The 72,089-nt window shown below is 40.2% G+C and overlaps 3 protein-coding genes across 4 annotated transcripts; all 3 read right to left on the reverse strand.

Moving 5' to 3' along the window:
- Positions 1 to 751: 751 nt before the first annotated feature.
- Positions 752 to 11,157, reverse strand: LOC137261089 (KICSTOR complex protein ITFG2-like). Its single transcript, XM_067798761.1, has 12 exons — positions 10,940 to 11,157; positions 10,439 to 10,534; positions 9,885 to 9,926; positions 9,012 to 9,083; positions 8,800 to 8,902; positions 7,460 to 7,599; positions 6,468 to 6,598; positions 5,506 to 5,663; positions 4,007 to 4,110; positions 3,474 to 3,591; positions 3,070 to 3,246; positions 752 to 2,251 (listed from the first exon to the last, which is right to left on the reverse strand). Exons 1-12 carry the CDS (start codon positions 11,036 to 11,038, stop codon positions 2,184 to 2,186), a joined length of 1,308 nt encoding a protein of 435 aa, XP_067654862.1. The 5' UTR covers positions 11,039 to 11,157; the 3' UTR covers positions 752 to 2,183.
- Positions 11,158 to 13,239: 2,082 nt separating this feature from the next.
- LOC137261235 (vesicle transport protein GOT1B-like) lies at positions 13,240 to 28,783 on the reverse strand. 2 transcript variants are annotated; one of them, XM_067798946.1, is made up of 7 exons: positions 28,640 to 28,783; positions 27,087 to 27,178; positions 26,375 to 26,553; positions 24,757 to 24,838; positions 24,319 to 24,351; positions 17,732 to 17,750; positions 13,240 to 14,303 (listed from the first exon to the last, which is right to left on the reverse strand). In XM_067798946.1, the coding sequence occupies exons 1-6, from the start codon at positions 28,662 to 28,664 to the stop codon at positions 17,739 to 17,741; spliced, it is 423 nt and encodes a 140-aa protein (XP_067655047.1). In that variant the 5' UTR covers positions 28,665 to 28,783; the 3' UTR covers positions 13,240 to 14,303; positions 17,732 to 17,738. The 2 variants fall into 2 exon arrangements, with proteins under 2 accessions (XP_067655047.1, XP_067655048.1); XM_067798947.1 differs by lacking the exon at positions 17,732 to 17,750 and having other exon boundaries at positions 24,295 to 24,351.
- A 14,453-nt stretch (positions 28,784 to 43,236) lies between these two features.
- LOC137261294 (aldo-keto reductase family 1 member B1-like) lies at positions 43,237 to 57,691 on the reverse strand. Its single transcript, XM_067799017.1, has 10 exons — positions 57,569 to 57,691; positions 51,217 to 51,384; positions 50,237 to 50,353; positions 49,289 to 49,366; positions 48,617 to 48,733; positions 47,599 to 47,705; positions 47,019 to 47,100; positions 46,086 to 46,169; positions 45,524 to 45,606; positions 43,237 to 43,373 (listed from the first exon to the last, which is right to left on the reverse strand). The coding sequence occupies exons 1-10, from the start codon at positions 57,647 to 57,649 to the stop codon at positions 43,331 to 43,333; spliced, it is 960 nt and encodes a 319-aa protein (XP_067655118.1). The 5' UTR covers positions 57,650 to 57,691; the 3' UTR covers positions 43,237 to 43,330.
- Between the last annotated feature and the right edge of the window lie 14,398 nt (positions 57,692 to 72,089).

Consider the following 72,089-nt stretch of genomic DNA (forward strand, 5'->3'; position numbering starts at 1 on the left):
CTCCACTTGTGTCAATCCAGTATACACGTAACAGGTAGGATTTGTATAATCTCCACTTGTGTTAATCTAGTATACACGTAACAGGTAGGATTTGTATAATATCCACTTGTGTTAATCTAATTTAATTGCATCAGTCAGAATTTGTATAATCCAAACTTGTGTTAATCTTGTAAGCATGCACCAAGACTCTGACACAGTCAGTGAGTGAGAGAGTTTCGTTTTACACCACTTTTTAGCAATATTCCAGCAATATCACAGCAGGGAGCACCAGAAATGGGCATCACACATTGTACCCCATGTGAGTAATTGAACACGGATATCCTGCATGATAACCTGTATGAGGAGGAGACCGTATAATGAATAGGCTACTCCACTTCCTCACTCTGACACACTGCTGCCTTAACAAGTCTTAGTATTGTTTAGTACTGATGTGTGGTCTCGGTTGTATGACAACCTCTGACAATACATGCTATGCTGCACTCAGCAATATTCCAGCTATATAGCAGCAGTCAATATATAATCGAGTCTATACCAGAAAATCCAGTGATCAACAGCATGAGCATCATTGTATGCATTTGGGAAATAATACATATGTCAACCAAGTCAGCACACCAGAGGACCCGATTCTCTGATTCACAAGCATGGGTTGCTGAACACCAGTTCTAACGTGGATCATCATAGGTGAGAGTGACAGAAAGCCTCACTAGGTAAGAAGACGCTGACAATGTCAAGTGAGCTAAAAGTAAGTCTCTTAAGTTTGGGTGTTTTATTCATATATATACAATATACATACAATCCATAACCTTCTCTGGACAGTAAGTGCATTTCATATTTTATCAATCACTCTGACACTGAAAACAAATCAATAATTTCCATGGCAACAGTGTTCATCCTAACAAAAAAGTTTGACAAAATTAAATTGGTCAAATCAAGCACTTCCAAAGTCGTCCTGGGGGTAGAAGAGGCGTCAACACATGACTGTTAGACACAATAAGGCTTGACAACCATTTTAATGGTCAAAACAGACATCATTGACTATATGCAAAAACTGGATTTTGGCAATGCGGACAGGGAAATGCATGCTGTTGACAAGATCATGATACATATTCAAAATTTCTGTTGATATAAATGCTTCTGAGCATTTTATGAGTGAATTCCAGTCTGGACCAAACAATCCAGTGATTATTTTAAGCATCATCTCATGATACTGGGGGATGGAGCATGATCAACTGATTTAATGTCAAGGGAAACACCATCTAACAAAAAATGAGACTATAAATAACAACTTCTTGTTTATTGCTGTAGAGCGACATTTCGTTGCACATCTTATACCATTATGGAGATGACAGCGACTACATGCAGGTAGAGTTGTATACGCAGCAAATCAGTAAGTATGGTTTTACGCTGCTTTTGGCAATATTCCAGCAATACCACGGTGGGGATACCAAAAATGGGCTTCACACATTGTACCCTGTGGGTAAATGAACCCAGGTCATCGTATGGGGAAATGAACCCAGGTCATCGTGTGGGGAAATGAACCCAGGTCATCGGTGTGGTGAGCGAACGCTTTAACCACAAAGCCACCCCAATGCCCAAGAATGTATAGTGACAAGCATCATATAAACAATAACAAGAAGAAGTCAATGAACAGTTGCAATTATGATTAGTTTGACGATGATGTAAGAATATAGAAATAACGCACTATGCAATAAAGAAGTTGTTATGCATCAAGTTGTATTTTGTATTTCTCACTTACTTTGAGAATGCCAGTCTGTCAATCACCCTATGCACCTAGCCAGTGGTCACCCACTTAGCCCGAGGCATGCTGTATTTGTGAAGGGCTGTCTAAATTCACCGCTGACCAGCCCGCTGGTCTGGTAAAAATTTTAGGAAATGTTTCGTACATTTGAGTAATTTTCTTTGGATGTCTGGCTAGGGTTTTGGCTTATTTCATACACTGACTTAGCATTTATGGCCATTTATGTTGTCATGGAAACTTAATATCATGCAGTAAGTATCCAGAAACTTGTGAATTTCCCTTGGTAGGTGTACATCTGCTCGGTTGGTCATGTCTTTCACTGGTAGATGTACGTCTGCTCAGTTGGTCATGTCTTTCACTGGTAGATGCATGTTTGCTCGGTTGGTCATGTCTTCCACTACTAGATGTACATTTGCTTGGTTGGTCATGTCTTGCCGTGGAAGCCATACAGCACCCAGTGATACAGCTGTCGCAACTGGTCGGTACGCTTAGCTGAAACAGCAGGAATAATTAATATCACTGCGGGTTGAAAGAACACTTGCAGCTATTTGGCAACATGCACCATCAAAGACCAATCTCACTATTGGAGAATGCCTATATAGCTGTAATTCTTTATTCTGGTTGGTTGTTTAACATGTTGATTGCCTATCATGAGTATACTTGTATTAATTCTGCCCAAATATGACAGGAAACGTTTGTTTATTGTGCATATTTTGCCAACATGTGAGACTTGCTTAAAAATTCCACTGATGTAGGTGCAAGATAACTCAATGTGGTAATTGATACTAAGAGTATACTGATGATAGGCAGTCAGTGTGTTTACACCACACTCTGCAACTTTCCAGCTGAACGACTAGTGTTTTGAAGCTCTCTTAGCACTAAGACAGTTGTAAGTTAATGTTAATGTATGGCACTTCTGACTATCATAGCACTAAGAGAGCTTCAAAAATCTAGGCCATGGGTCTGTAAATTATCAAATCTGGACCAGACAAACTACCTACTGGCATATTGAACATCGATGTACACCATCTGACAGGCACCAATGAAGTCTGAGTACCCAATCCTGTTAATTATCTTTTCCAGCAAGAAGGGTGGTGGGTGAGCTAGTGGTTAAAGTGTTTGCTTGTCATGCCAAGTTCAATTCCCCACATGCATACAGTGTGTGAAGCCCATTTCTGGTGTCCCCAGCCATTATATTGCTGGAACACTGTTAAAAGTGGCTTAAAATTCAACCTACTAATTTACACACTCGTCTGAATATAACAAACCAATGTGAGCTATAGGTGTCTGTTTCATAAACGTCAACATACGATCTATGTTCATCCTGGCCAGCAGCTGTCGCGTGTCGTCTCTCCTGCCCATGACGGTGAGGAGGTTGGTGGACTCTACCTCGGGGAGGCTGATGTTGTAGTAGATGTAGATGCGGTTGTTGAACGTTGCGTACACGAAACATGGCACGTTGCCTTGGTCCGGTAGAGCAAAGAAACCTGAAACATATGCTGAACATCAGCGTGTTATTTGCAATAAAAGCTAACATTCTTCTGTCCCATGTCTACATCTGCTTTGCTAAAATTACACAATCCAATGTGTCTGGGGCAACTTAAGCATATACTGACATGTCTTCCAAGCCTTGAACAATTCAAACTTGTACTTGTGCATTAACAAAATTTGTTGACATCAAAGATTTCAGAGCTATTGATGCTCATAGACCTACCTGCAGAGAAAGCCGCAACATTCTCCTCAAACTGGTACCTCACCACCTCACGGCTGTGGTTGACGATGTATGTTTGGCCGTCCCAGGAACAACACACAACCTCCTCACGATTGTTACCCTAGTGACAAGAAGCCACATTCAACAGTGCACATTTTTTTGCTGTTGCCATAGCAACAAGACTATGGTTACCATAACAATATATCCTGCAATGAAGACAGCAGACAACATCTGGAATAGTCTCTTCTGAGACATGACTGTACCATGGCTGTCCAAATCCAATGCATACTGTCACACATCTTAATTATCATTAGAGAAGTATGAGTGTGCAAGTTTAGTTTTACATCACTGTCAGTAATATTCCAGCAATGCGACGGCAGAGATGGGCTTCACACATTGTACCCATGTGGAGAATCGAACAAGGAACTTCGGCATGATGAGCAAACGCTGTAACCACTAGGCTACCCCACCTCCCCATTATCAGAGAAGTAACAAATGTGGTAGTAAAGGCTTTAGATTTCATGAAATATACTGACCGTAACGTCCAGTTTGTGGAGAGAGAACAGCTGATGATCAACCTGTAGTGACCACACGATCTTGTCCGACTCGGTCTTGTCAGACTGTACAAGCACAAGGCTGCCTGTAAGTAAGCAGGGATGAAACGATATACTGTGGTATTAGTAGAACTGCGGTATTTTGCTGCCAGTACTGGAATTTGGTATTTTCAGTTCTCATACCACCATTTCTATCTAGTTAATATGACAGTTTTGTTCACTGAAAATAATAAAGACCGTGGTTACTTTTTTCAAAGTTAGGATAGGGCCAATTTTATGTCTTGTTTTATGGACCCAAGAATAAGAAAAAAAATCAATTTTTCCCACTCCAAAAATAAAATAAATAATTTTTGTAATTGGATTTCCCCTACATACACTTTGCCAGAAGTAAAATACTTTTTAACATTTAGAAGGTATATTAATTTGACTGGTGATTGTATATTTATTTATTTTCCCTCCTGCCTTCAGGTTTTCTGAGGACAAAACTCCATAAAACAAGAAATAAAACTGGTCTGGCCTTATTAAACAATGTAAGGTTTGGTTCTTCATGCCATTTTTCTGCATTATGATTATATCTCATATTTACTGAATCGATACAGACTGAACTGAAGACCATGTAATGTAACATGAAGTGTACTGTGGTAAAAGCATACCGTGTCAACCCCAGACAAGTGTATTGTGGTAAAAGCATACCGTGTCACCCCCTGACAAGTGTGCTGTGGTAAAAGCATACCGTGTCACCCCCAGACAAGTGTGCTGTGGTACAAGCATACCGTGTCACCCCCAGACAAGTGTGATATGGTAAAAGCATACCGTGTCACCCCCAGACAAGTGTATTGTGGTACAAGCATACCGTGTCACCCCCAGACAAGTGTGATATGGTAAAAGCATACCGTGTCACCCCCAGACAAGTGTACTGTGGTAAAAGCACACTGTGTCACACCCAGACAAGTGTACTGTGGTAAAAGCACACCGTGTCACCCCCAGACAAGTGTACTGTGGCAAAAGCATACCGTGTCACCCCTAGACAAGTGTACTGAGGCAAAGGCACACCGTGTCACCCCCAGACAAGTGTACTGTGGCAAAAGCATATCATGTCACCCCCAGTCAAGAGTTAATTGAAACAACTCCAGTACTTATGGGGTTCAGGCCTATCTGGGTATTTCCATGAGTTATATTTATTTACACACTAGAGGGGTACACATGATATCTAATCTGAACCCTAAAAGTTTAATTAGAATCTGAACTTTATGCACATGAATGTGAAAAATACTTTAACTATTCAGTCAAGGCCGAATAATGATATACCTTGCTCATTTAGGATTTGAAAGCTCTGATGATACTGATATGATGATTCTGCATTAGCATCAGATATTATTGATAGAACATAGATATAATGTTTTTGAAAGTAGCGATCACAGATCTACAACATTTTAACAATGTTGTGTGCCTGCTGGGTTAGTCAAAACACTGACAGTTACCATCTAGAGTGGCCAGGGCATAGAATGAAGATGCTTTGTCGTCTTTTTCCTTTCTCTCTCGTTTTATTCCACCAACAATGACGGTTGACACTTCCTTGTTACGAGCTCTGCAGGACCCCAGGGGATGGTACACAAAGGACTGCTGAGTAGATTCCTCACTGGAATAGAACCCAGAATATGGTGGGATCAGCAAACACTTTAACCACTAGACCATCCAACCTCTCTGGTTGAAGAGTTTGATGTTTCTTGTTTCACCTGTGCTCTGTGAATGACTGACCTGTTCTGTAGATGACTGACCTGTTCCATGTGAGACTGACCTGTGTTCTGTGTTAGACTGACCTGTGTTCTGTGTTAGACTGACCTGTTTTCTATGTGTCACATAGAAAATTATGTGGGGCTGACCTGTGTTCTATATGAGACTACCACTGACCTGTGTTCTATGTGGGGCTGACTTGTGCTCTATGTGGGACTACCACTGACCTGTGTTCTATGTGGGGCTAACCTGTGTTCTATGTGGGACTACCACTGACCTGTGTTCTATGTGGGACTGACCTGTGTCCTATGTGGGACTACCACTGACCTGTGTTCTATGTGGGGCTGACCTGTGTTCTAGGTGGGACTGACCTGTGTTCTATGTGGGACTGACCTGTATTCTATATGAGACTACCACTGACCTGTGTTCTATGTGGGACTGACCTGTGTTCTATGTGGGACTACCACTGACCTGTGTTCTGTGTGGGACTGACCTGTGTTCTATGTGGGACTGACCTGTGTCCTATGTGGGACTACCACTGACCTGTGTTCTATGTGGGGCTGACCTGTGTTCTATGTGGGACTGACCTGTGTTCTATGTGGGACTACCACTGACCTGTGTTCTATGTGGGGCTGACCTGTGTTCTATATGAGACTACCACTGACCTGTGTTCTACGTGGGACTGACCTGTGTTCTATGTGGGACTGACCTGTGTTCTATATGGGGCTGCTCTATCCTGATGTTGGTCCCCTGCAGCAGAGTGACCAGTGTTCCACCTGGCTGGGACGCCAGCAGCTGAGGCTTGTCCTCACCACAACTGTTCACCGTAATGGATCCAATCTACACAAAAAGGGAATGGGTCAAACAGGTTATATACCAACGATGTAGCAACAACTGGTAAACAATGACAGTACTGTGAAGGAGTAAAGAAAATCAAAACTGCTTCTTGGAATTACCAAATGTGGGTTATGCAACTCATCAACTTTTCAAATGCGGGTATCCTTGGAGTTGTAGGAATCGAAACAAAATGAGACTTGAAGCATTTACTAAGTTCAAATTTCCATCGGCATGTGCCGGCATTCGTATCGGCATTTCTTCTTACATAATCTTTCATGAAAGAGTCGATAATGCATCGTTTCTTAGGCTCACACATCACTGCTATTGAGGAAACATTCAAAGTCCCACTTGTTGAAACTTTCTGTAATATTTTTAACTATGCTGACATATGACGGCCATGTTTGAGAGCGCCATTAGTTCTGCTCACTGTCATTGGTTGGGTTATGATGGCGTTATATCTGACAGTCAATTAGCACAACTATTACTTCTCGCCATGTATTAAGGTCGTATAAATTTCAAGCATTGGGGTTTTCCTAAATTTGTTTGTCGTTCAGTTTAAATATTCAGTACTAAATTTAATGATAATTTCCTGGAGATAATAACTATAAAGTTTACACATCATTAGTACAAAACTGCGTACATAATATTAATTTTGTGTGACATGTGGCGCATCAAAAATTAAAATTGCGTTTTGTTAACTGAAACTGAGTAAATTACGCAATTATGCTGTCCAGATGCAACACTGTACAAGGCACAGCTGTTATTCACCATGTTAGTGTATAGCTCACCTGGCCAGCCAACTCTCAGTTTTGGTGTTGTTGGTACTGTATCAACAGTTATTCACCATGTTAGTGTAAAGCTCACCTGGCCAGCCAGCTGCCACTTCTGGTGCTGTATGAACTGTCCAGTGGAGTAGGCATCACTGTCTAGACCTGACTGCCATCGGAAAGTTCGCACCACTCGGTCCGAGTATCCAACAACTAACTCTGTCTGGCCATCACCATCTTGAAACCATGGGAATAAAAAGTGAATCATAACTTTACCCTGTTTGTCCATGTATCTGTATCCTGTATCAGCTTGTCCATGTGCCTGTAGCCAGTATCAGCTTGTCAATGTGTCTGTAACCTGTATCAGCTTGTCCATGTGTCTGTAGCCTGTATCAGCTTGTCCATGTGTCTGTATCCTGTACCAGCTTGTCAATGTGTCTGTAGCCTGTATCAGCTTGTCAATGTGTCTGTAGCCTGTATCAGCTTGTCAATGTGTCTGTAGCCTGTATCAGCTTTGAGAGTTACCAGTATTGACTATGACAGTTGCCTGTTTCGGCTATGAGAGTTACCTGTACCAGCTATGACAGCTACCCATTTCGGTTAGCACAATTACCTGTATTGGCCATGACAGTTACCTGTATCAGCTATGACAGTTACCTGTTTCCGCGATGCCAGTTGTCTGTATCAGCTATGACAGTTACCTGTATCATCTGTGACCATTACCTGTATCGACTATGAAAGTTACTTGTATCAGCTATGACAGTTACCTGTATCAGCTATGACAGTATTAGTTACACAGTGTTTTGAAATTGTGTATGTGACTGTAAGATCCTTCCATACATCCTGAGGCACAGCCAAAGTAAACATGAAATTTACAAGGGTACTACAGTCCAGTAAACTGTTACAAAATAGCATATGACAAATTTATTACCCTTAAGATCTCTTAGTTTAGTTTATGTTTACACAGCAACATTCAGCAAAATGAGATGCAAAAATGTTTGGTCATGATATTTCCTGAATGGTCATAAAGGGTGATAACTCGGGATGGCTTAGTTTCTGATAAAAATGATGAAATTTGAAGTTTTGTTACACGGCAAGTGAAATACAGAAACATTTTATTTTTTGTATACATTTATTGACACAAACAAATAAGAAATTAAGGCAATAATTTTATTACTATTTTTATATTACTAATTGTATATGTCAACTCTAAAATTTCGAAGCAATCAGTGGTTTGGCAGCCACATTCCATCTAAGGTCAAGGTCATTTGTACAACCCCCATGTAGTGTGTCATATGACAGATTTGATGGGATGTAGGGTTCGTACACCCACGCAAATCTGCCTTCATGGTTTCGTATGCTTTGGTTATTAACCAATCACAATTTGACAAATTTCTCTTAAGGGTAATAATTATCTGTATCGGCTATGACAGTTACCTGTATCGGCTATAAGCATCACCTTGCTGTTGGCTGGGAGGTGCTGTGTGTAGGCAGGCTTGAGGATTCTAATGTCAACATCACTCTCATCTTCTTTGAGAAACTGCCAACATATGCAATGAGAAGTTAGAGGACAGTGATGCCAAATCACATTACACAAGGACACAGAACCTTAGTGTTACACTGTAAGCACTGGTAACACAGACACCTACCTCTGAACTTCCCTCCGGTCTGATATCGAAGATGTAGCACCAACCTTCAGCTGTCAGACAAACCAGGTTGTTCTGAAACCATGACAACAACCCTAAATGTAACAAAAATGATCATATGTTTAATGTGATTTTGGCAATGAGTGAGTTAGTTGAGTGCAGAGCTGCTTTGAAAAGTATCAGTGATATTTTACATCACACATTTCTTCTGTTTTGAAACCTTGAAACACAGGTATGGTCCCATAAACTAGTTTACATGTTGCATTATGCCATGCTCAGCAATAATCCACCTATATGATCTTGGGCCTAGATTTTCTAAGCTCTCTTAGCGCTAAGATGGTCTTAAGTTAATATTAATGTATGGCACTTACAACTATCTTAGTGCTAAGAGAGCTTCGAAAGTCTAGGCCCAGGTCTAAAGTACTCTAAACTAGATAATCTAAGGATTGACATCATAAACACTGTTGAACACATTTGGAAAACCATAACATACGACAACCACATCCTATTCAGTGCCAACAAGTATGGGAGCATAAATACCAATTCTGTACGGGATCTTCAGAGGTCACAAGGATTAGTAAGAGACTTGTCTTGCAGCTGATCAGGTGGACACTTCATCTAGTGAATGTGGTACGTTATGTTGACAATTACTTGCAGCAAGCATTTTATGTTACCTCTTATGACAAGATTTAGATGCGGAAAACCAGTTATAACTTGGATCTTTATGGGAACAAGAAACAGTAAATGTTTCTTCTTTCAGTTTCATTTTTAATGTTATTATGACAAGTACACTTTCCATCTTACTTCTGCTGCCTAAAATATGTCAGTGTTAAGTGTCCTCTGGAATTCCTTCTGCTTGAAACAAATTATGATTACCTTTCCTTTATTGCATATATCTCCTAGTCCTATACATGTTATCTGAAAGAAAAAACAAAACATTTCATCATGATCATCTTTGAAATGACACTGCGGTAATTCATTTGACATGCATAACTATCGCTGAAAAATGGTTGGGTATATGTAAAGAGAAACATGAAGTCTAACAAAAAAGGTACACACAAAGATAACAAAAATGATTCTTCAGACTATTGACGTTACTGAAGGGTCCCTATACAAAGCACATTCTAAGGGACTAGCTGGAAAAGAATTACCAATGTACAGAGGACGAGAAACAAATGACATGAATATTTTACTAGGTATCATTTCTCAGGTCATTAAAAGAGAAATAGGGAGAAATATGCAAAGGTACATGACTGCTAATATGTGAATATTTACAGGGAATAGTTGCGTTTTTCAAAAATTTGGTCAGTTTACACGTCACTGGTCCAAAAATTAGCTGGATTTTCTACATATGGAGACCCTTTATCTCAAACTTTAATATCAGTGAATGTTAATGTCTACTTTCATAGAAGTGATTCTAATCTTCAAACCATTCCAAGATCTGAGGTCTTTCTCCATGGTGTGACACTGCTTCCCTTAAAGACTGACAAGTCTCCATCGATGTTCCCCACAACAAGCTCATTATACTGTAAACAGAAGAAGCATAATACAGCAGTCAGACATGCTAACAATCAGATGCAATAACTGTGTTTATTATTATTTCTTAGGCTAGAGTGTTACAGACTTTATCATTCCATTGTGATCAATGCAGCGACAATTTAACATGATTTGATTGAATCAGTCAAAGTTAGAAATACTTAGCCTTCACTAAGTGTAAGAGTTAGAACCTTTGAATTTTCCAAATCCAACAAAACAAACACGTCTGAACCTACAGTGTTAGTCATTATCATTCCATTGTGATGAACGCATCAATTACGCTATGTATGCTCGACGAAAGCAGTTACTTCCAAGTACAAATCTTTCTTATCGTCGAAGTGTCTCTGAAAGTTACACTTACAATACTTCAACAAGCCAAAAAAATAGCAGTTTACCTTATCGTTATCAACATCGCCAAGCACCATCGCCTGATTGAGCAAATTCCCTGAAAACTCTACTTCCACCCGTTCAACAAAGGACACAGTGCGCCACATGATGGATGCAGGAGACGGCTGTCACTCTCTGTGTCCATCAAAATTCGGATACATGAGTAGAAATTTGTACTGCGACCTGGAGCAGAAGGAAATCTAAGGGAGGCAACTCTCAAACGTCTGTGCAGATTTCGCCCGCTAAACAGTTTACCCTCTCTGCATCCGTATATATGAGAGCTTTACATTATTTCGTCAGACAGAATACTTTAATAATTTTTTTGGTAAGAAACAGCACAACAATACTTCAGGCGCCTATTGGTTACATGTATTTACCGGTACCGCATTCCATGATGTCGTTAGCGATCAATTAAAGTATGCGTTTCACTTATTTTTATAATATGGACTCAACAAAACGTGTCAAAAATTAATATTTGAGGTAAAAACTGTCTTATGGTAAACAAATAACTAATAATGCACATTGATATTCCTGGTAGGCTCTCTCGGGAATATTCTTTTTACTGTGTACACCAGGTCACACACAAAAAATAATTCACCAGGAATGCATTACACACATTGTACTGGTCGGGAATCGGATCTTCAGCGTGACGGGCGAGGACTTTCACTACTATGCTCCTTTATTGTAGAAGTAATGGGACAACGACATTAGCAATGTTCATGTATATGGAAGTGTCTACATAACGAACTCAAGGTATGTATGCGTGATAGAGTGTTATAAATGCACTACTGTCCAAAGAGTTGTTATTAAAGTTACGAAACGAAGTACCCACAGACCCCAAGTTCCTAATATCGGTAGATATGTGACGTTGTGATGTTTATGCATTATAGAAATAAAATCTGCACTAAACATGTCCTATGGTGTAATTCGTTCGCAGGATCGTATCATCATGTCATTTATAAACCGAAATAGCAGTAAATTCGTATTTGGATTAGTAAATATTAAAAATGCATAGTTTACCTTTGACTTCAAGATTCCGTGTGTTGAAATTTGAAGTGGCATTGGCCAATACAAATTCTTAGGGGAGCAAGTGTGTTAAGTCTAACGCTATCGAGTGCAAGACACTCTGAGACCCATCTGGCCATTTCATTGTAAGGTGACGGTGTTGATGGATGATCATGTTATCAACCACTAGTTTGAGTGTTCCATGAGTGTTGAATTTTACACCGCTTTGTAGTTTGTACATGTTTCAGTTTACGTCTGACTGCCAGCCATCTTGAATTGGGAGGAACGTCCAGAATGGTGCATTCTACAACTTTGGTGAAATAGTGGTGCTTAAAAGCATTATCAGGGCAAAACGAGGCTCGAACTCTGAATCAGATGTTTCCAACACTCCCATTACCTGTCTGAAATCCGAATCATCAGAGCTATTAATCTTATTCCAACCAGTACTTGGATGTCTCTTGTCGATCATAGTCAATGGCAAATGAAATATTGCAGAAGTGTATACGTGGACATTTGTTTTAAATGTGTATTCCTCAAAGTTGGTTGGTTGTGTAACGCCGCATTCAGCAATAATTAAGCTGTAAGGAGACAGTCCCGGAATATTCGTCAGTGGACCAGACAATCCAGTGATCAGCATGAGCATCGATGACATGCACCAAACATGTCTGTGAGCTTGACCAGTCAATCCCAGGGGATCCTGAAGACCAGTTCTATCCCGGGTTTTCACGAGTCAAAAATGTACAGAACAAAATGTTTGTAACATTTGTAACATTGGCATGTTCAAATAGGTTGTATTTCCCTTGTTTGGTTTGTGAGTTGCTGTAACATTGTAGATGCACCGTCCAGCCTGGAGACCCGTAAAGGTCCCGCTTTCGAATAGGCCTTCCGCAACCCATGCTTGCCATAAAAGGCGACTAACGGGATCGGGTGGTCAGGATGACTGACTTGGTTGACACATGTCATCTGTTCCCAAATGTGCAGATCGATGCTCATGTTGTTGATCACTGGATTGTCTGGTCCAGACTCGATTATTTACTGACCGCCGCCATATAACTGGAATATTGCTGAGCGCGACGTAAAACTAAACACATTCACTCACTTCAGCCTGGAGCAGACACTCAAGTGAGTCATATTGTGTGCAACGTTCGACGCCATCCGACCCTCTTTAAGACATTTCTCCCGACCAGCAAACTGGTGGAAACCAGTTCCAACTCGTATTTGCTGGGCGGTTTGCATTTTTTGGAGTATTCAGTTTTGGATGTTTTCATTGCATATCTGTAGCTTACAACGAGACAAGACGAAACACTGGATGCATTTGTTTTATTCTCATTTTCTGTAAAGTGATCGTTTATAGCATGAACATAATGTACAGTTAATGGTACCCTCCTCAAGTTGTTTGCAACGACAGTCTCTTTCATCAGCTGCTGACGTTCTGAATGATACCCGGATGCTACACGGCTCTCGACCTGTCCCTTGTTCAGGATAACACGGGTAGACACGAAAGATGCAACGGATTGTCCCGGAATGACATGAGTTGGTCATGAATGGAAAATATCGTCTGGCGGAGCAAATGTTTCATATTCAGAAGAGGTACCGTTCTGGATCCTAACTACACAGTCACCTTCGTGCTACCATCGTCAAATGAACCAATTTACCAATCTTGGTTCTACAGTGACATAATGGTTTAAACGTAAATCACATGCATGCAAAACTTTTTGGTATTAAAACACATGCATAACATATCTGAACAGCTTTTTCATCATTATAACACATGTATTACATATCTGTACAGCTGTTCCGATTACATTTGATCCACATGCACATACTAAAATGATCACACCATAGCTTTAAATTGAGAGAAATACATTCCAGGCAACTAATTATTTTATTTATTTGGTATGAGCGTGAACAAAAGGAATATTGTTTTCCTGGTTTAAGTCCGCAATATTCATGTCTGAACCAGACAATCCGGTGATCAACATCATAAGCATCGATCCACACAACCGGGATACGATGACAGCAATGAACGAAGTCATCTAGCCTCATACCCGAATCCGCCAGTCGCCTCTTGCAAGCATGGGCTGCTGTAGTCGTAGTCCGGTATAACCCGAAACGTCACTGATGACAAACACGGGTTGCAGGTGTTAGGCATTGATGGAAAACGGTAAACTACAGATATTCTGAAACTGAGTGTAGAACTATTTGTATTTCTGTGGCTTGGTTCATGGGCTATGATGTAGCCAGTGAATCATTTATCAAACCAACTTGACGATGTAAATGGAGTAATTAAGAATGAAGATGGAGACAGTGCTGATCACTATGTACATATGAATGAGGGAGTAAAGTTCATGGTGGATCTTCAGGTATCTGAAACAAAATCAGTTCAACGTTCAAACTATGAGTTATGTAAGTGTTAGTTATTAAATCGCTTCAGACATCTTGCAGTTGATTGTTGCATAAGACACTGCCACATTGGATTAGGACCTGTGATAATCTCGGGAATCAAACCATGGAGTCAGCCGAACACCCTACATACTAGGCTTTGGTGCGGTACCTCTTCTGTCACTACAAAGACTTCCTTGTATACTTAGCATTGGTATGTTCGAATACATTATATGTTTCTCGTTTGGTTTGTGAAAGTTAAGAACTGAATTACAATTGCAAACGTGTCGTTTGATAAATTACTAAAAGAAAAACGGCTTCATACATATTCATCATTGGGACTTGCAAATAAAAACCTTGTGAAGTTATAATTTTCTTGTTTCCTTTTTGAAAGTTACGAATTTCATTACCATGTATCGTTTGATAAAGTTACTGGGAGCAAAATAGCTTCATACATGACTATAGATGGGATTTACACATTAACTCAGTTGAGGTTAAAAATATTTGGTGCATACCACATTAGAAAAGCTTGCATTAGTACCACAAAGCGTAAGTTGGGATTTATGCCATTGCTATTTAGTACGACCACAGCATGAGTGAATGAGAGGGTTGGGTTTTACGCAGCTTTTAGCAATATTCAAACATCACGGAGGGGGACACCAGAAATAGGGTTCACACTATGAATCTATGTGAGAAGTCAATCTTTTTTTCGCGTGACGTGCGGACGCTTTAACCACTAGGCTAAAGCACAGTAATATGAAAGGGTCAGCCAATAAACCTGTTTAATGTGTATTATGTGAACAAATGGGCACGGCTTCTATTTCGACAATACCAGGGACACCAGAATTGGACTGTGTGTAAAGTCCATTTCTGCTACCCCCGTCATAATAGTCAAGACCTAAGTCCTCCGAGTGATGAGCTAACACTTTGGTCACTAGACTACCATACATACCACCAGCATGTATCAAAAATGTCCTTGACAACAAACTCAAAGGAATAATTGTCACTTGAGTTGCCAAACTGACGTTAGATACAGTTGTCTCAATGAGCAACAGAGCAGCGACGGCCGTGGCTGTGATGAGTTGTCTCCCTTGTAACTCTCACAAACCTATGACCATGGTTCAAATCCCTGTCTTTCCCGATTATTTCTGGATGTGTCTGCTCCAAGCCCGTTCTCGTGGGTTACACCAAAATGGTAACAGTAGTAGACCTGCATCTCTTCAGGCTTTCGACAAATCTTATGGCGACATATTTTTTAATTAAAATGCTTGTGTATGATAAATTTTTCTTGCTCCAATTCACTAGAATCTGCAGCAGCTTTGGATATATTTTCCAATAGGTACTTTTCGTGGAATACACATACAAACTGTTGCATTGAGTGAGTGAATGAATTTAAGGCAAAATGCAAGGTATCTCCAAAATATTAAATACCCTCCTGTCTTAAGTCACCATGTCAGAGCAGACAATCAAACTCTCTCAGCATCCACTGTCAGAAACCGGTTTAGAATTGATCTCCAGTGTTTGTCGTGAAAGGTGACTAACGGGTGGTCAGTACTTGATACACAGATATTATCTGTTCACAACTGCACAGATAGATGCTCACGATGTTGATCACTGGATTGTCTGGTCCACACTCGATTACTTACAGTTTGCTGCCTTACAGCTGGAATATTGGTGAGTGAAGCATAAAACTAAAGCACTCACTCACCTCCACTGTCACGACAGAGTCCCTTATCATGTAAATGGGCAAATGGCAATCACTGGGCCATGACTAATATTGGCAACAAACCTGCATCTAAAGAATCCATGATGTATGCCAAGTGAGTGACTACTAGTTAGCCCCACGGCTTTGGATTCAGCCAAATCTTGCCCTCATGACTGCCACCCAGCCTAAATGTTTTGTCTGTTTATTGTGGGCTAAGTCCAGCAATATCACAGCTGCATTGCATAGATCTTTAAATAACTGAGTCTGGACCAGACAATCCTGTGATCACAAGAATGGGCACCGATCTGTGCAACTGGAACACGATAACCTGTTAAGCAAGTCAGTGAGCCCGACTTCTCAATCCCGTTGGTCACCTCTATGGTAGCTGAAGACTCCAGATCCTCATCTAGATCTTCACAGATGGTTTAATATTAGCATGTAAAGCAAATTTGGGCCATATATAGAATTCAGTATATCAGTAGTGATATTCTGTTTCGATGGGTTAAGCATTGATTAAAGCAAACCTCTGTACACAGAAAGCTGCCTAGCGTCTGCCCAACCCCTTCTATATAACTCCATGTGTAGGTCCTGATGGTAAATAGATGTGTATGGTCTTCCCGCACCCCACCCCCAAGTGATACACTGACCATTTACATTCTTGGAGATGAATGCACTTTAGATTTGGTTTGACAGCTTGCCTGCTACTTGTTTCACAAAAAAAACGAACCAAAAACATAGTGACCAGGGATTACGAAAGGCTCCAAATCTTAGTTACAGAGCTGTCCCAATCAGGACCTTCACACAAAGGCACATGTTATGCACCACACAATTAGTACAGGGACAGGAGATGGCCTTGTTCAGAATTTAGTAATATTCATGCATCCTCATTTCTGGGCCAACCAGAGAGGTTACACATTGGAATCAAACTTGGGTTTGTCTGGAGAAAACTTCAAACATGCTGGGTCAAAATTTAAGTGAAAATTTAGAGCTGTACCACCAATAACTCTATGAACCACCTGAGTAGCTTTCTCAGTACCTCTGTACATGTCCCACAATCCTATCTGAGAACTGGTAAGTGCATGGTATTGAAGGTTTTCTAGGAAAGTCTTTCAGAGGGACCAGTTATCAAGGATAAAAGTAGGGGTGTCACCTGGAAATGAGGGCTAGGTTATCAAATGTTGGACAGTCTAAAGGGGAGGGTTATGACCAAAATGAAAAGGATATGTTCACCCAGCAGTGAATGGGTACCCAGTGGGAAATGATGGTCCTATCACTGTTAACCTGGTGCCACAGCTTGGGTTAACTGGTGTAAAAATGACTGCTTCAAAAATCTTCAACACTGATAGGTTCAACAGAAACTGCAAAAATACATAAATAAGTTCCTAATGTTAAACAGGATCATCTCATACACGCTTTACTCTAAAACAATGGATTTATATTTACCAAGAATTGAGTTTTAATACAGATGTCTCTTGTAAATTCATTAACAACACAGGGTTAAACTAAGACTTGAAAAAGTTATCAACACTTAGAGTTCAGTATCCCTACTCAGTGTTTGTCTTGGCCAATAAATTGCTGGTTTTCATTCCTGTAATTTTAAAGATATGAAATTTTTGGCACACCCATTCCCTGGGCACTCATGGACAGGTTATGGAGAGGCTGTCTGACCCACAACACAGAACCACCACCTGATTCCTGGAATACTCACAGAGGCATTACACTTTGTCCTGAAAGCAACAAACAGTATTTTCATCATCTTAATGAATCATGTGATAGTAAACTAATTGTACTGAAAACTAATTACAATCACCAGTTTACAAAATTCTTCAACCATGTTCAACCTGTCAGATAAAACATATTCTACCATCTTCCAAAACAAACTTCAGTCAGGTTTGTTTAATAGCTTATCTTCTAATAACAAACCACAGCAGGATTTATCTGACATGCAATTTTTGATCCAAGTATCAAAACGTCAGTGAGTTCAGTGTGGCACCACTTTGAACATTATTCTATATATATTTGATCATTCGCTGACTTATTGACACAAATCATTGTATCCCAATCAATGCTCATGATGTTGATCACTGGACTGTCTGGTTCAGACTCGCTTATTGACAGATCACTGCCACATAGCTGGAACATTGCTGAGTGCAGTGTAAAACTAAACTCACTCATTCAAAAGCCTTAGCCTCCCAGGCGTGAGACTTTCACTAGTTTCATGGTACAGACAAAACTGGGCACACATCAACATCAAACGGAGATTCAAACACAGAATCAGAGGTTTCTAGTGCACCCAAAGTGCTTGCCCCAGTGAACCTGTCTGTTTAGCATTGTCTCAAAAGACATTAAAGAACATCCTTTTTCTATACATGAGTACATGATAATTCCCTCCTTTTGAGTAGCATACTGTCACCACTTTCATCATTAACAATATTCCAGCAATATCACAGCAGAAGACACCAAAAAAAGGATTTACACAATGTACCCATGAATGGAATCGAACACGGATATTTGGCGTGACAGGCGAACACTTTCACTTTGGGCTTGCTCACCATCCTTTCAGCAAGTAATATCTATTATTGTATCTGATCTGTCAGTAAGATCTCAGTTCATACTATTCCTTATAAATTGTTTGGTAAACATCCGACTGTTGAATAATAAATATAGTTTGAATATATATGTATGTGAAATCTAAAAAATTCTGGTGGTATTAAAAGATGAAAAAAACGGAATATAATAGTTTTTCCTTACACAACTAAGACTATTAAAGTCACATTAACACAGTAAGTAGCATAACACTATTTCAAATATATTTTGATCTTCAGGTAAGCAGACGGCAAACATACACATCACAAATACAGCGTAATAAACACTGCAAATTATAGACATACTGTATGTTCATAGGAAAAACTGAAACAAACAAAAAGATACTTTCACATTTGTTTATTTGGCTATTTACATAATAAACTGAAGCAATGAATGATGGAATGAGTTGGAACATTCTGACATCAGATAATACCTGTGACTAGCTTAGGTATTTGTTATAACCTCGATAAATTCATGTATAACAGAATCATGGCCTTGAACAGGAAAAACAACCATAAAGAACTAATTACCCTTAAGTGAAGACACAACACTATGTAGGCCTGACCAAATTCATCAATACTACGAAATATCGTTGATAGGAACAAACATGATTGATTATCGATCTGAAAATTGTGTTATTGATAATATTGTACATTAGCTTTTGTGATGGAAATAAGTTTTAATTTTAACACGATACACAAAATTAGAACTGTACTCATGGTCTGTTTCTCCAACATGTTCTGGACACCAATTTGATAATAATCCGTACAAAACATGTCATCACTTGCAAGTGATATGAAACGTTCAATTCTGTCTGACATTTTTGTTTACAGTTATGTCTACGATATTTACTGATAATCTATGTCTATAATCTGCACTGATAGCCAGCCATACATGAATGGGCTGCCTCTTTTCCATGGTTTGTTTTCATGGGCTCCTGGGAGTAATGAGATATGATATATACTCACAAGGAGTTAAGAATACTGGATTCTTTCATATCAGTGCAGTTAACCTGTGAAGGCACAATTTCAACTATAATAACAGGAAAGAATGGGGAAACAGGATCAGTGTATAGTATTAAATAGTACACATATGCTTGTTAGGCGTTTTGAATGCTCAGGAACCTCAGTTGTTTTCTTGATCACAACTCACAATGACAAAACATGTCACCAAGTTATAAAGACATTTTTATCATAAACACAAGCCATCTTCTGAGTATTTACAATGTCTGTATGGCGTAACCCGCCTCACTGCAGCAAAAGTAAACAAGGCCGTCCAAAAATGGATATTCAAGAACACATAATCCAAAGACACATGTATCAACTTAATATGCTTGCTCAGCACTTTAGATGTTGTGGAGTATGACACTGAACAAACTTTATGTACGATAAGATTTTTTCTCGAGTGCAATGTTCAAGTTTGTTCAATATTGTACTCAGTATCAGACAAATGCAGAACTGACATGACTTTACAAACAATTCAGACATCACAGAAGTAATGTGTTCTAGTTCTTTTAGTCTGTTGAACAGACCCTGAAGTATATATATCCAAGAAAGCCCAAGCAAGTCTAGAAAATGTGGCAAGTCTAGATTTCCTTAGCTTCTGAAAATGAAGAAAGTCTCAGGGCTCCATTTCATTATATTATTTTTTTTTCACTATGAACATTTTTTCAGTAAAATATGTTCATTTCAGAGACTAGCTGTTGGTCTATATTTCTTTCAAATGTCTGACTTTTTTGGTAACTAATTTCAAAAAGAGTTCCTGACTTCTAATGTTTGAGTAAGAAGTAATATACCAGGTAATATGTTGACATCTTATAAAACACTGTAACTTGAATGTAATTTACCTTTTAGTGTTAAATGTCTAATGATAGTTGTCCTACTGACAAATACAAACCTCCATCACAATGTCGATGACAAACATTAGTTTCTTTAACCACATTCCTACTCCAAATGGTAAACCGGTTTTTATCTCTTTGAAGAGAAAATGCAGCGATCCACTGCTTGAGCATTAGCAGACAGCCCAAGGTAGGAAGCAATCAAACTCTGGTTCCTGTCTGTCCTTGCACTGCGGAACCTTCAGAGTGTGTCTCTAGGTAAGATGATGTTTCTGTTTCTAAAACGTTAGATTCCACTGAATACTAAAGTACTAATAACAAAGGTTTGGAGTCATTTCTATTAACAAAAACTGTTTGAACTACCACCAAGAATCTGGAGACTGACAGACTCGTTTTGACAATATCAGCGGGGAGTATGTTAGTTTAAGTCACTGAACTCTCTATGATCTGACTTGACTTTGAACTCTCTACTATGATCTGACTTTACTCTGAACTCTCTACTATGATCTGACTTTACTCTGAACTCTCTACTATGATCTGACTTGACTCTGAACTCTACTATGATCTGACTTGACTTGTTGATGTGAGAGAGTATTGTATTAGGCCACTGCTAATAATATTCCACAACATCATGGTGGGCAAACCATAAACCTTAAACATGGCACCCATCTCAGGAATCCAACCTACATCCAAATGATTACGTGCAAGCACCTTCAGCACAAGGCAACTTCTCTCTCCTAATAAACTGCTAAAGTATATCACTTGCCATACAGGTAAAACAAATTTGCTGTTAAGGTTCAAACGAAGATCTGATGCTTCCATATTATCATATTAATCAGTCAGAGGTAAGTGACTATAGTTCTATGCCACTTTAGCAGTATTCCAGCAAACATGACAGGCAACACCAGAAATGGGCTTCACACATTGTGCCCAAGTGGGGACTCCGATCCGGGTCTTCAGTGTGATGAGCAAATGCTTTGTCCACTAGTCTACCCCTGGTCTGTGACAACATGATAGTAGAACTACAGCAACATACCAGAATGGCTGGTCATTACTCCCTTATGTAGTATATTTGAGCGTTGAGAGTAGTCAGTGACTTGCAGACTTGCAGTGTAACAATGAAGAACTGATCAACCAGATTGCATATGTTTTTGCTTCAGATGAAAACATTGATGATATTTACATGGATATAATGACAAACAGTAACACATCACATTTACACAAGGTTAGTATCACACAGCACACATACAGGGTGGTCTAGAACAATGGTAATAGGTAATGTACTGATATTGTGTATCAGGACATTCCAGTGTAATATCCTGCTTTACTCTTATACACACCCATGATCTGGCATTGTAACTGATCATCAGCAAACCCATGCTTGTCATGAGAGGTGACTAAGGGGATCATCTGGTCAGTATCACTGACATGGTTGACACATGTTACTTTATTCCAGTTGCGTACAGTGATGTTCATGCTGTTGATCATTGGATTGTCTGATTTAGATTATTTACAGACTGTCGCCACATACATGGAATATTGCCAACTGCAGCATTAGCAAACAACCAACTTAAATACTGTGATCCCTTGCCACATTGCTTCTTGCTTGGATGTGAGACTCTAACAGGATAATTCCAAAGTTAAAGTCATCCTTCAAAACTGCCCTTTTGTGGAGAAACTGAACAGAGCAGACGAAACTGGTTTGTGACGGGATAATGATTCCCCTAGATATTGCTTAGCAGAGTCATAGCCATTCATTTTACTGCCATGCATTTTATTGTCCTATCTACGAATTGTTGCATTTCTTGTTCAAAAAAATAACTTTTTTATGATAAGCCATAATTTTACAGGAGACTTGAGCTGGCATTTATATCCACTATTAACACATACCAAGTTTCCCATATAGTGATATATGTTTGTTAGTACAGTTAAAGTGTCTCATACAGTTTGGCTTAGGCTAGATAAATGGCATCGATTACCACTTTTCATCAAGACAGATTAATTCTGCGTCATGAAGGATAATATACCCCGCAAAAAACTGTCAAAATATGTAAACAAAAGAAGTAACCATGTTTGCAGATGCTTTGGTAAGACATGATAGGCTTGAGGTAAATGTGTATTAATTTTGGAACACAAGACTTCCTCAATATGGCAAGAAGTTTTGGATACAAACAGACATCTTGCTGCTGCTCTTTCTCTCTGGACTGCTAATCGATCTGTGGTGAGTAAGATGGTTCTGCTGCCACTTTTAGCAATACTGTAGCAATATAACGGAAGGGGACACCAGAAATGGGCTTCACACATTGTACCCATGTGTGGAATCGAACCCAGTCTTCGGCATGACCAGTGAATGCTTTAACCACTCGACTACCCAACAATCCTAATGTATCTGTCGAATAGCCAATCAAATGGTGCACTGCAGTCTGACATAAGATACTTATATACCCTAATTCCCTGATTAAATCAACAGCTATAATAAATAATGAAAATTGTACATAACATTTGAATTACTATGAAACATTTGAAGGATGTAAATTAAGCTGGTTTGGTCTGTAGTTTGGCTAAGCAGGTCCCTCCTAACCACCCAAGATGATGTTCCACAAAGGGTCCTTATTGCTGGTATGATTGTTACTCCCATCCTTTAGCAAAGTGTTCACAGGTTTTCCAAACATATTGCATAGCTAAAGAAATGCAACTCTGTTTTTTTCTCATTGCGTTTCTTTCACTATTCAGTATACTTGCAACTATCTAATGTGAAGGCAATGCATTGAGATTCCTTTAATCAATTTAATATTCAAATGAATTATTCAGGAGCTTAATCTAAGTAATATACAGCTTAACTGATTGCCCAGATTTTATGTGTAAAATATGGTTGATGTATCAACTTGAGACATGTCCTCTGAATCGTCAGTTGTATAGGAACGGTCACATGGTATTAACAATGGAGAGGAATTATGGGAGGATTTACACTTTGTATATGCCAGCCAGGAATACATTTTACATGCACTGGTTGGGTTTTCACTTTGTACACAATGGCAGGGTTTACACTTTGTATGTACCGAGTAGGGTTACACATTGTATGAACCTGTGCAGGTTACAGTTTGTACACACTGAGTGGGGTTACACATTGTATGAACCTGCTCAGGTTACACTTTGTACACACATAGTGGGGTTACACATTGTATGAACCTGCTCAGGTTACACTTTGTACACACCAAGTGGGGTTACACATTGTATGAACCTGCTCAGGTTACACCTTGTACACACTGAGTGGGGTTACACTTTGTATGAACCTGCTAAGGTTACACTTTGTACATATAAAGTGGGGTTAAACTTTGAATATACTGAGTGACCTGCTCAGGTTACACTTTGTGTATACCAAGTGAAGTTAAACTTGGAACACACCAAGTGGGTGTAAACTTTGTATTAACCTGCTCAGTTACACTTTGTACATACAGGTTGGGTTTTTACTTCTGTATACACTGGCTGGGGTTACAATATGTATACACTGGCTGGGGTTACACTTTGTATACGCCAGCTGAAGTTACACTTTGTACACACCAGCTATGGTTCCACCTTGTATACACTTTGTATACACTTTGAAGACACCGGCCAGGGTTATACCATGTATACTCTGGTTGGGTTTACATTCTGCATTCACCAGTTGACCCAACATTCTGTATACAATAACCGGTGTTACACTATGTATACACCTGCCAGGTTTACCTCACATACACCTAAGGGGTTACACTTTGCATGCAATGGCCCACTTTACATATGGTTTCGTTTACACTGTCAACATTCATACAACACAGTCAGACACATGGTAACACATGTATGTGTTTTACAATGAGCATCAGGTGGAGTTATACCATAGAGCCAGATTCTCCTACTCGGTCTGCAAACTGAAACAAGATGGAAAATACATTCACAAAATAATTCATAATAACAATTCACAGACTAAAATATTGCTGCTCTCATGTTCATAAAACTCAGACAAACTTAAATAATACGTGCTGAAATAGGGTGAAATATGACTGATTTGACACCTGGCTAATCATCCATTTAGAATTGTTGTTGGTAGACATTACCAAGTTGACAATGGATTTCATGCTCAAAGGCTGATGATTTCACTTGTATGAAGAACTGAATCGAAAATGACAGAATCAAAGGTTGAATATTGAAAATCGAACACAAGTCCGGGCGAATTGTGGCAGCCCTAATGTTTGGTCACTTGCGACTTATCAAGATTCAAAATCAACTGTGAGTTGTCAAAGTGTGTTAACATTGCAGTAAAAGGTTTAACTTACAGATCTTATACCCGGTAGATTCAAAATGGTTCCTATAACTGGTACACGTCTTAAAAAGTTGACTGCAACAGGGAAGAATCCACTGGAACAGAAGAATACAATATCAGTTAATCAGTGAATATGTGCAAACAACCATGGATAGAAATTATTCTTGAATTGCTAATGTACCCTGGCACAGTGGCACTTGTAAAATCACTTACACTGATGATTTTTTCACCATACGAGCCGCTTTTCTTTTGGATTATTTAAATAAAGAACATAATTAACAATGGAAAGTCCACTGGCCACCAGGACAGAATGACATACAAATTAGCTTGCCCCCAACACAAAAAAAACACTGACATGAAATCGGTTTTTAAAAAAATTTCAAGTTCATCTTTCAAAGTGACTAAACACTTTAACAAAGAGCATGATTGGGATTTGAACCATGACCTTGATAGACTTGCTTCACAGATCCTTATTTGATTTTTTACAGTGTATTGACACATTTACCAATAGTTCAGCTATTAGATGACAGTCTATAAACAAGCAAACTTGGAAACCAAACAATCAAGTGCTTGATATTTTCTACAACTTGGTTGCAAATTTGATGAGGATCTGACCAAGAATCACAAAAATGGGCTGTACTATTACAGGTAAGGCAGATTCAGTAAAAATGTCTACATTGACTGTGGTTGTATTACCTCAAGGTTAAAAAGACTTTCCAAAACAGAAGTTTCATTTACCATGGATTGAGAATGGTGAATCAAGGTTAGGACATACAACTTCATGTTATGGTTTCTTAAGTGTTACAAATAAATATAACAGCCAGTAGATATTTTAAAAATGAAAAACTGTAACATCATCTACATTCTGAGAATGAGTAAAATCATCACTGATTGTCAGTTTCACTATTAATATTAGGAGCATATGCCACACAACTGGTCATACTTGTAATAATACAAGACAAGAAATCCTGGGTCAGTCAGGTCACCAGAATGAGGGAGTTAATTTAGCTGTATGCCACACTCAGCAATATTCCAGCCATATGGTTGGGATCTATAAATAACTGAGTGTGGACCAGATTGGGAACCGATAGCAAATCAACCAAGGTAACAAGTCTGACCACATGATTCTGTTAATTGCCTCCTACGAAAAGCATTGTTGCCTTTTGTAGCAAAAATGGGCTAATGGGTGACTTTTTCTACCCTGGATCTGCAGAAGTCCAGGTCACTAGAACCACTATTATTGTTGCAGTACATGAGGCCTAGGGCTATGCTTCACACACTTGTGCGTCATAATATTAGGAGGTGCAGCCTGGTTATTAGCCCAACTTGCTGCAGAAAGAACAAACAACCGATACAAGGACACCGAAATTCAAGGCTTATCTTAGGCTTCAAGTAGTTCCCCATGATTTTAAAGGCAAAAACAGATTTTTCACCCTTGGTTACCATATTTTAAATCGAACAATGTTGTTGGGATTGGGTAGCGGGATTGATTGCAGGTGTCAGCTGAGTGTGTCTCCTCAGGCTGTTTTAAGATTGTACAAACCCTGGGTTACCATATTTTAAATCAAACCCTGTTGTTGGGATTGTGTAGCGGGATTGGTAGCAGGTGTCAGCTGAGTGTGTCTCCTTACCTGAATAACAAGAAGAACCCATACATCTCCACACACATGCCAACCATAGGCCATCCCAGCAGGACCACTAGAATGCCACCGAGAAAGAACCCTGTGGCCTTCACCTTATGCTTTTGGAAGAAAAATCTTGCTGTTCTCTCCAAGCCAATTACAAATGCCAGGCCAGCTAAGAACAAAATCTGCAAGAAAGACAATAAAAACCATCCTAACATATAAATACAGATTTCTTTGATGTCAATATTTCAAGATATCAAGTTATATATATATATCATGTGTATATCGTGTATCATTATCAATACGTTGGTACATAATGACCATGTCTCCATTGTAGCAGCAATGTACAGGTTGTGCAGTTTCACCTGAGCTACTCAGAGTACTTTCCATATCCATGACCCGTGAGGTCAAATGGCACAAATGGCCGGTCCAGTTAACTTCATTAAATAGGGGAGCTCACTGCCCAAAAGTGGGAATAGAAAACATTAAACCATATGTAGCTAATTGTTTAAAGTATGTTAGGACATTGCTGGTGATTCCTCGACACTTATATGTCAAATGGTGACCTTGTCTCAACTGTTCGGACATGTTGACAATCACCTGACAAAGGCACACCCATCCACAATAATAAACCCAACCAGGTGTGACATGGTCATGCAGTGCATTAGTATTCACTTGATCAGGTCAAGCTGAACAAGCTGTAAAATGTTGTACTTACATTGCCAATTGCAAGAAGACCTTTATCAAATAAGAACATGACACCCAGAAACAGGAAGGCTATACCAAATCCAGCCAAGCCTACTCCAATTTCTGAAAAATAGGTTACACAACATTTATCGTTTCATGAAATCCAGGGCTATGAAGACATTGGCTTTTCACATTCGTAACTACTCATGTCATTCCAGCAAGCCAGATGGCGTCTCATACTCTCTTGTGGCAATGTTTATGACTGGGTCTTGTCTAAGAGCAAACGGGCATGGAGATAAAAATTGTCTAGTATCATTATCAAGGAAAGCTAACTCTGAATTTCCAAACACGACTCTTAGAATATCCAACATCCCATAGACAAAATAGCAATGCGGTCATTACGTTTGCATATATGTTTTAGTATTGAAAGTTGTTCATCCTTAAGCTCAAAGTTTATGTTTAAATTGTGACTGGTACAGTTTAGCGAAGTTTCAAAGTTCAACGGTCCCACCATTTTCATGGTTTGAAATGCGTTTTACAACGCGCGATTTGATTGGTTTGCCACCATTCTTGGCAATAATGGCGTATGAGAGGGGTACGGGTTTTGTTGTAGGTCATGGAGAGAGACGAGTAGTTACGAATGTGGCTTTTCACTATGACAGTTATCACATATTGGCTTTGATTTTCACACTACTGAGAAACAGGATGTCATTTCTGGTGTCAATCATATCTATATGCACTGACCTGAACATGCTCAATACATCTCTTCATGAAAGTATACCCCCAAAACGGAGTGCATACTTTGAATAAATAGATCATACAGTGAAGTACCCAAGAAACTGGTTTAGTTATATATACATCTGTGTATTCAACTAAACGTGTAAAATCTGGTTACAGTTTTTTCACACACATTAAGATTTCAACATCAAACTTTTCCAGCAGTTAGACTATTATCATTATGATTATCATGGAAGTTTTGTTCCATGCAGTCAAAGAAGGGTTACACTGTGTTAATGAAGCAAAACTATACTAAACAGTTACGGCAGATGTGATGAATACATTTCAGCTGCTTGATTTGTTCTGCATAAAATGATAGTGAAAAACTGGGTCCGCATAATCTGTAAACATGGAGCCATATGATCAGCTGAATATGTCTCATGTTAAAAGTTTTCCTACTCATTCAAGTTAGGCCACAAAGGAGTAAGGAAGACAGCATTATATATTCTGACAATGTTGAAATCAAAAGATTTAATAATAACATTATTTTCAATTTTTTCTAGGGTGGTGAACAGTTATAACAGTTGCAATAAGAACAAATCTATTGATTACAGATTTTTCAGTGTCAGCTTTGATACTTTGTTGTGACTACCAATGTAACATTTATGATACATATCACATTTCAGACTGGGCGTATCGATTTTTATTTACCACTGTCTGCTATTAAATGAATAAAACATAAGTTTATGTTGTATGCTTATGCGCAGAATAAAAAACATGGAACTTGGTAACAGACGTCTCTTCTCAACAAGAATGACGTGTCAACACAAGTATCTAACGGGAGCTGAATTCAATGAAATAACTCACTTTGAAAGTCTGTTACTTGCATCATTTTGACAGGTTTTGATTATGTATTATTTCTGTCAATAAAGTAGCCTTCACAAAGCCCCAGGTTCAATGTTGATTGACGAAATTTTTGTCACGCTGTCACTCTCTCATTGCACCGGATGTTATAAATAAATAGTCTTTGACAAGTGGAGAACGATCTAAGGGAGGTAACTCTCGTCGGGTAACGTCACACACTGTATAATCTGAGTTCAAACAGTGAGTCATGATGTATCGGTGGACATTGTTGAAGATAGTAACAATCTGGATGTCACAGAAACTTACAACTAGTTTATCGGTGTACCTTCAAGATGTATTCAGTTCCTCGTTACTTTTTTTGCAAAAAGGACGCCTACATAAATATTATATCTATAAACACGCAAGTAGAACCAGCACAATGGCCCATAAACACATTTAGGTGAGTAAGTGAGTTAAATGTATCGTCACATCTGCAATATTTCAGCCACATCACGACGAGAACAATTCGTTTTATGCATAATAATTAATTACAGCGAAAGGCTGTAGAATAACTAGATTTTTACAGATTCTAATTTAAAACTATTTATCAGATCTAAAACAGTTTAAATCTAAATGGCAATACTAGGGACCATGGGGACTTTTAGTACATTTGCTTTCCGCATGGCCCCTAACTGGATTTACATCATCCCTTCGGCTGTTGGCAGTTTAGGAAATCTAGTCATACATTTAAAAGACGCGTATTCCATGAATTAAAAACGTGGAAAGTTTAATTTACTTGTAATGTAAACGGACTCACGTACACTCTCAGAAGGACAATAATTTTACAGTACTTTAACCCCCCTTGAGGATACAGATCTAGACTTTAACAATCTTAGTTACTAATTCAAACTTCCAGTCATAAAATATTTATCTATTTACAAATCAGTTAACGAATCTAAATTTTTTGAAATTGGAAAATACTTGGCCGTGATTGTTTCATCACAAGGGACGCAGAACGGAGGATCTTCACCTTTCAGTCGGTAATCATGAGTACATGAGCTGTGGTCAATGCGAGTTCGTCGTATGGTGACCCCTGCGTATTGGTCAAGTTACAAGCTGAACTTGGGTATTATACCGCAATAAGAACACTCCGACTGTGTAAAGTGTGTAAGTTAGATATGACTGAAGATGAATTTCAATATATTTATTTATTTATTTATTTATTTATTTATTTATTTATTTATTTATTATGATATGTCCAGCTTATAAAAGAGTTCCTCTCGTTTCCCCATATTCTTTCTTCTTTCTTCTTCTTTCTGTTCAGATTAACAGAGGTAACACTAAGTGGTTCATCTCTATATACTGTACTTAATATGGAGACTTTTCGTTATGCTTGTGAGTCCTCTAGCAATTGTTGTGTTAGGTTTTGTTAATAATTCTTGGTTGGGCAACGGGAGGAACTCTTACCATTAAGGCTTATATTTCATTATTTCACACAGGATTATTTAACATAATGTCATCATTGCACAGACCAGTTCGTCCCAGTTAGTGATGGTAGTTGTCCCAATTAGTGATGGTAGTTGTCCCAATTACTGATGGTAGTTGTAACAAATTAGTGATGGTAGTTGTCCCAGTTTTGTCAGTATGATTTCCGTAAGGGCAACACGCCAAGTTCGTTTCTGGGCGAATTCAATAATGATCATTGTATCTATCCCACTAAACGTATGCACAATTTCTTGTCAATTGATTTATTTACAAAATGAGACATATAGCACAAACATCGAGGCAGTACTTTAGGAACTGGGGTCCACGGAGCCCTGAAAAAATATGATTCCTCGAATCCGAGCCAAAATCCCTTTTCAGAATTTGTATCGGTAACTGACCTATTTTCTTGCTTATTTCACGGCATACACAAACAACGTGAACCAAAACGTCGAATTGATGGCACCCGTGAGCGCGCCAGTCACCTTTCTTTCGGAGACACTTACACCTTACTGTCATAATGAGTACACACTGTTTGAAGGTAGTGACGTGGGCGTAATCCAGCTATACGAAAAAAGATATGTGAAATCATTGAATCACTGATCTCACAGAAATGCTACAGATCCTCCACAAATGTGCTTAATCTGTTACTGTCAACAACCCTACAAACGTGCATTAATAGTGCAATCTATTTCTCAAGTACACCACATTTTTCATTTCAGTAGTTAATCTACCATGTTCCTTTACTTTGTTTCAGGAGTATACAAACTGTACTACTAAGGTACTCTATTACAAACTCTTGCAGTTTGTGGTCATAGAGAGAGTAACCAATAAATATCCGGGTTAGAATTGATCTTCAGTAACCCACGATAATCATATGAGGCGACTAACGGATTCGGGTGGTTAGGCTCGTTGGTTGACATCCCAATTGCCTAGACCGATGCTCATGCTGTTGACCACAGGTCCGGACTCCATTAACTACAGACAGCCGTAATATAGCTGGAGTATTGCTGAGTGTGGAAATACATGAGGACGAGTTCTTCCATTTGTCAAATATCGAATCGAAAATGTCAAAAACAATACTCAGGATGTCGGACTTTAAACCAGTAGGTCTGCGACCATTAACAAAGCTCTTTTCGACTTGATTGATGGCGGATATTTTGGACAATAACGTGTGTTTGTGTGAGTTTTTTGCTTCTGTTTACAGTATTCATTCAGTAACAACAATATTATTGGTTACTTGTCATATTTGAATTGAAGCACACGTAAAATTTAATGGACATCATGACACAGTTTGGACTCAAAGATATTCACCTATATTTAGTGAGTGAGTGAGTGAGTTTAGTTTTACGTCGCACTTAGCAATATTCCAGCTATATGGCGACGGTCTGTAAATAATCGAGTCTGGACCAGACAATTCAGTGATCAACAACATGAGCATCGATCTGCGCAATGGGGAACCGATGACATGTGTCAACCAAGTCAGCTAGTCTGACCACCCGATCCCGTTAGTCGCCTCTTACGACAAGCATTGTCACCTTTTATGGCAAGAATGGGTTGCTGAAGGCCTATTCTACCCCGGGACCTTCACGGGTTTCACCTATATTTATATGGAATGAACTGAAAGTGTTGCTTCTAAGTGCGAAAATGTCATCAACTGTAAAAGAAATTCTGCAGAATATTAACAAAACTTTCCAAGGATAGCGTATTCTGTTTGATGCTGGCGATATTAATATATGACATGTTTGGATGTTAATGTTCGTTACCGATGTGTGATGTTAATGGTCCTTTCCCATAAGGTTATTAGAGTTGTCTCCCTTATGATTGTCAAGACGAAAGGGTGCAGGTGCAAAGATTGCAGAGATTTTAGGCGCGTTGAGTGGTTCGCAATGTAGGAAAACATAAGACTTCTCCAGCATTTAGCGGAACGCGGGAGTCGTTGCCGCTGAGGGAAGAGACAGTGTCGGAGCTTGAGGCACAATGCTCTGCGTTAGAAGGGACAATGCGTCGCCTGCAGTTGCAGAATGACGGCAGGGACTGCAGTTTCGGCTCGTTAGGCTGACAAGCAATTTTGAAAAGGACCAGACATCAAAATCTAACACTGATGAAATTCAACATGGCCACGATCGGCGAGGTCAACCTACACTTCGACAAGTTCGGGATCAAAGAGATGAGGAGATGGGATGTTGTCTTCAAAGCGGAATGCAGTGTCTACAAGACAAAGAATTGGCAGACTCAAGCAAAACTACGTACAGGTCTCAATTTGAATGTTTCATGTCATTTTGCGGGTTAATCTGCAGATCGATAGATATCAGATGAAAGTGTAATGTAGTATATTGCCATTTTGGTTGCTGATTAACATTTTAGGTGTGCGACAGTGAGACAATATCTGAGTATTATCTGGCATGCATGTGGCGACGCTTGTATTGTTCTGAACTGGAGAAAAACTTATAAAAACAATTTAGGGAAAAAATGTTGCATGTATACGAGTGCTGGTCAAAAGATTCTATAAATCTAAGCGTACATAACTTCTAGACTTGTGACACCAACTAATCTTAGGAGTCTTGTTGGCCAGCATTTCCTGTTATTTTACTCAAGTAGATAAACTAGTTCGAAAGCAACAGGTCCTTGAAGCATACTGGGGTTTACATACGAGTACAGCAGATCTGAGCTCGTCATTACCGGCATATCGTTTTCCACGGAAATGTTCCTTCAATCTTGTAACATGATCGCACGAAAGGATGGAAATAGCAACTTAGTACGTTTGACGACTTTTATGAAAACTGTTGTTTTTTTCATTAGTTTATTCAGTTTTAATGAATTCCTCGAATCGTCAATACTTTGCTCTTTGTTTACTGTATCCGTTGCCAATCATTTGGAAAGATCCACCCAGTTCCCACCCACCACCATCCCTGTTACCCGAATTTACAAACATATATATTTTTCTCAACATTAAAATTAAGGGGATATTCCAGTTTAAGTATTACCTTCCATGTTCCATGGGCTATAAGTGAACAAATAGATCTTTGTATCAGTACATCGTTAACTGCTTTTCAAGATACAAACATAACATGTTGCATACAAACATACAAATACAAAGTGAACTGAACTGTATAGTCAAATGGTTTTCCGATGAACTACATTCAATTTGCAAATATATTTCATTGGGGAACGTATTTTGAGTTTGAAATGGACACCATATGTACTTTTCATCAACTCAACTACGTTGAGTTAGATACAGTATTCCTACTTTCTATGCAGAGATTTGTCACATACACCATGCCTTGAGAAAATCTCAGATAACACAGCCCTGAGGTAATTTTCTGACAGCTTTTCCAGGGATAATTTCCATAATTCAACATCATGATCCTCTCCACGCGTTTTCAGTGTCCAGACGAAATATCCCATCACTGTGTGCAGAAGGTTGTCATCAGTCCTTGAACTTGATAGTGAAACAAAGGTCCTTGTTTAAGGGGTAAGTTCCCATTATCACCTTTACAAACGTAAATTGGGTCATTGGCAGCGTCAAACGCTGAATTCCATTTGTGAGAAATGGCACTTGATTTCTAAAATAACATTGCCACGGCCTACACGCACAAGAACATCAGAGCTCGCCCCTAAATAGGCAGTGTCTTTGTTCACAAACATGTCACAAGTACTGATAGGTATTTCAGTGTTTCAAAGTAGTCTCTTGAGTACTGAGGTATATTCCCAACTAGCTGCAGGTTTATGATCGCTACCCCATTTGGTGTGCTTCGCTGTAGTGAGTGAGTAACATTCCAGATGCGTGTATATCACAACAGTCTGTAAATATCGAGTCGGGACCAGACAATCCAGTGACCATCATCATGAGCATCGATCTACGCAATTGGGATACGATGACGTGTCAACCAAGTCAGCGATACATCCTAACGGGTACGATGTCCTTGGGACTAAGATAGGGGACAGTAAGAGATCTCTTAATAAGATATGGAATACGAAAAATAAGCATTACAAGGGCACATGAGTCTTACAGTCAGTGGCAATATCAACTTTTAGTACGTATTTTTTCAATATTACCATCACCCCTAGAAGAATTCCTTAACCAGTTGAATGACATTATTAATAAAATTCAAGTGGGATGGTAATAGGGAGTGATATCCAACGAGAGAACAGCAATATATAGAAAATATGAAGAATGTGGACTAAGATTGACATATATATACTCATAAATATAGCTGTTTTTAAATTTTATTGCCTCATAAGATAAATATCAATAAAATGCAGTTCACAATCCATGTTTATTTCCAACTAATAAAATATTTCTTCATGGCGCACATATTGATAAACACTTAACGGTTGATAACCCATTTTGGAGTGTGGAGTAAATACCATAAACAACATACAGTAAATATTTGTAAATCAGATGAAATATTGGTGTCAGCCCTGTCTGTCGACAAATGAATATCATCATATTGCTGATCGTCGACATACTAAAAAACCGGAGTGTCGACATAGCGTGGTCAACAAACCAGGACGGCGTTAAAGAGAATGTTTGCTTAGTGATTTCTAAACCGAAATATTGGCTGAACGTTTGTGGCTAAGTCACGTTTGATAGTAGTTTCTTTATTGACTATAACCGTACGAATTGTGTCCTTCGATGCACTCATGTAACGTCTATTGGTGATACTACAGCTTAAATGTCTCGTGAGTTGATTTGATTAAGTCTACCTTCTTAGACTGTAGAACATTAGCAGCTGGTTTGGGGCATGTAGACAAATGTTTTGTACATATTTCTTAGGAAACAGAATTGTGTCGGCTTCGCGTTCTACCAGATCAATATGCTTGACATTGTTCATGACACGATCATGAAAAAAAATCTTAATATTCTTTGAATGGCTTTCATTTGTCCATTGTAATAGCTAATCAGAGCCAATCAGCGGCTATCTTCCCTCGTTGTCTATTGTTGATTCACACTCACTAATACAGCTATCTGCTTCCTGGTTGTTTCATTCGGCTCGTGTTCCACAAAATTAAGATGCTGACACTCCTCGTCCCATATAATCCTTGTTTAACATTACCAGTTTCTCTTTTAAAACAAGCTTTTGTAGAAACCTGTAAATATCTAATACCATTCCCCCATGTAATTTTGGGTTTCTTTTCATCTTTGTCATTCAATTTTTTTGTCACTAGACCCAATTAACATTTAGTTTGGAACAGAAACTGCAGTGAATTGTAGATGGTGCAATGCAGTACATCAATCATTCATTAAATCAATCAATCAAACACATCTAGATAGTTATAGAATTAATGAATAAAATTTCGTAAATCAGCAATCTATATTTCACGTCATCAATATTTAATATGCATATCAGAAAGCGTAAATAACTTTGTCAGTGAGTGATGGATAAATCCCCAGAGTTAGTTTAATCCATCAAATATGATTGATGAAAAAAGTATAAATACGTCCAAACACTACAAGATCAATCAGTCAGTCAATCAAAATCCACAAGTCAGGTCAGATTGAGCAATAACTGTCAGTAACTGACCTAATCGACAAACAGTAAGTGGATCTTAGTTTTGAAAATACAGTTAAAATTTGACTGTTCAGAAGAATCTATTTGGGGTAGGTTTTTCATTGTGAGATTTAATCGCAAACAAGTACATAAACATGTAGCTAGTAGAGTAAATGAGTGTTTAGAACTCATCAAATATAAAATAGGTTTGACCAATTGTCCCCGTTTACGTGAAATCGTACAACAACGTTGTTTTTCTTGGCAGTTTTAAAAAGTATTTTGTACAGATCATCGACTCTGGTTGAAAGTATTCTGGGCAGGTTGTTAGTTTCTGATACTTGACATAAAAACCGGTTTCTTTACAACGAAAGTGATGTGTTTAGCTAGGGTCTGAGCAATATTGAGTCCAAATAGTACTGTGTGCTGAAGCTGGTTACAGAAGTCTTCAATATGTTTCCATAGGAATGTGTAAAATGTTGAGAAAATTGTTATCAAGTGGTTTATTTTTTGGTTGGTAATATCAATGTCGATTATTTGACTGGTATTGGAAGTCTGGTAATTTAACATTCTTTTGGTCATTTTTTATTCCGATTCATTTTTTTATTCTCTCCCAGTAATTCCAGAGCATAGTAAGCGAGTTTAGCTTTACGCCGCACTCAGCAGTATTCCAGCTATATGGCTATATCCAGTGACCAACAGCATGAGCATGGCTCCACACAATTTGGATACAAAACGTGTCAACCAAGTAAGCGAGCCTGATCGCCGGATCAGGGGAGTCGCCTCTTAAGATAGCATGGGTCGCTGAAGATCAATTTTAACCTGGATCTTCACGGTTGTCGTGGCATAGGGTTTCCTACTTTAACATAAAGTCTAGGGCCAAGAGTTCACGGTAATTTGAACCTTTGTGATGCCTCATCATTTGGAAGGTGTTTTTGTTTACTCCTGTTCCATAAATATTTGTATTTGTTTGTTTATGAATTGAGGCCATTGTATTGGGATAGTATTAAAACATTCTGTTAAGAGTCAAGGAAGGTACATTTTTAATTACAGACTTTTCAAAATTCTCGAACGGAATAGAACCTTTTAAACAACATATAACAACGACAATGAAAGAATTGTGAGATAGTAATCCCACAACAAAGTGGGTGAAGGTCCCATTCACCTGAAACCCATCCACTTAAATTCAACCAAAGAATCCAAAACAACCTTTGCCCTTTTCATACTCTGGGAAGTAAGGAGTAAATCAACTTCAAAATTCTTTGGCCTTTTTGTGTTATCAAACAATTTATCATCATGTATTAAATGTGGGGTTTTAAAAGCATACTATTTCCAGAAAACGATTGTAAAGTTTGCAAAACGTTTATATTCTGATCGCAGTAAAAGATTAGGTTGTCATTTTGACAATGTCAAATTTACCCTGTTTCGAGGGCCTGCGGTTTCGATTTACAGTGTCAAGGAAATTTAAACATACAATTCTGACAAGCTGGGTGCTGCATAGTGCTACATTACAAGGATTTTAAATGGTTTTAATGCCACTGGTGAGAATATGTTTGGTTCGACTTCGAGAGTCCATCTAATCTGAATTTATATGGAACAAGGATTTAATGTCTCATGCTTCTTGAGTAAACATAAAACGTACGCGTCAGAGCTTTGGACAGTGAGAAACTGGACAGTGGTTTTCGTGTTCATCATGGTATGTTTAAACACCCGTGTTACGAATGTTCTTTCTCCTCTAAAACAGCCACACAATCAGGTAAATTTACAATCCTAGTGACATGAGTACTAGACTCATAAGAAGAAAAGTTAAATGAATTGATTCTGTGTTTGGGAGCAGAACTTTGGGAGTTTGGATAGGAACAACGTGGGAAATCAGAACGATTCTGCCCACAGGGAATAAATTGCAACACTGATGAAACGCGATCAAACTCGATAAAATATTCTTCTGGTGACTTGATGACTCGTGCTGGGTAACGCTAAGCGCTTTCCAATCCCGTTGCAGACCAGGGGACATATTGTCCACAGAATTGGGCAACCTGTAGGATGAGCCCCTGTGTCTGTGGAAGACGGACTTCAGGTTGTTGAGGGCAATGGGAGTCTGGAACAATGTTGCTTAAGACCACTTTGGCCCTGACTTCAGCTAGTCGGGTGGTAGAACTGACCGGTTGTATCAAATATTCTTATTGCCCTTAAAGCATATCATTGTGCATTTGTGAAATGCATGTTAAAAATTAAAACTATTTGGTTAACACTATAAAAAGATCCTTGATGGTTTTGACATTAAAATATTTTTCCCTTGTGATGGAAAAATCGATGCTGTGAAGCAAGCAAAGTGATACTAAACAGATAATGAATGGTGTCTTGAAAAGTCAAAGAGGTATTGTATACACTTCTGCAGAAAATGTAGGCCTCACAAAGACCCAGAACTATGTTTCAGTGGCGCTATAAAAGTTGTAATGGAGGCCAAGTTCTTGCGGCTAATTTTCTACTCCCACTGAACTTTTCTTCGGCACATCAGATATCTCAAAAGTGATAGCCGAAGGCACTTGACTTGTCGAAACTCGTCTCAAGTTCTAAATTGGAAGGGGAACAAGCTACCCTCCTACACAAATCACTCGAAGATTTTCCAGTATGCAAATCATGCAAATATTGGGAGGTTAAAGTAGACTTAATATTGTGGACAGAATGATGCCTGCGAGTGGATTATGTCAACGGTAACGGGCAAGTGATTGAGTGGGTAAGTCACACAGCAATATTCCAGCTATATTACGGCAAATAATCGAGTGACCAACAGCATGAGCATCGATCTGCGCAATTGGGAACCGATGACATTTGTCAAGTCGCGAACCTGACCACCCGATCCTGTAGTCGCCTCTTGCGACAAACATATTCACCCTTGATGGTAAGCATGGATTGCTGAAGGTCTTTTCTACCCCGGGTAGACCTTCACGGGTCGGTAACGGGTAAACTACTCCACTGGGGAAGAGGAAGAATCAAAATGTAAATGTAAAAAAACAAATCCTGTTAAATATGAAAATTGATTTCGGGCTGCCACTGTCAGTTCTCGGGGTGAAAAAAAAAAAGAATTGTGAGACCATAATCTCGGTACAAACAGTTTGTGGAAGGGAATTTTTCCAACTACCATTAACTAAATTACCACACGCTAGTTCATACTCTGAGATATAAGTCATAAATCAGCTTAAAAAGTTTTATCCTTTTCTCGAATGTTCACTTTGTTATCAAGAGAAAAATGTGGAATTTTAAAAGCATAATTTTCGAGGAAAACATGTAAACGTTTTAAAAGGTTATATTGAGGGCGAATTGAAAAGTTCCAACAGAGTGAAGGATTATGTGGGTATATTTCTGAAGTTTGGCAATTGTGAGTGCGCATGTCCATATCGAATTCCAGACATTTTCACACAAAGTGGCCAGACATTTTATATATGCAAGTCTGATAAGCAGGAAGGATGTCAGTGCGACCACCCATGGTTCCTAACATGGTGATCTCCCTTTGGTTGTTGAGAATCCATTACCAGTTGAACATTGTACTGTCCAATTAGTGATATTCGTTTTAACTTTCCAGACAAGTTTTAATTGTAATTGTGATATTCAAGTTGTTTACTGTCCTTTGACGACAGGTGTTACATTATATGCATATTTCATTTCAATTATGTTCTGGTCACGACATGTGACATTGACGATGGGACGCTAAATGTGACTTTACTCACTCGCCCACTCACTCACTCACTCAAAGCGACCATTACAATACGATAGTGGTTATGTCACTGAACCGAATAAGGCCATCGCACGAAGCCCATTAGATTTGAATTTAACGCCTCGCAATGATTAATTCGTGATGCTTCATAAAAGAAATGTTTCAACATAGAAAATTCAACAAACTGATCTTTCTGAAACAGCCAAATAATGGCAAATTCACTGCCTGAGTGACATGTGAACTTGACTGATAAATAGGTAAACCGATCGACAAACATCGATAGCAATCAAAGAGAGTCGAATGAGTTCCGATAGGGACAATGAGTAAAGCAAAAATTCGAGTCTCGAGTCCTAGAGTGAGTGAGTGAGTGAGTGACTGAGTTTAGTTTTACGCCATACTCAGCAATATTCCAGCTATATGGCGGTGGTCTGTAAACAATCGAGTCTGCAGCAGACAATCCAGTGATCAACAGCATGAGCATTGATCTGAACAAGACCTAGTCTATCCCGTATCTTCACGGGCATCCGTTCTTAGTACACGTACTAAAAGCACGTGAAAAGCACGTACCCGATAATAATGACAGATCCCAATGAGTGAAAAAAGGATATTTAACATTGACATTGTTCTGTTTCATTTTCAAAGATTTTTTCAGTTCCAACTGGTAGTAAAGATGGACTCAAATGGTGGTTAATTAACTGTTAAATTCCAAATATAATTCACCATTTCTTGTTTAATAGTTATTAGGAATATCAAATACTATTTTCAAAGAAATACGTTTTTCAACAGCATATACCCGCTTTTGTGCTTCGTGACAAAACCCATTAAGAGCGGATGAAATACACATTTGTTTAGGTATGTATGACCTGAACGTGACGACACTTGTAAAGGTCGAGAAGTGTTAGTTACATACAACGATTAACACAAGACTGTTGTCTTTCCACATCATCGACTGTAACCGTGCAAAAATGTGAACGATTAATTGATACAATAAATGAATGAATTGCTCGTTTTGTATGAGAACCCTTATGAAAACCATTCATGTTCAGAATGATATTCCAATGTCCAATACACTGGGAACTATAGTTCCGCCTGCTTTACGTACCCCCTGTACGTACCCTTTACGTACGTCACATCCTCTGCATAATAATGAAATGAGGGCATACCAAAGGATTTCGAAAATATTTTGCCTCATCGCGCACTTCTGATAAATCTGTCATTTTGTACTGAAATACATGCACCCATATCTTTTGATAAATGCCGATTGTGTGAAACTTTCGTACACACAGAATATACGTCACTCTGAATGCTACAAGCGGGAAGGGAAACCTGTACTTGCAATTTGGATAGGAAGTGTAAACGTTAATAAACGTTTCAAGGACAGACATCTTATGAACGCACCACCATTTCCCTCTATTACCACCCCTAAACACATTGCGTGATATGCACATGTACAATGCAGTAGCCCGATACACGTGCATGGGGTCCCATTCTTGATTTTGACGATTTTTCAAGAAGTTCGAGAAATCACTTAGAACACTAATGATGACACTCATCTTGCAGCATACATTTGTTAGTGTTTGTTTCTAGTCGTTTGTTTTAAAATGAAAATCGTATACATGCAAATTACATGTCATATACCAAGCGTCTTTCAAAAGCGACTACATTCCAAATAGCTATGGTTGTAAAGAAGTGCAAATGGTGATGCACTCTCAAAACATTCAATACTATCACATCAACATTGATTGATTCAGATAAATCTCCTCAATATTTTTAATCGTAAATAAAAAACCCTGAAGGTCCCTTACCTTTTGTTTGAAGTGTATATAAAAGAATGCGATTATAAACTTAAATTTGTAATTAAGTAAGATATATCTGAACATTTTACACGAAAGGTTTCCATGCATCGTGAAATCGAGCAATGCCGTGATTAGAAACCCACTGCATTTGAAAAATACAACACCATTTGTCACTTACAGGTATAATGGTAATCTCTAAACACTAATAACCGTGCGAATAAGCTACAAACAACAACGGTAGAAAACACGTTTCATCAGAATATTTGTCAGTATGGAACGTACAATTGTATCCCTACAATAGAAACAATGAACACTGAATATGAATATACCTTTGACCTTGACCACTCGATTCCGTTAATTGCCTCTTACAAGCATTGGTTGCTCAAGGCCAGTTATTCAACGGACACGTGACTGCATTTGATCGAAATGTTCTGAATACACAAGACAAAACATATGACAGTAAACAATACACCATTTTAACATATATTATATTTCCATTTTGCATGTAAACGGAGCCAGTGGATTGTATACATCATATCACCATTGTGCCACTCGAACAGTGTTCGCTCTACGTAGAGGCTTTCAAAGAGAGCTGTCATGATACAAATTCTATAATACATTTGTATCGGAAATCGATATCTTATCGACTATAATCGACTAGGTGGGATGAATGTCTAAACATGTTGTATCAGTAGCTAACAAATAGACAACATATCATATTATATCGTCTGAATTCGGTGAGCATTCGATATACAGGAAGCATGCGCATTACTTACTTTTTTTGTTTTATTTTTGATTGGGGAGGAATTGAGACGTGTCAGCAAGAGAGCGAGAGCGGGCATTTGTTCTGAAACAGTGGGGATTGGATTGAATGTTTTCCAGCAGCCATTGGACTAAAAATTCATGACACCCTCATGCCATGTCAAGAAATCTATGCCTAAATTACTGACTAACACAGCAACAGGCTGAACAAGTTGGTCTACTTGAAAATCATCAGTAGTAATTGGACATAAAACGTATACTGGCACGATGTTTGGGCCAATCTCTTAAAGAAATAAAGAACTTTTACTTATATGATTACAATAGTTTAATAGGGATTTCTGATCGTAAGATATAGCATATATGTTTCTGTATCGTTATCTCAAGTATATCTGCGATTATGGTAGCATAATTTACTGCATACATGTTATAAATATAGACATATTTTTCTGTACTTATGGAATTGTACGGTAGAACTCGCATAGTTTATCCACGCATGAAAACCACTGTTCATAGTTTTAAAAATACATCGGAGCGTATCGATGATTACATCAACATGCATAAAGATTTGCGCTTGCTGTGTCAGTCCGTCCATGGAACGGTTTCATGCCATCAACCATAGTGTCTGACCACAAGCCATCAACCTCAGTATCCTACCACACACTGTTAACCACAGTGTCTGACCACACGCTGTGAATCACAGTGTCTGACCACACGCTGTAAATCACAGTGTCTGACCACACGCTGTAAATCACAGTGTCTGACCACACGCTGTTAACCACAGTGTCTGACCACACGCTGTTAACCACAGTGTCTGACCACACGCTGTTAACCACAGTGTCTGACCACACGCTGTAAATCACAGTGTCTGACCACACGCTGTTAACCACAGTGTCTGACCACACGCTGTTAACCACAGTGTCTGACCACACGCTGTTAACCACAGTGTCTGACCACACGCTGTTAACCACAGTGTCTGACCACACGCTGTAAATCACAGTGTCTGACCACACGCTGTTAACCACAGTGTCTGACCACACGCTGTTAACCACAGTGTCTGACCACACGCTGTTAACCACAGTGTCTGACCACACGCTGTAAATCACAGTGTCTGACCACACGCTGTAAATCACAGTGTCTGACCACACGCTGTAAATCACAGTGTCTGACCACACGCTGTTAACCACAGTGTCTGACCACAAGGCTTATCACAGTGTCTGACCACACGCTGTTAATCACAGTGTCTGACCACATGCTGTTAACCACAGTGTCTGACAACATATTCCATTTAACCACCTCTTACAACTGTAAGTGGCTGTACACTCGGACTCGTGGGCCCATGGTATAGTTTGCCATGCATGAACAACGCAATTGATAATTCAGGGATCTAACATTTTATTGCATGCAATATTCATATCATATACAGGTGTTTCTTTTGACCACTAGTGTAAGCAAGCAGTATGCTTTCGCCTCAGAAGGGGATCTTAAATGGATATTCAGGATGATCGATCACTCTGAAACACACAACAATGATCAACGTCACTCAGTGGCATTGAGAATACAGTCCAACACTGTCGCTTCGAAGGAAACCGCATAAAGATTTGGAATTGTCCAACCGCAAAATCATTACAGCAGAGGTCTCTATGAAGATTTACAATATTTACAATGTGTGACGTTTTGTGTTATTTGATTTTGTTTACTTCACCAGCAGATTTGATAACCACAGTGTCTTACCACAAGCCATCAAACACAGTGTCTTACCACACACCGTCAACAACAATGTCTTACCACAAGCCAACAACCATAGTGTCTTACAACACGCAACCAAACACAGTGTCTGAGCACACGCCACCAAGCACAGTGTCTGACTACAACCCGCCAAACACAGTGTCTGAGCACAAGCCACCAACAACAGTGTCTGACCACAACCCGTCAAACACAGTGTCTGAGCACAAGCCACCAACCACAGTGTCTTACCAAAACCCGCCAAACACAGTGTCTGAGCACAAGACATCAACCACAGTGTCTGACCACAAGACATCGACCACGGTGTCTCACGACAAGCCATCAACCACAGTGTCTTACCGCACACAGTCAACCACAGTGTCTGACCACAACCCGCCAAACACAGTGTCTGAGCTCAAGACACCAACCACAGTGTCTGACCACAAGACATCGATCACGGTGTCTCACGACAAGCCATCAACCACAGTGTCTTACCGCACACAGTCAACCACAGTGTCTGACCACAATCCGCCAAACACAGTGTCTCAGCACAAGCCACCAAGCACAGTGTCTTACCAAAACCCGCCAAACACAGTGTCTCAGCACAAGCCACCAACAACAGTGTCTGACTACAACCCGCCAAACGCAGTGTCTGAGCACAAACCACCAACCACGGTGTCTGACCACAAGACATCGACCACGGTGTCTCACGACAAGCCATCAACCACAGTGTCTTACCGCACACAGTCAACTACAGTGTCTGACCAAAACCCACCAAAGACAGTGTCTCAGCACAAGCCACCAACAACAGTGTCTGACCACAACCCGCCAAACACAGTGTCTGAGCACAAGCCACCAACCACAGTGTCTGACCACAAGACATCGACCACGGTGTCTCACGACAAGCTATCAACCACAGTGTCTTACCGCACACAGTCAACCACAGTGTCTGACCACAACCCGCCAAACACAGTGTCTCAGCACAAGCCACCAAGGACAGTGTCTGACTACAACCCGCCAAACACAGTGTCTGAGCACAAGCCACCAACAACAGTGTCTGACCACAACCCGTCAAACACAGTGTCTGAGCACAAGCCACCAACCACAGTGTCTTACCAAAACCCGCCAAACGCAGTGTCTGAGCACAAGACATCAACCACAGTGTCTGACCACAAGACATCGACCACGGTGTCTCACGACAAGCCATCAACCACAGTGTCTTACCGCACACAGTCAACCACAGTGTCTGACCACAACCCGCCAAACACAGTGTCTGAGCTCAAGACACCAACCACAGTGTCTGACCACAAGACATCGATCACGGTGTCTCACGACAAGCCATCAACCACAGTGTCTTACCGCACACAGTCAACCACAGTGTCTGACCACAACCCGCCAAACACAGTGTCTCAGCACAAGCCACCAAGCACAGTGTCTTACCAAAACCCGCCAAACACAGTGTCTCAGCACAAGCCACCAACAACAGTGTCTGACTACAACCCGCCAAACGCAGTGTCTGAGCACAAACCACCAACCACGGTGTCTGACCACAAGACATCGACCACGGTGTCTCACGACAAGCCATCAACCACAGTGTCTTACCGCACACAGTCAACTACAGTGTCTGACCAAAACCCACCAAAGACAGTGTCTCAGCACAAGCCACCAACAACAGTGTCTGACCACAACCCGCCAAACACAGTGTCTGAGCACAAGCCACCAACCACAGTGTCTGACCACAAGACATCGACCACGGTGTCTCACGACAAGCCATCAACCACAGTGTCTGACCAAAAGCCATCACTGGTGGTCGCTTGAGTATCCTCGCATTCCTTATCAAATATAATGAGTATTTCTATAAAAGTATGTGGAGAATAATGTAATCTCTTAATATACAGTGACTTTCAGGGTACAAGCGTGGTATAGTTGTGATACTCACATGTCCTGTTCATAGACACGGAAATCTCTGTTCAGGCTGAACATTTGTTGCATCTCAGCCTCTGACAGTTCGAAGTCGAACAACTGAAACATGCAAACATAACGCCAACGTTAGATTATAGTCACTGGACTCCTAACGATGCCATTATCTTTACTTCGTATTATCTTTACTTAATTACAGATGACGGTACTTGTCCACATAGCCGTGTCCAGAGTGATCGACCTTTGCAGGGTATGGAACTCCCAAACGTTCAGCCAGACCAGGACTGGTTAGACGTAAAACTTGCCAGCTCTGACCAAAACTTACCTGCCTGATAATAAATTTAATTTAATAATAATGACATAGATTATAATCCAGTTGGAATTCATCATGTATTTTTACGAGTGAATTAATAATGATGTATTGTTTCAAAAATATGATGAATATCTTCGTAAACATGTCTAAATGTAACCCGACCGCCGGGCAGGGGAATTTGAGAATCTGGCAGTCGCTGATGAAAATATCCCGTCCTTTGGTCAGGCAGGCAGGTACTTCGAACGCTGACTTTTGTTGTATTGTCTACCTGGAAGTTCTCCTTGATCCTGGAGGGCGTGACGCTCTTTGGGATGATGACCAATCCCCGCTGGAGAAGGAACCTCAGACACACCTGAACCGTTAGAAAATGCAATGTCTGATATGCTTCATTTCACTTCAGGTCACCATTGACTGACTGATTACTACTCAACCTTCAATGCTTGTTCAGCGCTCAAAGAATATTTCCATTTGAATACATTTTTAAACTACAATTTGATGTTATGAGGATATGGTTTTGCTGAGTCTGTCACAATAATGAACACAGTTGTGAACGTGCATTTTCATGAATTTCGAAAGCTGACTGACTAGCTGAAGTTTTGCGATGGGGTTCCACCTCAATGACTTCAATAAGACATGGCGTCAGTAATTCTCAAAAACAATAGTCCGGAGTTAATTAATGACGTCACGAACATGAACAATGGATTACGTCATATCGTAATTTCTCAGCCTAAACCCTGTAACATCCATCTTCAGTCAACAAGAATATAATGAACATTTAGGTGGTAAACTTATAACATAATATTAAACCACTGGGGATAGGTTTGGCCATTGTTCTTGGGAGTGTTTTAAAAACATAATCTTCATCATGACTAATACATTTTATACGTATTAAATACGTATCCCCTCGTGGTGTAAGCCGTTTAGTCACAAGCACTACGGTAGTTATTTGGATAAAATCTGATCGGGCAAAGCGTCGCGTAGTTTATTTCAATAACTAGCTTGGAAGGGTGATTAACCTGCACATAACATCCCCCTTCTGAATTTACTCAGTGGAACGACACGAAATAGTCAAGGACCTTTTTGGGACAACTGCTAACTCATTTCTCTCGTGTGAATGTCAATTCCGGTAGAGTATTATAGCAACATATTAAATGTTCCGTGGTTGCCAAGACAACCAGAGTGCCATTACAGATACACGTACCTGAGCCGGTGTTTTCCCTTTGGCCGCAGCGATTTCTTTCAAAATGGGCTGTTCGAACAACACTGGATCGTCACTGTTCTTCCTGGAAATGCAAGAAAACATGGCCTAAGGCAGAGTGAGTAAGCGAGTGCGTTTAGTTTTACGCCGCACTCAGCAATATTCCAGCTATATGGCGGCGGTCTGTAAATAATCGAGTCTGGACCAGACAATCCAGTGATCAACAGCATAAGCATCGATCTGCGCATACAAATTGGGAACCGATGACATGTGTCAAGCGAGCCTGACCAGCAGATCCCGTTAGTCACATCTTACGACAAGCATAGGCGCATTTTATGGCAAGCATGGCCCCTGAGGCAGAAAAAACTAAAACTAGAGAAATGTATGCAGTGTACAGACATTTTAGGTTAGGTTCAACCAGCTTTTGTCAGCTGCATGTCTGAAAGGTGTGGATTGTTGTCTGTCCTTCTATGTAAGGGTGGGATGTGGTTTGTCCCCAGTATATGAGGACTGGAGCGTTGTTTGTCCCCTTACTGATAAGGAGTTGGATTTCTGCTGTATATATTACAAAGGAATTTATTACCATGGCCTGTTTGGAGTCCCGAAGGGAGAGTAGGCTGTGACGATCAGTCCCCGTTCTTGGCAGAAGTCAATCAGCCTAGTGTTACTGAAGAATGGGTTCACCTCGATCTGGAATGAAACAAATGGTAAAGGAGAAATTCCTTGTCCACAAGCATTTTCAAGGACTCTGCATTATCCTGAAAATACTGCTACAGAAGATGCCAATATCCACTGATGACGGGAGAATATTGAATGTAAACAACATCATTGCTATTTTACAAAGGGACAATCAATATTTTATATCAGTTTACGGTTGATATCGAGGGATGTCACGGGTACTGGGAAAGCAGGTCGTTAAAAACGTTGCAGTTTTTATATGAATAAAAGAATTTGAAATATTATAATTGAACATTATACATGGATAGTGGGAGGAGATTTCGATAGGAAGGAATTGGGGAGGGGTAGGGGGAGAGGTCGATGTGTGTGTGGGATGGGGTGGGGTGGTGGCGGGATGGTGGTAGGATGAAGAGTAATGGTTTGTGGATCTTACACAAAGTCATATTCACACTTGCATATAACAATTACAGTTGTAGCGGGCACAATTTCACACCTTTGCGACAATGTTTTGGTCCATATTATATGTACTGAGGCATATGCACTCATTTTAGCTTCATTTTGATGCAGTGAAAGGTTCATTTCCCTTACGGCGAATAGCTTCCAAGCAGAGAACACTGGCCATATATGGAATGTATACAATTGCACCGAACATCGATCACTGTCGCAAGCGCTGTTGTCGGTGTTTCCCGAACTGGTTTCAATAAGACGTTTCGTTATAGGACATTCCTAAAAGCATTCCTATGGATTAACTCTATGAAGTTCGCTTGAAATATGTTTGGTCGGCAGTTGGGTGTAATATAGTGCCCTCAAGTTGATTGTGTGTCACTGGGGGACGTATGTTCTGTTTGTGTTTGTAAACTGAAGGAAACGCATTCAACATGCGTGTGCGTGTGCGTGTGCGTGTGCGTGTGCGTGTGTGTTACCTGGATGTTGCATGGCTTGATCCGAGCCCCATCAATCACTCTCTGCACCTGTTGGCTGTTGAAGTTGGAGATGCCGATATTTCTTGTCAGCCCGGCATCCATTGCATCCTCCATTCCCTGAGTGGGATGGTGGTACAGTGTTACATGGGTACAGAGTTTCACTGTTATACAGTTAACATGATACACAGGTCTACAATTCAGTTACAGTATTACAGAGTGACAGTTACAGTGTTATAGATCAACACATGTAGTTACTAAGATGGTATTCTATGACTATAATGTAGTTGAATAACAGTGTGTCAATGGTCAATGTAAGCGTAGTTACGTCCCTTAGCTGTACCAGGAGCTTCAACACCCAGCACTGTCCATCACTGCCAAGCGATCAGATACTATACAGCACTATGTAGCCACAGCACTTTACAACACCATTTGGCACTGTTCAACACTGTCTAGCATTATCCATCAGCGCCCAGCGATACCAGGCACTGCCTGGCAATATCCATCACTATCTAACACTTTCAGCACTATCCAGTGCAATCCAGGTTAGCTTAGCATTATCCAGCACTAACTACCAATATGAACACTACAGAGCACGGTCCCAAACTATCCATCACCACGCAACACTATCCTCGACTACCCAGCACTTCCCAGCAATAGAATTAGCGCACCAACCTTCCATGTATCCAAGAGATCGTGGAACTCAAAGATGTGTTTGCCATTTTCGTCTTGGGGGAAATTTTTGTCGCCTTCCTAAAAAGTAAACAACAACAGCTGCAAGATTAAACAATAATTGAAAATGGGATATTCATTTTATACACACACAAGCACGTGAGCACGCACGCATGCACATATGTACGCACACGCACACACATATGTCATACTGCTAGCACCACCATTACGATCAAGTCCACCACCACTATTAGCCATTCAACCATCGCCACTACCATCCACTCTACCACAACCACTTCAATCGCCTGCTTTAGCCACTACAATGTCGTCTACCTCAGTCATTACCATCCCGTCTACCACCACTACCATCATTCATCTCAACCACTACCATGAGTCATCTGCACCACTACCATCTAGTCTACCACCAGTACCATCCGGTCTACAATCTCCAACAGAATCTAGTCTATCGTCACAACCATCCAGTACACCACCGCTATCATCCAGTCTACTACCACTACCAACCATCCGGTCTACAGCAACCACTATCATTGCCACTACCATCCATTCTACCACCACTGTCATCTAGTCTATCACCACCACCATTACCATGTTGTCTACCAGCGACCAAGCTACAGCTACCATCAAGTCTATAACCACCCCTCCCTTCAATAAAAACCAGGAAAAAATAGAGTGAAAATGACCAAAATAGATAAACAAGAGTAACATTTAAGAAAAACATGAACAGGGATACTATGAAATTAACTTACATCACCATTTGCAGATTTTATTTAGATTTTAAAATAATTACCATATACGGTTTCACGTACCCCGATGACGTTGCCCATGCTATACACCGCTGATCTGCCTTGTCCAGAGTCGACTACCCACATGTCGTAGATGCATACTAGTATATGATACGTTGCTAGGGTGTTAAAAACCAACTTAACTGACCTTTAAGGATGTGGGCCAGTGGATAAGGTAAAGGTCAATGTAGTCCAGCTTGAGTTTCACGAGCGCCTTCTTCAGCTGCTCTGTGACGGCGCCGCGTCTGTGAGCGGTGTCCCATAGCTACATCGCAGGAACAAAGTGTTAATGTCCCAGTACACTGAAACACTGTAATCACTATTTGACCTACGTTGGTATTTACTCTCTAAACGCAGCAAAATGGTATGTCTGCACAGTTTGGAGGTCAGCAGGTGACCCAAATGATATATGTCCTTTGTTATGATATATACTGAACAGAAAAGTTATATATCTCGAAGATTTTGGGAATGTTTAACTAAAGTGTGTGCTGAGTTTTCATAGTAAACAAAACCACTAAAGTAACCCTGGTCCTCATATTATTTTGTTCACTAAATACTCTCTAGGCATTTTCTAATCGTGAACATTACTTAACGTTATGTAACTAGAATTCAAAATATCGTAAAGATCTGGGAAATAAGCAATCCATTCAACGAAAGGCGACTACGCTTGTCATAAAAGGCCACTAACGGGATCGGGTGGTCAGATTCGCTCTTTTGGTTGACACACGCCATGGATTCCCAAATCCCAGTTGCGCAGATCGATGCTCATGCTGTTGATCACTGGATTGTCTTGCTCAAATCCGATTATTTACAGACCGACGCCACATGGCTGGAATACTGCTGAGTGCGACGTAAAACTAAACTCGCTCAGTCACTCTTGGGGCGGTGGGGTAGCCTAGTGATTAAAGTGTTCGCTCGTCACGCCGAAGACCCGGGTTCGATTCCCCACATGGGTACAATGTGTGAGGCCCATTTTCTGGTGTCCCCCGTCGTGATATCGCTGGAATATTGCTAAAAGAGGCGTAAAACCAAACTCACTCACTCACTCACTCACTCACTCTTAAATATCAATCACAACAGCTACTGTGGGTCTTGTTTGAATTAGGAGACATGACGACCTTGTAGTACCTTGGTGGTGACAAAGAGGTCATTTCTCGTCACGGTGCCATCTTTGATTTTAGCCTCTATTGCTTCCCCAACTTCATCCTCGTTGTCATACGCCCACGCACAATCGACGTGTCTGTATCCTTCCGCGATGGCAGTTTTGACCGCCTCACAGACAGCACCAGGTGGAGCCTGAAACATTCAGACAGCGATATATCAGACGCGCTGCAGTAAGATGCAGTCATCAATATGTCAGCTGTCATAAAGCAGGATTCTGCCATCAATATGTCAAATGCGAAACAGAAAAATGAAGACATCAAAGAGTCAGCCGTGTTAGAGTAGGATGCAGTCATCAATATGTCACCCGTGTTAGAGCAGAATGCGGTCATCAATATGTCACCCGTCTTACAGTAGGATGCAATCATCAATATGTCACCCGTCTTACAGTAGGATGCAGACATCAATATGTCACCCGTCTTACAGTAGAATATAATCATCAATATGTCAGCCACGAAAGAGTAAAATACAACCATCAATGTGTCAGCTGTTTTAAAGTAGAATGTAGTCATCAGTATGTGAAACGTGTACCAGTAGGATGGAGTCATGAATGTGTCAGACGTGAAAAGTATAATAAAGACATCAGAATGTAGGTCGTGTTACAGTGGGATGGAGTCATGAATGTGTCAGACGTGAAAAGTAAAATAAAGAAATCAGTATGTAGGCCGTGTCACAGTAGGATGGAGTCATGAATGTGTCAGACGTGAAACAGTAAAATAAAGACATCAGTATGTAGGCCGTGTCACAGTAGGATGCAGTCATGAATGTGTCAGACGTGAAACAGTGAAGTAAGGGCATCATTATGTCAGTGTGTTACATTAGGATCTAGTCATCATTGTAAACCAAAAGTTACTGTGTATGTAATCTGATTAGTTGAAAAACATGATCAAATGGTATTAGATTCCCGGAAACTGCGAGACTATTCACTGCGTATTGACACGTAAACAATTGTTTTGTTGTGTCATCAACAGTGGTGACGTCATTCAAATCATATTGTGACTTAAAGTTAGAATGACGTCACAAATGAGCGACTCCAGATGCTACCATGGGAACCAGCTGCAACGGCGAGCTGATGACACTTCACTGCTGTACCCCTACTCGATGTAAACGAGTCTGGACAGTAAAACCCCTTTGGTTTACTTTTTTGTTTACAATGCCGATAAACGTCATGTGACGCCGTCGGTTCCAAATGCATTCCCGTGCTTCAAATAATCAATAACACCCGAAAATTGGCTAACACATGATGTTTATCTCCTAAATATGTCAGACGTGTTTCAGTGATCATTATATCAGCCATGTTACAGTCGGATGTCATCAATATATCTCAGCGGTGTTACACCAGGATGCAGTGATCTACATGCGAGACGTGTTACAGTAGGATGCAGTCATCTACATCCGAGACCTGTTACAACAGGATGCAGTCATCTACATGTGAGACGTGTTGCAACAGGATGCCGTCATCTACATGCGAGACGTGTTACAACAGGATGCAGTGATCTACATGTGAGACGTGTTACAACAGGATGCAGTGATCTACATGCGAGACGTGTTACAACAGGATGCAGTGATCTACATGCGAGACGTGTTACAGTAGGATGCAGTCATCTACATCCGAGACGTGTTACAACAGGATGCAGTGATCTACATGCGAGACGTGTTACAACAGGATGCTATCATCTACATGCGAGACGTGTTACAACAGGATGCTATCATCTACATGCGAGACGTGTTACAGTAGGATGCAGTCATCTACATCCGAGACATGTTACAACAGGATGCAGTGATCTACATGCGAGACGTGTTACAACAGGATGCAGTGATCTACATGCGAGACGTGTTACAACAGGATGCAGTGATCTACATGCGAGACGTGTTACAACAGGATGCTATCATCTACATTCGAGACGTGTTACAACAGGATGCTATCATCTACATGCGAGACGTGTTGCAACAGGATGCTATCATCTACATTCGAGACGTGTTACAACAGGATGCCGTCATCTACATGCGAGACGTGTTACAACAGGATGCAGTGATCTACATGCGAGACGTGTTACAACAGGATGCAGTCATCTACATGCGAGACGTGTTGCAACAGGATGCTATCATCTACATGCGAGACGTGTTGCAACAGGATGCTATCATCTACATGCGAGACGTGTTACAGTACGATGCAGTCATCTACATCCGAGACCTGTTGCAACAGGATGCTATCATCTACATGCGAGACGTGTTACAACAGGATGCAGTGATCTACATGCGAGACGTGTTACAACAGGATGCCGTCATCTACATGCGAGACGTGTTACAACAGGATGCAGTGATCTACATGTGAGACGTGTTACAACAGGATGCTATCATCTACATGCGAGACGTGTTGCAACAGGATGCTATCATCTACATGTGAGACGTGTTACAACAGGATGCTATCATCTACATCCGAGACGTGTTACAACAGGATGCTATCATCTACATGCGAGACGTGTTGCAACAGGATGCTATCATCTACATGCGAGACGTGTTACAGTACGATGCAGTCATCTACATCCGAGACCTGTTGCAACAGGATGCTATCATCTACATGCGAGACGTGTTACAGTACGATGCAGTCATCTACATGCGAGACGTGTTACAACAGGATGCCGTCATCTACATCCGAGACCTGTTACAACAGGATGCAGTGATCTACATGTGAGACGTGTTGCAACAGGATGCTATCATCTACATTCGAGACGTGTTACAACAGGATGCTATCATCTACATGCGAGACGTGTTACAACAGGATGCTATCATCTACATGCGAGACGTGTTACAGTAGGATGCAGTCATCTACATCCGAGACATGTTACAACAGGATGCAGTGATCTACATGCGAGACGTGTTACAACAGGATGCAGTGATCTACATGCGAGACGTGTTACAACAGGATGCAGTGATCTACATGCGAGACGTGTTACAACAGGATGCCGTCATCTACATGCGAGACGTGTTACAACAGGATGCAGTGATCTACATGCGAGACGTGTTACAACAGGATGCTATCATCTACATGCGAGACGTGTTACAACAGGATGCTATCATCTACATGCGAGACGTGTTGCAACAGGATGCTATCATCTACATGCGAGACGTGTTACAGTACGATGCAGTCATCTACATGCGAGACGTGTTACAACAGGATGCAGTGATCTACATGTGAGACGTGTTGCAACAGGATGCTATCATCTACATTCGAGACGTGTTACAACAGGATGCTATCATCTACATGCGAGACGTGTTACAACAGGATGCTATCATCTACATGCGAGACGTGTTACAACAGGATGCCGTCATCTACATGCGAGACGTGTTACAACAGGATGCAGTGATCTACATGTGAGACGTGTTACAACAGGATGCTATCATCTACATGCGAGACGTGTTACAACAGGATGCTATCATCTACATGCGAGACGTGTTGCAACAGGATGCTATCATCTACATGCGAGACGTGTTACAGTACGATGCAGTCATCTACATCCGAGACCTGTTGCAACAGGATGCTATCATCTACATGCGAGACATGTTACAACAGGATGCAGTGATCTACATGTGAGACGTGTTACAACAGGATGCAGTGATCTACATGTGAGACGTGTTGCAACAGGATGCTATCATCTACATGCGAGACGTGTTACAACAGGATGCCGTCATCTACATCCGAGACGTGTTACAGTACGATGCAGTCATCTACATCCGAGACCTGTTGCAACAGGATGCTATCATCTACATGCGAGACGTGTTACAACAGGATGCAGTGATCTACATGCGAGACGTGTTACAACAGGATGCTATCATCTACATGCGAGACGTGTTGCAACAGGATGCTATCATCTACATGCGAGACGTGTTACAACAGGATGCTATCATCTACATGCGAGACGTGTTACAACAGGATGCAGTGATCTACATGTGAGACGTGTTACAACAGGATGCAGTGATCTACATGCGAGACGTGTTACAACAGGATGCTATCATCTACATGCGAGACGTGTTACAACAGGATGCAGTGATCTACATGTGAGACGTGTTACAACAGGATGCAGTCATCTACATCCGAGACCTGTTGCAACAGGATGCTATCATCTACATGCGAGACGTGTTACAACAGGATGCAGTGATCTACATGTGAGACGTGTTACAACAGGATGCAGTGATCTACATGTGAGACGTGTTGCAACAGGATGCTATCATCTACATGCGAGACGTGTTACAACAGGATGCCGTCATCTACATCCGAGACCTGTTACAACAGGATGCAGTGATCTACATGTGAGACCTGTTACAACAGGATGCAGTGATCTACATGTGAGACGTGTTGCAGTACGATGCAGTCATCTACATGCGAGACGTGTTACAACAGGATGCCGTCATCTACATCCGAGACCTGTTACAACAGGATGCAGTGATCTACATGTGAGACGTGTTGCAACAGGATGCTATCATCTACATGCGAGACGTGTTACAACAGGATGCAGTCATCTACATGCGAGACGTGTTACAGTACGATGCAGTTTTCACATTTTTAGCCGTGGATTACAGATTTGGGATAGATTTGAAGCTGAAATAATACTGAAATGTCGACTTAAATCAACATCAGGCACACAATGTTGAAACAATGTTCTACATCAACGAAGGAGAGATACAGATATGTTTTAATTTGAAACAAACTGATGTTCGAATGTTGACCTTAAAATTGTATGATTTCGCAATAGCATTCAACCAGATATCGTTGCTTTGGCAACATCATAACCATAAATATTTCTTTTTAACAAAAACTGCAGGGCGAGTAATTGTGTTAACCGCGCGCATGCTGGCCTTGCACACATCTTTGTCTCATCCAGATAACGCGGACTGATAGTAAAAGAAGATAGAGCGCTCACGCGATGCAAAAGTAAACACGTACACTTAACAAATATATTGGACTGGGATGATAAAAAGATCATTTACACCGAGGGGCGTATCTGAGATCAATGCTGAGTCCTTGAGAATGACAAAACACTATTTGATGTCCTGTAGTAAATATTCAGACGTAAGACGTTCCGTTTTCGCTGTAAATAGTCAACTTGAAAATCTTACAAGCACAGAAATAATCAGTATAATAATTTCACAATAATAATTTTCACAAAAAGTAGGTGAGCTCCTACCTCATCACATCAGTCTCCCCTCTTACCCCCAACTTGACCCACGTCCTAAGCCCCTGCCTCGTCACACCACTCCCCATCTTACCTCCCACTTGACCCATGTCCCAAACCCATGTCTCATCATACCACTCCCCATCTTACCTCCCACATGACCCATGTCCCAAACCCCTGTCTCGTCACACCACTCCCCATCTTACCTCCCACCACTCCCCATCTTACCTCCCACATGACCCACGTCCTAAACCCCTGCCTCGTCACACCACTCCCCATCTTACCTCTCACATGACCCACGTCCTAAACCCCTGCCTCGTCACACCACTCCCCATCTTACCTCTCACATGACCCACGTCCTAAACCCCTGCCTCGTCACACCACTCCCCATCTTACCTCTCACATGACCCACGTCCTAAACCCCTGCCTCGTCACACCACTCCCCATCTTACCTCCCACCATTCCCCATCTTACCTCCCACATGACCCACGTCCTAAACCCCTGCCTCGTCACACCACTCCCCATCTTACCTCTCACATGACCCACGTCCTAAACCCCTGCCTCGTCACACCACTCCCCATCTTACCTCTCACATGACCCACGTCCTAAACCCCTGCCTCGTCACACCACTCCCTATCTTACCTCTCACATGACCCACGTCCTAAACCCCTGCCTCGTCACACCACTCCCCATCTTACCTCCAACTTGACCCATGTCCTAAACCCCTGTCTCGTCACACCACTCCCCATCTTACCTCCCACATGACCCACGTCCTAAACCCCTGCCTCGTCACACCACTCCCCATCTTACTTCCCACATGACCCACGTCCTAAACCCCTGCCTCGTCACACCACTCCCCATCTTACTTCCCACATGACCCACGTCCTAAACCCCTGCCTCGTCACACCCCTCCCCATCTTACCTCCCACATGACCCACGTCCTAAACCCCTGCCTCGTCACACCCCTCCCCATCTTACCTCCCATGACCCACGTCCTAAACCCCTGCCTCGTCTCATCTCCTCGTCTCCTTACCTCCCATCTGACCAACGTCCTAAACGTGTCTAATCACACCCCTCTCCCGTCTTACCTCCCACGCGGTCTACGTCCTAAACCCCGGTCTCATCAAACCACTCTCCTTTCTCACCTCCCACACGGTCCACGTCCCGCACCCAACGGAGGGAATCTTGGCACCGCCGGGCAAAGTGACCGTCTTGGAAACCGACATTGTTTTAAATGACAACTCCTGCTGTTATCTGCCTGAATGAGTGACAACCTATTGGCTTGACCTAAAAAAATAGGTCATGCTATCAGTAGGCTCTACGCCAGGCTGATAAATAGTCGACTTAACATAACAATAACAATAAATATTCATGGGAAAAGAAATGCTGCATATTTCTGATAGTATACAGATGCTGCCATAACAGTTAGGCTAAAGCAAGAGGCACGATGTTAAAGGCATATCTTTTGTTCTGAAAACCCCCTTGTTTACTACAAGTAACTGGGGGTAAGTTATTTCCAGTTAGACCTGAATGCGTGACACCCTACTCCAACAATGACTGAGTGAGTGAGTTTAGTTTTACGCCGCTTTTAGCAACATGCCAGCAATATCACGGCGGGGGACACCAAGAAATGGGCTTCACACACTGTATCCATATGGGGATTTGTGTTCTAGCAAAGTGATACGCGTGCGTACAATAATCAGCCACAGGGTCCAGAATAACAAGGTTCATCACTCATGGGGTCTAGAAAAACAACGTTTAATGTATGATTATACATTCATCAGTGTTAGGGTGCGAAATAATGAGGTTCAGTGTATGTTGACAGAATAATCAATGATGGAGTCTGGAAAAACAACGTATAATGTAAACTGACGAGCCAAAGAAAGTACACAGGTGTAATTACTGCTTCAATGTCAAATTACGGTCTAACTAGTAAAATTATTGAAGAACATGGATTGTGTAGAACGAAACCATCATGCTCAATTTGCTAAATACATCTAAAATATTTTTTAGTATTTTGCACAAAGTTTTGCAAAATTGTGATATTTTTCCAACTTTCCCACGCACGAACACTTCTCGCACAAAGGGTATAAACCCTGTCGTTAAAACGCCAAGACTGACGTCGGCACAACGAGAACGGGCCACATGAATGTCACGAATGGGTGCTATGGGTGCATTATTGCAAGGACACTGGGTTGCACCAGACAAATCGCAATTCAGATGTTTAACCGTTTCAATATGGCAGGCTAGACATGTGATCGGCCCAGTAGTGGACTTTCCAGAGTCACAACACCCAAAGAGGATTGCGAGTAATTCACCTAGGCAACCGGATGTTGACGGTGACTTCATCAGCAGCCATGCCATTTGGTCTCGCATGAGCCGATTCACAGAGACAAGACGTCTTCATGCTGAGACCAAATGGGCCAACCGACCGCTGCGTGGCCTTGACCTTGACCTTCCAGGAGGAACCGTCTGCAGTGGTAATCACTGCATCGCTGTTTATTGTTACAATGTCACTTTGCAGTTAAAACACGTGTAATGCAGTGTGCTTCAACGTCTCCAATTCATCAAAAGGTTCGGAAGAAACACAACCTGTGTGCTTTCTTTTGCTCATCAGTATATTTATAAATTCATCGGTGTTGGGGTGTGGAATTATCAGCTTTCAATGCATATCTGATATACATCTTCGTGACAGGAATCGGTTGAATAAGGCGGAATAGCTGTGTTTACGTATATCTATGTACAATAACCCATAAGTTGAACTTCACTGCATTTTAATCTTCATATGGTACAGATCGCGGCATTACTCAAGTTACATATCATCTTCTGTGCGCATTGTTTGTTGTATTCTTGTTGAAATTAAAAACACATGGTTTTCGCGACGTCCATTCCAAGACCACAATATCCCAATAACACTTAGCCGAAATCTTGGGAAATGACAAATTAATTACCTCAGTCATATTTTATCTGCAAATGTTTTAAAACAGGTTATTAGTAATGACAAGAGGTACAAAGCCCCGTGATGCAAAAAACCGGAGGTTGGTTATCTTGAAGTCGTACGTTTTCTTTACCCACCAACTTCAAGAAATCCAATCTAAACGTAAGTCAGTTTCAGCTGTCTTGGTACGAGCCCATGTTTCTATCACGATGTTTTCACGAATGTGCCATATTGTCCGCTAGCTGGCCTCAGACCCATGCCATGGCCAAACATGTATGACTATGGTGCAGTTAGTTTGTGCTTAGGTTTCCAGAGTGACCTGTGATAGCTTAAACGAAACATGAGTCATTGTGCTTTGGTGTAACTTTCATTTGATCCGTAATCTGTCTGCTGGAACGGTCAGGTGGTCATTGTACATAGTGGACACAACTTTAGCCCGATAGAACACCCCGGAACAGATCAGTCAGCATTCATCACAACAGAACAGCCGATTCTTCAGAACTGACAATTCTTTTAAAATGTGCCTTTCTGCAGTGAGACATAAACCAGTCACAAAAATCGCAACATGAGAGCAAAGGATCACTATTTGGCTTGTCGCCGCCTCGAGTGCTTCACCTATGAAACAAAGGGAGCGAGTAACTGAGTTAATATTTAACGTCACATCGGCAATATTTCAGTCATATCGTGGGAGATGGGTATATTATAAAAACCTCTCGTCAAAGGACAGTAAAATAATTAGAATATCACAATTAGAATATTAGCATATTTATCTACACATCCCTCCTATAATGGTGTGCAAGTATGAGAGTAAATGGTTGTTGTAGTTACTCGAAGTGAAGCATTTTAGGACACTGGTAGAGAAACTCCTCCAGTTTGCAGACGACTTCCTGTCTGTCACGTGTCACGATCACATGTCTGGCCTAGATGGCTACGCCTCGTTCTTCTCCCTCAACTTGTTGACCTCCTTGTAATGCAATACCAATGGTGGCTCTGCTGCGGGGCCTTCATCTATGAATGAGTGAGTGAGTGAGTGAGTGAGTTAATATTTAAGGTCACACCGGCAATACTGCAGCCATATCGTGACGAGAACGAGTAATTATGATAATACAAATGAATTAATAGTACATACATTGTAAAACCCTGTCGACGAAGGACAGTAAAACTAACTAGGATATCACAGAGTAGAATGTAAAACTAGTGAATAGACCTAAAACAATGTATCTATAGAGGACAGTACAATATGAAAAAGAGCTATAGGTTGCCAACAACTGAAGGTAGATCACCATACTAAGGACCATGGGGACTTTTGCTTCCTCCATGGACCCTAATTGGATTTACATCATCCCTTCAGCTATTAGCAATTAAGACAAATCTAGCCATAAAGTAAAAACACACTAATTCTACGGTTAAAAACCTGGAAAACTGAAATTTACGTTAGATGTTTTTGGACTTCAACCCCCTTTGAGGGTACAGCCACTAAGGATTTGAGTTACGAATTTAATCTTCCAATTTTAAAATATTTATCTATTTACAGTTCATTTAACAAATCTAATTCCTTTAAAAATGCAATAATTAAATGAGGGCTAATATTGCTAGAAAGATCCTTCATAGTTTGTGAATTAAAATACTGATCCCTTGTGATGGAATACTCAACACAGTCAAGCGAGATATGCTTGACTGTGATTCTTTCATCACAAGGGATGCAGAACGGAGGATCCTCACCTTTCAAAAGGTATTCATGAGTATATCTCGTATGGCCAACACGACATCGCCTCATAATAACCTCCTCAAATCTGGACTGACAACCCAAGTGGGTATAACCAACATAAGGTTTTATTGCATGTAATTTATTTACACCCACTTGGGTGTCCCACCTCTTTTGCATCAGATCTCGGATATTCGATCTAATTGTAGCTTTATAACCAGAGTACGGGATAAGAAGTGGAGTCACGGATTTTTTTAGTGTTGCCTTGGCAGCAAGATCGGCCATTGTATTGCCAGAAATGCTGGGTAACCTACAAAAGACGATGTCGTAAATATAGCGTTTGCTTAAGCTGTGAAAATAGAACTATTATCCGGTAATCTGAAAGACATTGTTCTGGATCCAATGACAGTGGCACAAGCCACAACGACACCATCCTTGGACCCATCTTTAAATAACGATTTGTATGTATTATAGTTACTTTTTAATTGATTATATTCTTGTTTATATTGTAATTCATTTTTTCTGATTTTTTATACCTCGTCAGTGTTAGGTCAACTTCGGGTCTAACTAACTGCCAAGGTGGAGACGAAAGTATACGGGAAGGAGATATATTGGCTAGCTCAATGCCGCAAGCAGACAGAAAAGGTTTCACTCTAAGTCCAAGAGGCGGAACAAGAGAAGACTTTTTATTGTATAGATCCACATAAAGAGGATTAAAAGCTTTAAGTTTTATACGTCGTTGTGTAAGAGATGGCTCATCGGCCTCGATGTAAAGACTGTCAATAGGAGAAGTTCTAAATGACCCAAGACATAGTCTTAGACCTTGATGGTGGATAGAATCAAGTATTTTGAGGTTGCTTTTACAGGCTCCACCACATACGATGGAGCCGTAATCAAGTTTCGAACGGATGGGAGATATGTATAAGTGGAGTAGGGTATTTTGGTCTCCTCCCCACTTTGAATTGGAAACAACTTTTAACAGATCAAGTGCCTTCAGGCATTTAGTTTTAAGGGATTTAATGTGGGGTAGAAAAGTTAGATGTGAGTCGAAAAAAAGACTCAAGAACTTGGCCTCCTTTACTACTTTGATGGGGGTGCCATTTAAAAATAGTTCTGGATCTTTATACGGTTTATACTTTCTGCAGAAATGCAAGCAATTTGTTTTTGTTACAGAAAATTTAAACCCGTTTTCAATTTTTCAATTTCATTGAGACAAATTTGTAATTGCCTCTCTATTGTATGCATATTTGTAGCCCTACAAGAAACATCAAAACCATCCACAAATAGTGACCCATCTACTGAATCACTTAAAACCTTAGAAAGACTATTGATTTTAATACTAAAGTGAGTGAGGAGTTAATAGTTACCGTCACATCGGCAATATTGCAGCCATATCGTGACGAGAACAAGTAATAATGACATTGTAAAATGAACACATATAAGAAACGAAAACCCTGTTGACAAAGAACAGTAAAACCACTAACATATATCACAGATATCCATTTAAGAGTAGTAATTGAATCTAAAACAGTTTAACTATAGTGGACAATACAATATAAAAATGGGCTATAGATTGCCAACAACTGAAGGTAGATCACCACACTAGGGACCATGGGGACTTACATTACGTTTGCTACCTGCATGGATCCTAGCTGGATTTACACCAGGCCCTCAGTCGTTAACAATTTAGGCACATCTAGCCACACATTTAAAAGGACATATATAATGTGATTAAAATAGCGGAGAGTTTGAATTTACTTTGAAAGTATGTGGACTTACGTATCCTCTCAGGAGGACAATGATTTTACAGTACTTCAACCCCCCTCGAGGATAGAGCCACTAACAATCTTAGGTATTGATGTAAACTTCCGATCATAAAATATGTATCTATTTACAAGTCTGCTATCAAATCTAAGTCTTTTAAAAATGCTAGGATTAAACGATAACTTATGGTACTAAAAAGATCCTTCATAGTTCGTGATATGAAATATTTATCCCTTGTGATGGAATATTCGACACATTCAAGCAAGATATGCTTGACCGTGATTATTTCATCACAAGGGATGCAGAGCGGAGGATCCTCACCTTTCAACAAGTATTTATGAGTATATCTCGTATGACCAATACGACATCGCCGCATGTATACCTCTTCAGATCTGGACTGACAACCCAAGTAGCTATAACCAACATAAGGTTTTATTTCATGTAATTTATTTATGCTAACTTGGGTGTCCCACTTCTTTTGCATCAGATGACGGATATAAGATCTAATGTTAGGTTTATAATCAGTGTATGGAATAAGAAGTGGTGTTACAGATTTGTTGAGTGCTGCCTTAGCAGCAAGATCGGCCATTCCCACGAAATTCCCACGTGGCTCTTTAACCAACAGAAGACGATGTCGTATTGGCCAGTTGCAAGAGTGTCATACAATTCAAAAATTTCAATTAAAAGTGGATGTTGACAAGAAATATTTTTAATAGCCTGAAGGCAGGACAGAGAGTCTGAAAAGATTATATACTGTTTATGTTTGGGGTGTCTTTGAATATATTTCAGAGCCGTTAGTGTGGCGTTTGCTTAAGCTGTAAAAATAGAACTGTTGTCTGGTGATCTAGAAGATATTGTTCGGGATCCACTGCGCTACCGTCCTTGGAGCCATCTGTAAATAAGGATTTATAATTGCTATATTTATGTTATAGCTAATGCCAGCCGAAGAAAGAAATGGTTTAATTCTATGTCCTAGGGGTGGGACAAGGGAAGATTTCTTGTTGTATGAATCCTCATAAAGGGGATTGAAAACACAGTTATAGGCAGGGTTAGATTCATTAGAGTATAATTTAGTAGTGTATTGTAAAGCTAATTTTAAACGGCGCTGCTCAAGAGATGGTTCATCAGCCTCAACGTAAAGGCTTTCAACAGGTGAAGTTCGAAAACACCCAAGACAAAGTCTTAAACCTTGGTGATGGACAGAATCAAGACGTTTAAGGTTGCTTTTACAGGCTCCACTATATACAATGGAGCCATAATCAAGCTTTGAAAGGACCAGTGATCTGTAGAGGTGAAGGAGGGTAGCTTGGTCCCCTCCCCATTTTGAGCTGGAAACAACCTTTATTAAATCCAGCGCCTTCAAATATTTATTTTTTAAATATTTAATATGAGGAAAAGAAGTTTAATGGGAGTCAAAAGTAAAACCCAAGGAACTTAGCCGCCTTGACCACTTTGATGGGAGTGCCATTTAGAAAAAGTTCTGGGTCCTAATGTGGCTTATATTTTCTACAGAAGTGTAGACAATTAGTTTTTGACTGAGAAAATTTAAAACCATTTTCGAGACACCATTTGTTTATTTTGTTTAAACATAACTGTAGTTGTCGTTCAATAGTGTGCATATTTTTACCACGACAAGAAATATTAAAATCATCCACGAAAAGTGATCCATCTATTGAATCATTTAAAACCTTGGATAAACTGTTGATCTTAATACTAAACAGTGTGACAGACAAAATACTGCCTTGTGGGACACCCTGATCCTGATTATAATGGTCCGACAAGGTTGAACCCACTCGGACTTGAAATTGTCTATCGTTTAAAAAGTTTGATATAATTTGAGGCAAACGGCCCCTTAATCCAAAATCATGTAAGTCTCTTAAAATGCCATATTTCCACGTCGTATCGTATGCTTTTTCCAGATCGAAAAAGATCGACACTGCATGTTGTTTATTAGTGATGGTATTTTTAACAAAAGATTCTAAACGTACTAAATGATCAATGGTGCTTCTGTTTTTACGGAAACCACTTTGTATATCAGTTATAAGGTTATTGGTTTCCAAGTACCAAACTAATCGGTTATTGATCATGCGTTCCATGGTTTTGCAAACACAGCTAGTGAGTGAAATTGGTCGATGATTTGAAGGATCGGTATGATCACGTCCAGGTTTAGGAATTGGAACGATTATAGCCTTACGCCATGAAGAAGGAAATTCACCAGATGTCCAAATACTATCAAAGATATTTAAAAGTGTCTCTAAACAGGATTCTGGCAAGTGTTTGAGGAGTTGATAATGTATGTTATCAGCTCCTGTAGCAGTATCGTGAGCTTGGTCAAGAGCTTCATGAAGTTCGTGAATAGAAAATAACTCATTATAGTCTTCCCCATTATCCGTGTTGAAATGAATAGGTTTCCTTTCTTCTTCTTGTTGATATTTTTGAAATTTAGGTACATAGTTAGAGGAGGAAGAGTGCTTAGCCCTAAAGGAGCTGTTAATACTTCATTTTCCTTCTTAAGGTGGTGGATGCCAGGTTGAGAGCCTTTACCTTTGATTGTTTGGACCATATTCCATACCTTGGACATTGGCGTACGTGAATTGACTTTTGATACATAATTTCTCCAAGATTGACGTTTACTTTGCTTAAAAGTACGCCGAGCTTTTGCATTTAAAATCTTAAATTTATTGAGATTATGGTCCATAGGATGGCGACGGAAATAGTGCTCAGCCTTTTTCCGTGCCTTCCTTGCTTGTTTGCAGTGGTCATCAAACCATGGTTTTCGTATGTGAGGAACAGCAGAGGACTTAGGGATACATTTATCAGCAATTATATTAATTTCATCCGAGAAACATTTAATGGGATCGGGAGTGCCCAAGAACAGCTCGGGTTTCAATTTGTTAGCACAAAGAGTGGCATACAATTGCCAGTCAGCTTTTTTAAAATTCCACCGTGACGATGGACGGACATCAGATGGGGACACAGGTTTCAAAATAGTCGGAAAATGGTCACTTCCACATAGATCATCATGAACTGACCATGTGAATTCACTCAATAATGTTGAATCTATAAGAGACAGATCTAAACATGAATATGTACCTGTAGCAGGGTGCAGGTAGGTTTCAGAGTCATCATTAAAGATGCACAGGTCATTATCAGATATGAAATCTTCAATCACTTTTCCTTTTTGATTCATGGTTGAACTTCCCCATAAAGGATTGTGCCCATTTAGATCACTCATGATGATAAAGGGCGTAGGGAGCTGATCGCATAATTGTTGAAGTTCAAACTTTTGAAGATTTAAAGAAGGAGGAAGGTACAAGGAACAAAGTGTAAAGGTAATCTGCAAGGTAATACGAACGGCTACTGCTTGCAAGTTTGTGTTAAGGGGAACAGGACTATGGATGACGATCTGTCGTACCAAAACAGAAGCTCCACCAGTAGCTTTATCAGCCGAGGGAGAATACGAATGAAAGGAATTATAGCGTCTGAAGTCAAATTTATCGGTATGTTTAAGATAGGTTTCTTGTAAACAAATTGCTGATGGGTTTATATCCTGAGTAAGTGAGTGAGTTACGATTTAACGTCACATCGGCACTATTTCAGCCATATCGTGACGAGAACATTCATCAATGAAAAATGAAAACGACAATTGTGTCCATTATAAAACCTGTCAACGAAGGACAGTAAAACAACTAGGATATCACAATTAGCATTAAAACTAGTGTGGAAAAGTAAAACTGATATCGTTATATGGACAATACAGCATAAAAGCAGGCTATAGATCGCCAACAACAGAAGGTAGATCACCAGACTAGGGACCATGGGGACTTACAGTACCTTTGCTACCAGCATGGTCCCTAGTTGGATTTACACCATCCCCTCAGCCGCTGGCGATTGTAAGAAATTTTAGCCAAAATTAAAATAACACAAATACTACACTTAAAAGTCCTGAAAAGTATAAATTTACTTTGAAAATTTTGGGACTTACGTACCCTCTCGGGGGGACAATTATTTTACAATACTTCAACCCCCGTTGAGGGTACAGCCACTAATGATCAATGTTCCTAATATATACTACCAACCATTAAAATACAACTATCTACAGAACATATCAATTATAATTCAACAAGGAAATCAATTTCCATTAAAAATCCAATAATTAAATGAGTATTGACTGTGTTAAAAAGATCCGAAAGTGTTTTTATATTGAAATATTTATCCCTTATGATGGAGAATTCAACACAGTCAAGCAGGATATGCTTGACCGTGGTACTCTCATCACAAGGGATGCAAAATGGAGGATCTTCACCTTTCAACAGGTATGCATGGGTATACCTTGTATGACCAATACGACATCGTCGCAAAATGACCTCTTCAAATCTGGACTGACAACCCAAGTGGGTATAACCAATGAAAGGTTTTATTTCATGTAATTTATTGATACCCACTTGGGTGTTCCACTTCCTCTGCATCAGATCACGGATATAAGATCTAATTGCAGTTTTATAATCACTGTATGGAATAAGAAGTGGAGTCACAGATTTGTTGAGTGCTGCCTTAGCAGCAATGTCAGCCAGTGTATTCCCTTAAATACCTACGTGGCTAGGTAACCAACAAAAGACGATGTCGTATTGGCCAGTTGCAAGATCATTATACATTTCAATAATGAAAAGTGGATATTTGCTCGACAAATTTTTAATAGCCTGAAGGCAAGAAAGAGAGTCTGAATAGATTATATATTGTTTACGTTTAGGGTGTCTTTGAATATATTTAAGAGCCGTTAGTATGGCGTTTGCTTCAGCTGTAAAAATAGAACTGTTATCTGGTAGTCTAGAAGATATTGTTCTGGAACCAATGACACTGGCACAAGCCACTGCACCACCGTCCTTGGACCCATCTGTAAATAAGGGTTTGTAATTGCTATATTTAGTTTTTAATTGATTATATTCTTGTTTATATTGTAGTTCATTAGTTAATTCTGTGCCCTAGAGGTGGAACAAGAGAAGACTTCTTGTCGTACAAATCCTCATAAAGTGGATTGAACACACAGGTATATGAAGGGTTAGATTCATTAGAATATAATTTAGTCATGTATTGTAAGGATAATTTTATACGACGTTGTGTAAGAGATGGTTCATCGGCCTCAACGTAAAGACTGTCAATAGGTGAAGTTCGGAAAGACACAAGGCAAAGTCTTAGACCTCGATGGTGGACAGAATCTAATAGTTTCAGGTTGCTTTTGCAGGCTCCACCATATACAATGGAGCCATAATCAAGTTGTGAACGGACCAGTGATCGATATAGTTGTAGGAGGGTAACCTGATCCCCTCCCCACTTTGAGTTGGAAACAACTTTCAACAGATCGAGTGCTTTCAGGCATTTGCCTTTTAGGGATTTAATATGCGGCAAAAAGGTTAAATGGGAATCGAAAACTAGGCCCAAGAGCTTGGCCTGCTTTACAACTGTAATGGTAGTGCCACTTAAATATAGTTCAGGGTCTTTATGCGGTTTATATTTCCTACAAAAGTGTAGACAGTTAGTTTTCGACTTTGAGAATTTGAAACCGTTTTCAAGACACCATTTATTTATTTTATTTAAACCCAACTGTAATTGCCGTTCAATAGTATGAATATTTGTACCATGACAGGAAATATTAAAATCATCCACAAAAAGCGATCCATCAATTGAATCATTTAAAACCTTGGATAAATTATTGATCTTAATGCTACATAAGGTCACCGACAAAATACTGCCCTGGGGAACACCCTGGTCCTGATTATAATGATCAGACAGGGTTGAACCCACACGGACTTGAAATTGCCTGTCTTTTAAAAATTGTTATATAAAAACAGGCAAACGGCCTCTCAAACCAAAATCATGTTGTTTATTGACTATATCATTTTTAACGAAGGATTCTAAACGTACCAAATGATCAATGGTACTATGACTTTTTCTGAAACCACATTGAATATTTGTGAGAAGGTTATTGGTTTCAAGATACCAAACTAGTCTATTATTCACATACGTTCCATGGTTTTGCAGACACAGCTAGTTAACGATATTGGTCTATAATTCGACGGATCTGTATGATCCTTACCAGGTTTTGGTATTGGAACTACAATGGCATTTCTCCATGAAGGAGGAAATTTTCCAGACGTCCATATTTGGTCAAATAGATCCAAAAGTGTCATCAAACATTATTCAGGTAAGTGTTTTAGTAGCTGGTAATGTATATTATCATGAGCTTGCTCAAGAGCCGTATGGAGCTCATGTAAAGAAAACACTTCATTGTAATCTTCGCCGTTATGTGAATCGAAATTAAGCTTTATCTTTTCCTGTTGTTTCTGATATCTCTGAAACTCAGGGACATAATTCGCCGACGATGAATTCTTGGCAAGACTTTCGCAAATTTTATTTGCAATTTCAGATGTGCCAGTAATTAAATTATCCCCATCTTTAAGATGGTGAACAGCAGCTTTTGAACCTTTACCTTTAATTCTTTGAACCAAGTTTCATACCTTGGACATTGGTGTACGTGAAGTTTGGACACATAGTTCCTCCAAGATTGCCTTTTATTTTGCTTGAAGGTGCGACGTGCCTTCGCACTGAGTATTTTAAATTTATTCAAGTTGTGGACAGTTGGGTGACGACGGAAATAATTTTCTGCCTTTTTTCTCGCTTTTCTAGCTTGTCTACAATCTGTATTAAACCATGGCTTTCGTACATGTGGAGTCGTAGAGGACTTCGGTATACACTCATCAGGTATTTCATTTAAAATGTCAGCAAAGGTTTGAATGGGATCGGTTATATCACTTAAACAGCCAGGTCGCAGTTTCGATTTACAAATAGTTTGGAATAAAGGCCAGTCAGCCTTCGAAAAGTTCCATCTTGTATGTGATGGAGAAGCAGATGGAGTTAGTTCTGAGAGAATAGTGGGGAAGTGATCACTTCCACAAAGGTCTTTATGAACAGACCAATCAAATTCATTCAGTAAAATAGAATCTGCAGGAGACAGATCCAGAGAAGACTAAGTACCACTTGCAGGATGCAGATATGTACTCGAGTCATTATTAAATATGCACAGATCATTACTGGAAATAAAATCTTCAAGTATTTTGCCTTTAGTACTAGTGTTAGTGCTGCTCCAAAGTGGGTTGTGACCATTGAGATCACCCATAATAACACATGGCTTCGGGAGTTGATCATAGAGTGATTGAAGATCAGTCTGTTGAAGTGCAGATGAAGGTGGAATATAGAGAGAGCATAATGTAAATGCAACACCGAGAGTAAGTCGTACTGCCACAGCTTGGAGCGAAGTTGTTAGTATAACGGGACTGTGAATAACATCCCTCCGTACAAGTATAGAAGATCCTCCAGTGGCCCTGTCACCTAGAGGGGAAAAACAATGATAGGCTGTAAACTGGCGCAAAGTAAAAGTGTCCGTCTGTTTTAGATACGGTTCTTGCAGACAAAAATACCGATGGTGTTAGATCCTGGACTAATAGCTGTAATTCATTAAAATTAGTCCTAAGACCTCTACAATTCCACTGTACGATAGTAGCAGGTTGACTTATCTTTTAGGTGGAATGATGGGGGATCTGCCCCTCACTTTCTTCGAGGGCGACAACCTATGTACCCTGGGACAGGAGTTTTCGGACACTTCCATGTCCTCTAGTGAACCGTATTTGTTATATATCTTGATTGGATTTTCTGAACCCTTTTGAGGTCTGCCACTTTTTTTCAGTGATTCTGTTCTTGGTTTATGAATACTTTGAACAGTGTTTTTAGAACTGACTTTAGTTCGAGTTTGTTGGTTGGACTGAGATAATGAATGTTCCCCGGATGAAGAATCTTGATTAGAAGACTGTGATGGAATGTCTGACTGGATAACCACGTTATTTCCAGAGTTCACAGTCTGAGGAGACAGTTCAGGTGTGAGTGGCTGAGGTGTGTTGGTTTTAACCCATGTTAAGTCGGTCTGACAATGTATTGAGGAGGTGGGTACTGATAAGGTGTTTACCTGTGGGTTAGTGTCCGACGATGTCCTGGCTACTGATGCATATGAACCACTTGGTGGTGTTGATTCAACGATTTTTTTGCATCTACAAAGCTAATATTTTGGGTAAATTTGATTTTAGTAATTTCCATTTGTTTTTTCCAAATTGGGCAATCTTTTGAAAAGGAAGAATGATTTCCTGTACAGTTTGTGCACTTCTTTATGTTACTAGTACAGTCTTCTGTAACATGGCTAGTTTCACTGCAGTGGCCACATGTTATTAGTTTTGTACAGTTGTTAACACTGTGTCCATATTTTTGACATCTAAAACATCTCAAAGGATTTGGGATAAAGATGTCAACGGACATATTGCTGTAACCAACCTTGACTGACTTTGGAGGATTCGGTGAAGAGAAAGCAAAGAGGTAGGTATTTGTCTGAATGGTTTCATTATTTTTGCGGGTAGTAAAACGCTTGACAAATATTACTGACTGATCTTTCATTTCAGAAGCAATGTCTAACTCAGACATAGCAGCCAACAGTCGATCCCTGTCTCTGATTATACCCTTACTGGTATTTAGTGTTCTATGGGCAGAAATTATTACAGGAACTCCAACAAACAGATCCGTAGATAAAAGGTTGATAGCCTGCTGTTTTCTGCTACATTCAATTAGAATGGATCCTGAGCGCAAGTGTTTGATGTTTTGTACCTCTCCAGCTATTCCGTTGATACCTTTAGAAACCGCAAAAGGATTAAGTTTTAAGGGAGTCTTATCCGGAGTTTCCATTATCGAAAATCGTGGCCAATGATCAGTAGAAGCACCTTGTCGCTGTTCTCCAACATCATCGAGTGGACGTTTTGTTTTTTGGGGGTGTTTGGTATTCCATGTTTAAGACATATTTGTTCATCATCCGAGCTCCCCACCCACCACGGAGTATCACAAGGATAATGCTAAAAACAAGCGGATCTGCAGCTTGCAGCACCAAGGATACACAGGTGATATACTCAGAAAAATTAAGAGATTAATGATTCTACCAGATTGGCCCATGAGCCACCGCCTTCTGGCATAGGACTCGATAAACATATCAAAGTCAAGTCAAATATTGTTCCAAGAATAAGGGTGCCAGACCATAAGTTCAACAATTCCAAATAAAAATTCTGTGTGGTTGTATATAATCCATGCACAGGGCTTGGCATGACCAGCCGATTGGTTGAATCGGGTCCATTCAACCACCCGTCTAGGTGAAGTAAGGGCCGAAGTGGTG

The sequence above is a fragment of the Haliotis asinina genome, chromosome 14, assembly GCF_037392515.1.
Source record: "Haliotis asinina isolate JCU_RB_2024 chromosome 14, JCU_Hal_asi_v2, whole genome shotgun sequence".
Lineage (NCBI taxonomy): Eukaryota > Metazoa > Mollusca > Gastropoda > Lepetellida > Haliotidae > Haliotis > Haliotis asinina.

Bases quoted from the DNA above. Each gene is read 5' to 3' on its own strand.
- LOC137261089 (XM_067798761.1), bottom strand. From the start codon at position 11,038: ATGTGGCGCACTGTGTCCTTTGTTGAACGGGTGGAAGTAGAGTTTTCA. The intron at 8,903-9,011 runs GTAGGTGTCTGT...ATATGTTGGCAG, and splicing joins GACCGGAGGGAAGTTCAGAG to TTTCTCAAAGAAGATGAGAG. The intron at 4,111-5,505 runs GTAACTGTCAGT...GCTTACTTACAG, and splicing joins TGCCCTGGCCACTCTAGATG to GCAGCCTTGTGCTTGTACAG.
- LOC137261235 (XM_067798946.1), bottom strand. From the start codon at position 28,664: ATGATGCAAGTAACAGACTTTCAAA. The intron at 27,179-28,639 runs GTGAGTTATTTC...CCTATTTTTCAG, and splicing joins GCAAGTAACAGACTTTCAAA to AAATTGGAGTAGGCTTGGCT. The intron at 24,352-24,756 runs GTAAGTTAAACC...ATCTTGTTTCAG, and splicing joins ATCTACCGGGTATAAGATCT to TTTGCAGACCGAGTAGGAGA.
- LOC137261294 (XM_067799017.1), bottom strand. From the start codon at position 57,649: ATGTCGGTTTCCAAGACGGTCACTTTGCCCGGCGGTGCCAAGATTCCC. The intron at 48,734-49,288 runs GTTGGTGCGCTA...CATCCCACTCAG, and splicing joins ATCTCTTGGATACATGGAAG to GGAATGGAGGATGCAATGGA. The intron at 43,374-45,523 runs GTGAGTATCACA...TGTGTGTTTCAG, and splicing joins CGTGTCTATGAACAGGACAT to AGTGATCGATCATCCTGAAT.